Source organism: Gymnogyps californianus, chromosome Z, assembly GCF_018139145.2.
Source record: "Gymnogyps californianus isolate 813 chromosome Z, ASM1813914v2, whole genome shotgun sequence".
NCBI classification, from domain to species: Eukaryota; Metazoa; Chordata; class Aves; order Accipitriformes; family Cathartidae; genus Gymnogyps; species Gymnogyps californianus.
The window spans coordinates 65,929,157-66,001,245 of NC_059500.1; the positions used below are offsets into that span (position 1 = coordinate 65,929,157).

The following is a 72,089-nucleotide window of genomic DNA, read 5'->3' on the forward strand; positions in this document are numbered from 1 at the left end:
GCTATATATTTGATGTTCAGGCTGAGATGCTATCACTACATCTCTTGTTGGGCAACAGGAAATCTCAATGCAGATAAACATGTAACTAGCAATAAAAAAATAGAACTATAATTATATAATTAGTATATGCTAATGCTGTGTGAGGCACCCAACACTCTTCTGACTTAATTTGTGAATATTTAACTGGCTTAGTTTCACTTCTGAAGAACATCACAGCGAAACAATTGTAATCTCAATCTTTTGGACTAAACCTCCTCCATATCCGACACAAAAAACACTGCTTTCTATTTCAGTCATGAATGCTTCTGGAATAATGACAATATTAATTTGGGCAGAAAGAAGGTTATATAATATACATTTATACAGAACAGTCTAAGTTATACTCAAATGTTAAGTTTTATATATCATACTTTGCTCTTCAATTGACAAATTTCTCGTATATAGAAAGAGAAGGAAAAAAACCCCAGCTTCTATTGAGAGAATTTGTATACGCAAGGCTGGTAAGTTTAAACAAGATAGTGAATATAAAATTACCATCAAAGATCAACCATAATCTTTAAAGTTGCAGCTAATTTAAAACATTCCTTTTGATAGATTCCTAGTACAGCAATTTTTTAGAAGTATGAACACTCCAAATCTCCTCTATTTATAGGGAAGTTTTTAACAGGTTCAATTGGAGACATCAAAAACATTTTAAATAGACATCACAAGATGCATCTGTAGTTTAAAGGTCAAATTTATTAGGAGATTAAGAGATGTATTATACATGGACTATAAATATAGCACAGCTGACTTTATTCACAGTCAGACAGCCAATGCCAACCTATTTTGTAGACACCCTTGTTCTTTTGTTCCAAGAAAAGTTTGCACCATAAGACTTGGATTTAGGTTTTGGAATCTTCTTCTCTTCAACGTCATAGCTCCAGCCTGGAGGTTACAGGGGAAATGGTGGGGGGAGACAAGAAACAAAGAGAATTCTAAATATTCTCAGCATACAATATAGAGCAAATGCAACTTAAACATTTTAACTTTAATATCTTTTTCCCCACATAGGCATCCACTAGTTTATTCCTTTGTAGTTGGCAGCAAAGAATACTGAAATGCCATAGATGTGACATATGCCCGTTCTCTCAGTTGATAAGACTTTACCATACTACATACCTCCATTTTCTTTACTCCTGAAAAAAACTTGACAGTCATCAGTGAAAAGCTCAACAGGGAACACTGACTGTCCTGCAAGTTCATGGCTCCACAACTCCATAGCATCACAGAAGCACTAAGGCTCTGTGTATGCTGGGACAGGAAATGAAAAAAAAGATAAGGAAATGTGCAAAAAAAAAATAGCATACAGAAGATCAATCCCAAAGGTTGGGAGAGAACGGAGACCATGGAAAGCTAGAGAAAAAAGAAGGGTGGGAGGACCAAAGAAAGGAAGAGCAAAGAAAAAACTTCAGCATTAGAAAGGAGTTTAATACTTAACATTTTTATAAGAACATAAAAAATTAGCAGTAAAAGAAAAGGGAATGAAGTGATAGAAGACAAGTAAATTATGTGATAGTTAAGCAAGAGAAATGCTAAAAATTGTCAGAAAAGAGGAGGTGGAGACATTAGTGTTTATGTAAATCAAAATGCAAATTGGTTGCAGCCTCCAGGTGCCTGGAAAGTTGCCAGGGCAGCACTCAGTATTCCAAAGTTTGGTCTCTTTAGCTGCAACATTTCACTCAAAGTTGAGATACTTGAGTTGAAGCTGGAAGTGGTTAAGTATGCAGTTTTAACTGATACTAATAAGATGACACTTTTCTTCCTTAGTTTTAAAACAAAAACTTAGTAAGTCCTAAAAGGTTTAACATATATCTGAATTATTACATTTAAGGTGTTCACAGAAAACACTCAAGATACATCTACACATCAAAACATGCTTCCTAAGACACATAAGTTGTCATGCCACTGTACCTCAATTTTGTGTATTCACAAATGTCACATAAACATTTTCTTCATGTTTATTAGGCTGAACCGATGTTAATTTCCAAGTTAACTATCCTCTGTAAGAAATACTGGAATAGAGGTTTTAAAAACATATTCTTTCCATCTGTGAGAGCACTGGCTTTTGCCTCCTGTTCTGATTAAAAATATAAGCTTGAGTAAACAGCCAGAACTAGATCCAGAGACAGACTTTGGTATTGCAACATGCAGCATTATAACACTTAACTTTGAGGCACTTGGCTGCTGGAACGGAATCTCCAGCCCCAAGTTACTGCTTCATCTTTTTATACACTAGAGAGGAGCCGAGTGCCTCCAAAAGAGATTCGCAACTGCCAGCACAATGACTTGGGCTGCCATAGCTATCCAAAATCCACAAAGTTAGCTACATATAACTTTGGATTGCAAAAGGCCGCCATATATGACAACGTTTCACACTCTGGAACAATCTCCTTGAGTTAGGCACCTTCAGTTCATGACAGAGAGCAGTGGTCACTTTTATAAAAATACCACAATGGTGGGGGAGGTTATTCTTGCCCAGAACCCTGCCATACAAGCCAAGTGGACAGAAAGCAGATTTCATCGTCTCTGGAAAAACACCCTCATCACCTGACTAAAGGTTATTGTGGAGTAGAAAAACTCTCCATCCTTGTTATGCTGTATGTTTTTAAACAACTGCCTTGGTGATGTCAGACAGGACTAAAAAGAATTTAGGTCAACAGGCTAAAGTTTTAATTTTGTCCAGTTACAAGTGTTTCCTCCTTGCCTCAACTTCAGACCACCCTCAGCTGTCATATTTTGGACAGAGATCTCTCCCGTTACTGTATTCAGTGCTGTTATTCCTACATTAGAAAACACATCAGATGGGGCAGGCAGAAAGACAGTTTGCCTCAGGTTCCTGAAGTTCTTAGGTGAGAAAGAACTCTTAGGTTTCCGAATCGTACCAAAATACCTGCAACATCTAGGATTTGCAGAAATTAAACTTGAGGTTCTTATGGAATTTTGTAATGGAAAACTTGGGTGGTTCACACAGGAAGGACAGAGAGGTAAATATTTGTGTTCCTAGACTTAAGACATGTTTCAATAACACCTCAGTTTAGAAGCTAAGTTCCATTGTAAATGTGTGCGGAAGTTTCTAATTTCTTTCTAAAAGCAGAACTAAATATTGTAAAATTTATATTTCCAGCTACATCTGATACTGAAGCTATTACTACAGAACATACTATGCACATATCACACGCATGAAACTAAGCCACCTTAAATAAAAATGGAACAATAATTTAGGCAAGCCCGTATCCGCAGAAAAGTTTGGTAAAAGTTTATGGTAAAATTAAGGGTGCAAGCTAAGTGAATATTGAACTAATAATATTAATTATTATTAATAATTAATAATAGGTCACAGCCTTAGTTTAGTTGGTAGAATTTCTTCATAGTTTTCCCACACAATGGAGATTCATTACTAATTCAGTGAAGGCATAAACTTTCTACACTGAACAAATCAAGTATTTTACTTCAATCTGCATTTCCAAAGGACGAAATGTGACGTGTCCGAAGGGATGACATAAGTAGCTCATTAATATAGTGATACATAGGCCAGGATTCAGTTTTTTTTCTTATAGGCTGAATTTCCCAAGAAATAGAAATAACATGAACAATACAGAAGCATAACTAAAGCAACATCAGATTCTCCCAAATTTCATATTTGTTTATAAAACACTACAAAATGCTATTAAAATTGCACAGTAATTGGTATATCCAATGAAAATACAATGATCCTAATAATCTCCTAGTGAATACAATTTATTTTTCAATAAAATTAAGACTATTAAGTCAAAAAAAAGAGGCACTCAAAGAGGAACAGAGGAATTAAATACTAGCCTTTACCATTAAAAAGTGCAAATAAATTGCACATTAAATGGTTTACCTTCCTAATTGTGTAAGTTAATGGACTTATCCTGTTTTTTGGGTGTACAAGATAAGCCATCTAACAACTTTGCATGATTTGGTCTGACCAAGAAACTTTACTATCTATTTACCCCAGACTAAATATAGCTGAAAGCTGTAGACCATACGGAAGACTTCGGAAGAAGCTTACACTCCATGCGCATTATTCCTGGCTTTAACTCAATGCAATTAATCTTCCTCACATTCACGAGCGCTAAGCATCAAGCCTAGCTCTTTAAGGAAAATGAAACTGATGCAGCAAAAAATTCATACCAACACATAAAAGGACTGCTGAATATTCAAAAGGCTGAGATTATGGATACTGCTTGCAGTACCATAATTCTGTGAGAAAATACAAGCCTAAATAACCAAATAAGTTTACAGATACAGTCCTTCCGATACATCATTAGCATTAAAAATACTAAGTAATGATACTGGCTTTTCTACTGTCTTTTTCTCAAATATGAACAATCATCAAGTGTTAAGTGTTTAGACTTTAGTATAGTACTTGGGAAGAGTTACGTATAACTTCCTCAATCTACAACTTGCTCAAGGGGAGCAGCGGAGGGGGAGGTGCTGATCTCTCTCTGGTCACCAGCAATAGGACAAGAGGAAATGGAATGAAGCTGCATCAGGGGAAGTTCAGACTGGACATTAGGAAAAGGTTCTTCACTGAGAGGGTAGTCAGTCACTGGAACAGGCTCCCCAGGGAAACGGTCATGGCACCAAGCCTGTCAGAGTTCAAAGAGTGTCTGCATGATGCTCTTAGTCATATGGTTTAGTTTTAGGCAGTCCTGCAAGGAGCAGGGAGTTGGACTTGATGATCCTTACAGGTCCCTTCCAACTTAAGATATTCTGTGATTCTACAATAAATCCATTTTGCAACATGGCCAGAACTGAAGTTCAACTTGCTTAGCTGGTAGTCACTTAATTTTAGTTTTTCTGATTATCAAACATTGACAAGGGTTCTGACATTCTTTCCTTAACTAGAATTCAGATTGTTATGTCAAGCCTTCAGGCAAAAATCCCACTGCCATGTAGCTGGGATCTCCAGCCTGGGATACTCTTAAAGTATTAATATTAATTTTCCTCCAAGACCTGAGCAAGGCTCAGTTCTCATTCAAAACACAGATACTTACAAAATCATTGCAACAGTAATGCTAAGAGGCTGGAACGCTTTTACAGAAAGTGGAAGGGCTAGATTCAATGCCTCCAGCACCCTTGGAAATATTCCCCCCCATTTTCCTCCTCCTCAAGTAGAGCACTAATGGTCTACCAATTTTACGGAACAGAGGGAAGGTACTTTATCCTGTACTTTTTCTGTTGTTAATACTTTGAGATCAAGATTGTCTATGGAAAGCTGAATCCCCCACACGCAATATGTACAATACGTACCATTTTTTTCAGCAAAGGCGATGGCATCTTCTTTAGTAGCGAAAGTAAGAACCATGTTGGATAAAGGATCAGCTCTGTAAGAAATCAGATGACAAATTTTAAGCACATTTGAAATATTAAACAATTATATCTGTATCTCAAATGCTAGTCAAATGCTGTATTACACAACTTTTCGTAGTACACCACCTCACAAGCCATTCAAAATCCCTTTCTTTTTAATTATTTCCAGGATTAACATTTACTTTCTGCACAGTATTGTTTCACTCTTTCAGTCTGTTAAACTTCACCCCCAACTCCTTGGAGAAATTAATGTTTAAAGTTTTTTATTAGACAAACATGTCTATCCACCTGCTGAGGTTACAGTAAGTGCTCTGCAACAATCTTTTTAATTTTTAAAGCTGTGTAGTCCCTCTCTTTTTGGAAGATCAGGAGGCTTAAGGTAATTTTGAACATTTCAAGGAGACTAGGAGTCTGTAGAGCAGCTAGGGGAAGAATAATCTTATACAGAAAAGAGCAGAATATCAAAGTGCGCAGAGAAGGAATTAATCAGAGACTGAAAAGTTTGTAAAAAACCTCAAGAGTTCAGCTTTGGCTGAGGTCACATGACCTCCACAAATTATTCCAGTACAGCAAGCAGATCACAAGCCACCACTGAAAATGAAGCTCAGAAACACAAACTGCTAGCTAACTATATACACAGTGGTTAGCTTTAGATGATCAGCTATTTCTCAACTGCATTTCTGAAAGGAATCAAACAGCAAAAAGCTTTTTACAACAGATTAAAATCTCAGTTAAAAAACCAAACTGCCTTATTTGTTGCTATAAAAGCTCAATTTAAGAACAATGACAAAGGATGAAAAAAATAGAGTTCTAAAAATTAATCTACAAAACTTTTAGAGAAATAAGATACTGGTTGTAGCAGCACAATGATTAGATAATGCTTCCCTGAGACAACGCTGCACATAAGCCTGGGAGACAACCGGGAAGACAAGACCAAATTGCAACAAACTATTGAAGGAGCTGCCTCTCAACTGTTCTCTCTTTGAAGCTAGAAGGGTAAATGAAGAGAAAAAGCAACCAAAGATACATTGAACTCTCTACAATAAAGGACAAAGCCTGTGATTGGCGGAGGGGGAGGGGAAGAGGGGGAATCTAGCTTCCAGCAAAGACAACAATGTAATTTTATCCGATGTACACGTGGAAAAATGGAGTTCACTATATATCCAATATATTCCCCAATAAAAAAAAAAAAACAAACCAGGATAAAGGCAGAAATTACACTTTCACAAGCCACTAAGATGGGCTCTCTCAAAGACATTTAAAGATTTCTCTTATAAAGGCAGTAAGGAGAATTAGGAACTAAGAATTAGTCCATGACGTGATCAGTGGAGAACCAAGTGACCCAAATATATCGCAATATTGTGACAACTTTTGCTTATCGTTCTCTTCCAGGACTGGGGTTGGAAAAATCTTCTCAACACTACTAAGTGGGAACAAAGAAGTTTAAGTCTGAAGTGTAGTGAGGGGCTGGTGCCTGTTCAGTACTGCAAGGCTGGTGAAAACCTTCGACGACAGAGTTTGGAAATGAGGATTGTACAGAAATTATTTGTTCTGTTTTCATGTGGGATCATCTTTCATCCAATCTAGATACAGGTTTTAGATTTCTTTCCATAAATGAGCTATCCATGTGTTTACGTTTGTGATAATCTGTGAGCAAAGTGGAGTTCAGGATGGTCAGCATGATGTCCTGATATTGTCAGCGATAGCAGGGCTGCAGGATTTCCTGTGCCTGCCCTAAACTGTCTCATCAGTCACTGCAAACTGGGATTCCACATTTTATTCTCTTACGAGATCCTGTACAATGGAAACCATGCATTTCCCATGTTTCTTTGTTTACAGCTTTGTATTAAAAGATGTACTCAAGAACTATCCATAGGCATTCCCATAATGAAACCACCTAATTAAAGAAAAATGCCATGGGTTCATTTTATTTAGATCTACAACTGGATAATTTTCACTGAAAAACACTATATCCAAGAAACAACAAATGCAACAAAAAAAGCAAACGAGATGGTAAAATGATAGAAATATAGCAAAGACCTACAGGTAAACAGGTATATTGAGTTCAGAGGAAAAGGGCTCTAATCCCTAGACCCCGAAGGGCTCTAATCCACTAATCCCATTACATTATTCTAAAGTAAATGGGAAAACTTTTAAGAACTGTTCTTTGCAGAAATTAAATCTGAAGAGAAGAAACTCTTCTTAGGTATTTCTGGGTGTTGAATGGTAATTTGAAATTACCAGAATGTCCACTAATAGTTTTTGCAAGAATTCCTTAAAAAATGAACAGATGCAAACCAGTTTACAAAATCCTTAACCTAGCAGTGTCAATTCTCAACACAGCACTTGCTTTTGGCCTACCTGGAGCTTGCTCAAGCAGGAAATATTCCTTTCCCTACCCCAAAATAAAAACGCATGCAGAGATGGATTCATTCAAAACAGCCATTTCTTTTTAAATTCCCACAATAAGCTCACTCCAGGACAATTTAACATACAGGTAAGCCCTTAATACCATGGCTCATTTTTCTAAGTGGTTTATTTAGCATAAATGGTTATAAATGTCAGAAAGGTTAAAAGCTATTGTTTTGGCTGAGATCATACAAAATCCCACCCAGAAAATAATTTGTCTAGGGAGGTTAAAGTCAGCTAAAAAGCAAAGGCGGATTAGAAGAAAAGTTAAATTCAACCTGAACTAAAGCAGGTGTTACTGGCACCTGCTACAGTGTTATAATGTGTGCAGTGGTATAAACAGACCATACTTTAGTGGCTAGACACTTGTGGGGCACACAAGACAGGAGGGAAAGGTATACTGGTGGTCAACAGACTATCACTTAATTAATTTAGGCCCTGTGAAACAACCTGGTCATTACTTGCTAAATGTAGTAGCTACTTGCAGTAGTCGAGTCATCTAAGGCATATATGTATTAAATCACTGAAATCTTATCCTCTGAAACAGCAATTTAAATATGCTTAAGACGAAATGGTGAAAAAACCCAGGATGTGCTTAAGATGAGGTCATTGTTACATACAGGCTTAAAGTTTTAAAACAGGTATTTTAACAGACTATTTTAATACAATTAATATTTTAATTTATATTCAGTATTTTTTCTTGTCTAATGATAGTTGAGCTTGGCTTCCCTAATGCTTTGCAATACCAATACAACTGAGATGTTATAGGTTATGAGCCTGCTCAATTTTTTACGGGAAATCAACATAACAGGAAGATTTGATTTCAGAGTTATTTTGAACTAATGCTTCTGGATACATTTATTTTATAAATAAATAAATAGAGAAAAAAATCATTCTGTGATTGGATTTAGAATGTTAATAGATCTCAAAAATGCATCCTCAAATTATTTCATATTTAAGTTTTTTTTCATAGAATTTTGTGTTCTTTGATCATAAGTGTTAACATGACTGCAGCCAGACATTTTCAATACACATTGTATCCTTTTTGAAGTTTGAAAAATAATCTCTAGTGGTTGATTTTTGTTTATGTAGAATAATTAACTTCTCTGAATATGCCTCAAACAAGACAGCTTCAAATCAAAACTACAATATTATCAGCAGAATTGCTGGCCCAGTCCTCACAGTTTACGGGAATTCTAACCACATTGTAAAATGCAGGTAGTATATTTATATAGGGGAAAAAGAATTAAAAATTAGCTGTATCCAAGTTATACTTACATCTCCAAATTATAGCATATTTAGCTAAGATTAGTACTTTTCTGGATCTTGGCGTATTTAAGAGTTTTTACTACTAATATTACCAACATTGAAACAAACACTGTAGTATTTTAAATAGGTTTGGGGTTTCTTAATTAGTTACGGCTCCTCATTTCAGCTCTTAGGGATATTTATAAAACTTTGTAAAGAAAAAAAAAATCCAGACATTAAGTATTGTTATTTTATGTTTAACCATATCTTAAAGATGCGCCTGAGAGCTGAGAAGGATTTACTGCGTCACGTAACTAATAACCTTCTTTCCCCAATGCTGCCATACAGTAACATCACCACAAATGTAATCGTCGAAATTTCTGGTTGTTAACACTTTTTTCAAACTCTTCCAGATGACGTTGTGAGCTAAAATCTGCTTTTAAACATAACAGATCATTAGTCATATGACTAACAAACCCAACCACTTAGTGTAAGTACTGTTAAAACACAAGTAGACTTACAGGTAGAAAGGACATTTCAAACTTAAAATTTACATGACTAGTAAGAGCCAAATATAGAAGAAAAGTATTTCCAAATTCAGTAACTACTCACGTAGATGCCCAGCCCATTAAAGGGTTCTCCCAGCGCTCCCTGTTATCAAATTCCATCTTCCATTTCTTTGTATTGTTAACTCCTGCCTGCATTGCATTACGTGCTGGAACAAAAATGTGAACTCTTCTGGTTTTGATGTGCTCCTCTGGAACACCAGTTAAAGCAGTGATATCCTATGAAAAACACAATGGAACTTGTTAAAAAAGGGTTCACATAAAAGGGTTGTAAAATAATACTGCTTATGCTTTTTACATAATTTCACGTTTTATTTTTATTTTTTAAGTTACAAAAAGAGAAAAAACCTGCAGAAAAGTATGTTAGGAGTCCAGTTGTATAAAAGTGAAGCTGATACATGTTGGGACTGCTATCATACTGCTTCCCCTGGCTGAATTAGATTTTGCATGGATCAGTTACCTCAACCTGCTCATCTCCCAGACACAACTGCTAGTGCCAGAGGAAGGACAGGACATTCCCTCCCATCCTCTGACCACAGCTGCAAAGTCAGGACTGCTCCAACTTGCACCAGCTAAAGCAAATGTGGAAATGTATAAACTCTTCTTTCTCTCAAAGCAAATATTAGAGCACAGACTGAAACATCGACAAATCCTGAAATTTTACATTACCATTAGGAGCCTAAACTTCATATGAACAGGACTATTCACCAAAATCCTAGCCAGCCAACTATGTGCTGCAGTGTAAGTGCTTTCACTTGGGCTTAAGTCTGTATATAATTAAGAGACACCAAGATCCATGCTGACTCAAGAAGCTATGCTTAGCATGAAGGAAGAGGCAGGAAGTTATATTTTGCACAATGATCTATTGATTGTTTGAGACTGCACAGCAGGTACTAGAACTCAGCTCTCTTATTTCTCTAACCATTAGTTATTACATAAAATTGACCCCCTCGTCGTGTTTCAAGCTATGAATATCAGCTTTTGAGAGTCCATTTTTCTGTTGATGCTCAAGATCAAGAGAGGAACATTTGATATTGGTAACATTCTTCGGTATTTTTGTGAAGGACAAAAGGATTCAGGAGATTCCAACCTTCAAAGAAAAAAAAAAAAAGGCTTGTAACATTGTATATAGTCAGTAGTAGGATGCCCTCCTCCCGTAAGGCTTGGCTTGTGAGCCCTCAACAAATAAACCTAACAAAGATAAAAATTGAAGGATCACAAGAACAGTGTAAAAATATTAACTGACTTTAACAAAGAATAAGATAGGGAAAAACCTCACAAGAATTGCTGTGAAAAATTACCCTCAGCAGCATCTGATATAATCAAAGTGAACTTTCTTGCTAAAAACTAAACAGTAATTACACAAAATTAACCTGTCAGTTCACCCTAGTAGAGTCAAGAGTGAAATCAAACATCAAATCCATCTCTAAGGATGCTAAACTACTCCTGTTCCTTACATACTTAAAAGGCCAGTGGGAGCTCCTTGGTCTCCCTCCCTGCCCTCCCCTCCCCTCCTCTCTCTAAGAACAAATAGTAAACTGGTAAAAGTCAAAAAAAGTGCAGCAAAACTTTGGGCATATTGAACTCATCTTGCCAGTACTGCCAGGACTTGAATTAAAAGGCAAACAAGTTTAAATAAATCACTGTGGCTTTACATGTCTGTAGCTACTAACTTTATGGGATTTTGTTTTGTGGCAAACTTAAAAGCTCTTGGTGCTGTCACCAGATCATCCTTTGAAATTAGACAAGTCTCGTTTTTTGTTTTACTTCAGAAAATAAATTTTGGGAGATCAGTCCCTCAAAACTACACAAGGGAGCAAGTTTAAAGCATTTGACTCGTATTTACAATTAGAACAGCAGGGGAAACAAACAAGCATGCACACCAATTTTCCAACTTCTGAAATTTCTACCCAGACTATGAAAAGAAATGCCAAAATATCTTAAGAATTCCGTTATAAATGCTTTCATTAGGACCAAGTAATGTTTATTTTTAATATGAGTCTAGCAGTGATATGAAAAAGGAACACTACCAGTCACTGGAATGTTGCAACGCGTATGTAAAACACCTCCTGACAGACTGGCATTTCTGACTGCTGAAGCTTAAACCACAGTTTTAGAGGGAAATAGCTTAAAGTTTTCTTATTTGAATTGGCAAAGTGCTTTGTTTAACAAAAAGGGTTTTTTACCTGCAGTAAAGTTTGGTGGGGCTTCAATGTTTCAGCTTGCCTATTTAGAGGAATAGGCTACTATATGAGCCTTTATTTCTGTATTTAACAAACATACCTACTGAGAAAATATAAGAATATTCACAAAAAATTTATTTTCCCTCTCTGAAACAATGTGCTACATGCAAAAATTCTGGGTTTGTTATCATCAAATACCTCCAAATATGCAAGCTTCAAAATAGCTCAATTTATGAACTTTTTTTAATATGTTATTATTCTTGGCAACTCATATGTCCATTATGAATTTTATGCTTCAAATTTAGAGGTTTTTTAATTGTTCCAGAATTATCTGGAATTATTAAAATAAGATACTATGTTAAATAACATTACAGACACACACAATTTCCTCTTTTGAAGCCTCCACACCAGAGAACCATAAAAATACTACATATTTGTGCAGACAGAACACAGTCTAAAAAGAGTATTAAAAACCTGCAAATGCTATATTTATCAGACAACCATAGTAAGAAATGCCTAGACTTGTTCATCTGGATGAAAATAAAACCAAAACCCCAGACAAACCATAAGTCCCTTCAAGCCACGTTTTTTCGGGCACTCGGCTCCAAATCAAAGTTATTTCACTAATAATATAGGATTCATCTCATAAAAATCTTTTCAAGGTGAAAACTAAAACCTGCCTACTTTCCGAAACTAAAGTATCTACATGGTGTTGCTAGCTCTTCATACTTTGATTCATTATAGCTAAAGTTTCCATGCCTTCTGGGAATCTAGCAATTGTTTATTGATATCTTCCCCATTTTAAAGCTGGCAATTGAACAGACAGTTGTTAGGACAATGAGTTTCTGGTTTCTGAAGCCCAAGTTGTCCTGACATAAAATCACTGTTTTTACTTGCTGTAGACATGTAAGGTACTGTAGCATAGCTGAGCTGTTGCCAAAGATATGGAATAAAAAGGCTTGGCATCTATCACATACTTGACACCTAAAGAGCACAGAAGCTCTAAAATTCCTATTCCCTGTAGGCGCACTCTTAGTCTAGACAAACTGATTTCTCACACTTTTAAAATGCATTACAACACTCTATTGTGATCATTTCATCCACACAGCTCCAGCTAGTGACAGAAGAACCTGTCCTTTAAGCGACATTTCAATGGGCTAAAGCTCCCGCTCCAAGATGCCATTAAAACAATATAATACTTGAAAAGAACTATGCTGCACTGGGTTGAACTCTTTACTGTGTCTTCAGTGCTTTGTTCTGAGTTCAAGTTCTCATTGAAACTACCTGTGAACCAACTTTCCAAAACAAGGATTTTTTTGACAGCTGGTTTCACATTACTATCTTTTTTTTTTTTTTGAAGCGTTCCTTACTGAATTTTACTATATTAGCATATTAAAATATTAGTGAGGTGTTTGGCATTCAAAATTCTAAATAATAAGGTGACAATCTGAGATTTGAACTGTATAGGTTTGCTTTACTAAAGATTAACAACCCTGCTTCACATTTTTAACACAGGCTATCATCTAAAAGGTGCACGCTGACATTCTGTTTTTCTTAATATATATAGAGGGGTTTTTTTTTTTAATAGCAACCTCTGAAATTTTTTGTAATTCAAAACAATTAAAATACTCATTTTGAGGCATTTTGGCTCTTCTTGGAATAAGCTGAGAGGGACAAACCACTTTTTTTAAACAGTAGAAATCACATCAAATTCCTTAAAAATGAAGAGGACGTTTTGTCTTTATTATAACTTACACTATTTAAGAACACTTGTCATGGTCTAAAGTCTGGTGAAGCTGTTCTGGAAAGAGTAATAAAAAATGATAAATGTGCTATATAGCAGGGAGAAAAACTGGTTCACAGAGGCAGTGTCAATGAAACAGCAGTATTGGACATGAAGAGGACTTTTAAAGGAAAGGAGAATTTCCTTCTTTTAAGTACTCCACTAATAGCACAAATTCCAAAGGGGACAAGAAATGCAACTCTATAATTCAAGGGAAAGAGACAAAATGATTGAAAGTATCTCTGAAAACAAGTGTTTTTGAATAGATGGGTCAGGTGTGCATAAAGGTGTCATGTTTCTCCTGTGACATTTCTTTCCATGCATAGACAAAGACTGTACATAACCACTATCAACTATCTACTGTTTAGCACCCCCCCGCTTTTTTTTTTTTTAATAAAGGAAACAGGGAACAAGCAATGGGAAGTTGATGTCAAAACGCAGAAAAACCTCCCAGCAAGCTTCCAGCAACCACCCAGGATTTAGAGTCTTGCTAGCTGCTCTCTTTTCAATACCAGAATTTCACACATTTCAATGACCATTATGACTTCAAAGAATCAAATTTTCATCATTGTCCGTCATCTGCCGGTTGATTTGTATAAAGGAGTTCTTCTGCATGCACTCCAGACAAAGGGCTCCTTACTTTCGTGGCTATATATCAAGTTTAAAAGTTCTGTTTGTGACAGTTGTGTCTGTGGTAAATTAGGGTAACACTGAAGGAGTGCAGCTGCTCTGCAGGAACCTCCTTTTTGGCATCATTTCACTTAAATAAAAACTGAATAATTAGCTTCTGCCTTTATTAAACCGCAAAAATGCCACTGGCCTTAGTAATTACTTCCGGTTGCCCCACCTACTTAACCTCAATAGTTTACACTTGTTAGAAAGGAGGGAAAGTAGAAGTTTTCTGTACTTCATAGGAGTTTACAACAGCTTGCTCTCTTCCCCACCCCCAACATGTTTTACCAGACTAAGTGCATAAAGTTTTGCTATAAATTCATGTTGCAATACACTTTCTTTAGGAGCTGTTATATCAAAGCACAGAACATCTTGTGTAATACCCACAAAATAGCTGCTGTGAAAGAAGCTTTTTATTTAGTGTGCTCAGCTGCTTAGGCTGTAAGTCAGGATGAGAACATTTACGTTTCTACACTTCAATACGGTATTTTTGAAACAAATGTAAGAGAACAGAATCTACTATGCAAATTGTAAGTGAAAAAATGGAGCAGAATGAACTAAACGTGGTCAGACAACATTTATCTAACAGCTACAGACGTAACAAGGGGAAAAAAGCATATTTGCCCTTAGGAAACTCTGTATCACACAAAATACAGTTTTCTTTCAGGCTTCACAATCATTTTGCATTATCACAGTCATCTGTGAACAACATGGTTTTACCCATAACATGTTCTCCCATCTAACCATCCTGCAGAACAACTAATGAAGAAGTTGAGAAAAGCAGTGAAAGAACTGTATTTTAAAAAAGAAAACCGAACACTGTAAACAGGAAACAAGATTCAATAATAATAGTGATTGCATGAAAGCTTCTATTTAAAGAAGATCTCTTTCCATAGGCAGTTTTGCAGAAAACACTAAAGAAAAACTGGATATGGAGAAAAGGATATGCTGAAAAGTGGGTCTAACAGAAGCAGAAATTGTCACATTGCTGGAATCAACAGAAGTCCATCCTAATAGTTTTTAGACTACTGACTGCCATTATGCAAAGGAGGCATCAGCATCCCAAAGTCCAACATCTGCAAGCGCTGTTAGCTTCAGCAAACTCTATTAAAAAAAACCCTTGTATTTCACAGCTGAGGAGATATTACTCTAACAGCCACGATGGCTAAGCATTCGCTGTTGTTGCAAAACCTCCTTGAGACCTTCCCTGTTGTCCCACTGCACAAAGGCTCAGTCCACTTTCCCAGTATTTTGCATGCCCAATATTATTGCATGCTGCTTGCATGAGATACTACAAACATAATGGCATAACACATCCCACACACCATTAAACCAACGTCACATGGATTTGTTCAGAGAGAACACGGTGAAAGAGTAAACAGGAATAATTGATTGGACTTCTAGAAATTCCAGGTGCTCTCCACAAACTGGAACACGACTTCACACTAGTAAGTAGAAAACTTCCCCCTCACCATCCCTTCTCTCACATCTTAAAACACTTATAGTCTGCATTACATTCCCAAATTTTGCATTCACATTTGTCTCCTGCAAAAGTTATAGAAAGATTGTATTTATAAAAGTGATTAACAGTAAAAGTTACGGCAAAAGCTGCTAAGTTGTGCTTTTGGTGGTTTAAACCATAATAACTAAAAATAAAAATCTCAGATTTTGCACCTCTCAGTGTCCTGACAAGCCTCAAAACAGAGAGGCATTTTTCTTGACAAAAATGCAAAAAATACCTATCATTCAGCCTGCATTCTTGATGGACAGGCAAACAACATTTTAGAAATTTAAAAATTAAACATTTGAAATAAGTTTAAGTCCTGCTTTCAGCACAAACTGATATTTCATGCTCAGTATAGTTTTTCTGCCAAGCAAGAATCAAAGAGCAAGACAAAATGATTATTTAATTATTAACAATGTATTTTTTTCCTGTAACAGTGTGTCTTGGTTTTGTAAATGTTGTCTGGGTAAATATAATGAAATTAAAGAGAAGGGGAATCAAATACCTGGGTTTACACTTTGCAGTTTCTCCATATGACTGAAATTAAGAAAATCATTATTAAATGGAGGAAAGTAGGGGCGGTCAGGGGGGAAAAATATATTTCGTAAAAATAGATTGATGTCGCTACTAGTAGTCAGAGACGTCAATGTGGTCATGACATTCTTCAAATTGAGGAAATGATAAACAGCGTGCTTATCTTGAACAAGGTGGAAAAAAAACTCTGAATTACTTACAGAAAATCTTGTAAACTACTTTTTCTTGTAACACAGCAAGATTTTATAGAGAACACACTTTCTAGAACTCATTCAAAGCATATGTAAGCAAATCTTTTGCTTACAGACACACAAGTGGCTCGGGTTTTTTTATTACCTGCAGGGCATTTAAAAATACAGAGTTTTCTACAGTGCACAACTTTCAAGCATTCCACAAGAACCTCACAATCCTCAGATTAAAAAACATGCAAAAAAATCAATTAATTAAGAATAAGACTACAGCAAAGTTTTTAGACTGTAAACTTTCAAATAAAAGGAGAGGCAGTCTTAGTTTACCTGCATTTAAAAAAAGAAAGAGGATAACTGAAGAATTGAAATAATCTGATTCCTCTTAGAATACTTCACGGTTATGGCAACGCTCTACTGCTTTACTACCATAAGCAACTGTTCTTAGAGATACTATTTCTCAATTGGAAAACAAAAAAACCAGGCAGGCAGGAGCTTTAAAGGAAAGAAGACAGAAGTATTAGCAGCTAGAGCCCACCTAAAATAGACAGCTTTGTACTGATTCCCCTGATAGTTCAATTTTGTATATACTATTAAATAAATAGTATATTGTAGTTCACTTGTAGCTCAGTGATGGTATCTTCTTTCAAACTAAATTTATTCAGTTTGCAGTTCTGATTATTTATGCTATACTCCTAGCACAAGTCACAGTAAGGAGATTGGCTTGCAAAGCTAAACATAATATTTCAAGAATATTTTGGTGAACTATTCACTAAAGAGGACTGTTGAGCTTACAGTCTATAAAATGTAGTTTTGATCATGGACACCCAAAGCCCCAACCAGCAGCTCAGGGTGGGGTCTTCCATATCTTCAGTGAGAGCCAAAATTCAGGCTACTCTTGCACATTGGGAATAATTTCTGTATTTTTTGTGTGTTTCTGATGCCATTTTAGTCAAGTTCTTATTTTTAACATTCATTAAAAGTTACCTGTATTTACAAAATAAACCATAAGCATATGACTTAAGTGAATTTTGTAAAGTTACTGTTTTTCAGGAATTCTGTCAGGAACAAGAAAATTAATAGTTATGATCTGCTTTATGCCCATTTGAAAACCTTACAAAACCTCCTTTAAAGTACCCATTAAGAAATTTTCCAAATAAGGCCCAGGCAGAGTTCCCAAATAGGGGCACTACTTGTTTCATCACCTTCACCCTTTGGAGGGGAAGTGGTCTAATCTGTGTTAAATGTGTGACTGGGGTGCCTTTTCTCAGTTTTATGGAAAGCTCCCTTACCAGTTCAAGCTGCAAAAGACCCAAGGGAGCACGGCATTCAGAGCCTAGCAGTGAACTGGGACGGTACTTAGACATAAGCAGTGCAATTGCTGCTGGGAAGCAGGAACACCTTGGTCAATTCACACGCTAATCTGGACAGCAAATATCCTAAGGTCTGAGCTGTTCAAATTTGGCTGTACAGCAAAGTCTTAAGACTTGATAACTCTACTAAGATTTCCTATGATGAAGTCGTAAGAAAGATTATCACTACAGTATACGAAACATCCATTGTGGATTCAGTTTTAACTAGCTAACAATCTCCCTGGGCTGGCAGCTAGAGCAAAGAATACTAATTTTTTTTTTTTTTTTTATTTCATTACCATGCATTCTGGTGTCCTTCTTCTTTCACCTCCCACCTACCTATTAGTTCCCTATTTAATGGTAGCTGTGGAACACCATTTAACTTTAAGGGTTAAAATTTAACAAACTATTTAGGCTTTTATTAAAAAAAGACATTCATTAAAGGTGGGGGCGAAAAAAAGCAAAAAGTAGCATTTTAAAGTTTAACTTGACAATACTGTCACACTAGTGCATGGTCTGCTACTAAGAACAATATCGAGAAATCCTGAGTTCAGGTAAACCAATGCTTGCCTTCATTGTGATGCATGTTCTCTATTCTTTACATCTCCTTTAGAAAGAAAGTGATTTCTGTAACAGATCTTTGCCACACAGTAACAAGTGGTGTGAGACATAGGGGAGAAAAACAGAAGCAAATCCCCAATCAAGAAATGCAAATTTAGAGCAAAATCCCTATTGGTGCAGGCGTTTTAGAAGAAAAGTTGCATTTAAGAAATTACAAGGAAGCCAGACCTGTTAAAAGCTGTCCCATACCCTAATGCAAGATGTAATGCTTCTATGTAATATGCATGGACTTTAAAAGTTGAAAGCAAGTGCTAAATAGTGTACATAATTTCCATACACAGCAGGTAGTGAAGCAAGAAAAGAACTGACACAGTTACCCTTGTTAAAGAGATGCACAATAGAGAACTGTTATGCAGTGTTAGCATACTGAAGGTCTATGCATCAGGGATGTTGCAGCTATTAACAGCTTAAATGTTCACTGTATTTTGTTAATTAGTGCATACAGCTTTTAAGCCTTAAATGTGTTTTAGAAGGTTCTTTTCTAACAGTAACACATTATTCCCTGGTGGGGATGGGAAGGGTTGATGGGGCTTCAACTGTTTCAACATCATCAACAAAATACACAACTTAATACCACTGGACAAAATCAGTTTCTTTAAATTTATCTATATGGTTAGTTAAAATGGAAACTTTCTACAGTCTCCCTCTAAAAAGCTAAATCGTAACTAGAATGTATCAGTGTTACTTCACAAACTGTTTTTAGCTTGTTCTATCTAGAAGTCTGTTGCTGTAATTTGTACTTTGGTCTTTATATTCTTGGCCTTTAAAGTTATTTATAGGACAGAAATCATGGTCTTATACTTCCTGATACAATAGAGAGAAATCCATCACCAATTAAATTCAGTAATTCAACTTGATACACTACATCCTTCCTTTCAGTTTTCTATTACTGTTGGGGGGGGGGGGGGGGGGGGGGGAATCAAAGGAGAGTCCAATGTACAACTGTGTTTACTAAACAGTGATAAAAAGGTAAGAATTTGTATTGGAAACAGACGTTACAGAAGAAGATATTCAACTTCCAACGGAGCAGGGAACCAGAATTAGTTGACCCAAGAATGCTTTCAAATGGAGTGGACATAGCAACAAAAATGTTGTCCTAAGAAAATGCACCTAAGAAAAAATACAAAACAGAAGAATAAAGAATAAAATACTAGTGCAAACTACAATTTTAATCTTAAAAAAAAGCTTCTGCCTGGTTAACATGCTACTCAGTGAAAACTTTAAAATATATCATTTATGATGATGATGTTGGCCTATATAGAAAAATACCATTACTTATTTTTATACATGAATATATGTGCACATCTATTAAAATGAATCTGTAAGGAAAAACTATCCACTTCTTCAGATGTTTGTAATCAGAATTACTCACCATAGTCTTAATTTTTTTAAAATATTTGCAACATAATTATAACATCTTTTAAAAAAATACTGTATTTGGTATGTCTTATCAGCATTTTGTAGAAATTCCTTACAGCTCAGCTTCTTCTCACTTGTTAACCCAGTTTTCAGGCTAACAGGTAATAGGATAAAAGTTATTTCCCCATCAAGCAAAGAATTTCTTTTGCACTAAACGTAAGCCAATGGGCTTTATGGAGTGAACAGAACTGAGTATGCCAAAAAGATACATAAGAGCTTGAGCAATTTCCCCACAGTGTATGCTTCACAACACAAGCACTAAACTGCACATTAAAACTCTGGATCTGACTGTCAGATGCTCTCTCCATGGTCCATGTCCCCACTTAACACAGGTTAATGTTCCTAATTTGAGAAAGCAGTCATGAAAGTAGTTCGAAGATACCTCATAAACAAGCCATCAAGAACTGGAAGAGCATCTGGTGCCATTTCATCACTGATCTTCTGAGTAGAAAGAGGTAGTACTGAAGAAGCACCAAGCTCTCTTGCAGCATGACCAAGATGTTCAAGGATTCGCACAGGATCACTGGGCTTTCCAGATAAGGAAAGCTTTTCCTTTCTGACTTGATAAAATGATTGAGCTAGAACTCCATGACCAGAAACGGCTTTCAAGTCTGTACATAGAACTTTGTTAGTTAGGCTAGGATTTGTGTCTTAAATCTACAACTTAGGTATAATAAAAAAATGCAGAAAGATACATTTAATTGAACAGAAAAGCAAGCACTCTACAAGGAATTGCTTATTCACTATTCCTGACAGAACAAGAAGAATTCATGTCATCTACAGAAATACTTCAAAACAGGGGATACTAACTTAGGTGTTCTAGAAAAGATTCAGATAATGGTATTGTTTTATAAGAAAATGAAAATACTGTCTAGTCTTTAAAAAGCAAAACTATTAAACAAAACAGGTCCAAAAATGAAGTTACTTCTTACTCCTGTTGATTACTAGACTGTATCAATGGCTTACTTTTATTCTTTCTAGCAGATTAGAAACACTGCTTGCATATTTAGACTTATAAAACCAAACAAGTATTTGCATGTCGAATAACCCTTTGGAAGCCAGACAAACTAAACATGGCACAATGATACTCCTTTAATTTGTTCTGAGCAACCATCATAGCAAGCTCTTCAAAACCAGTATTCTTTGACAGAAAATGAAATACTATGTAATGAAACAACAACAACAACAACAAAAAAATCGCCTGCATACCCTTCAAAGAGACATATTCTTTGACCCAGTGCTCCAGACTAAAGCCTTGAAATTTTTGCACAAGAATGCTGCACGAAGGAAGCCCAGACAAAACAGACACTCGAGATGTTAGAAGGTTGTGTAACCTCAATCTCAGACACTCCTCCTTCCAATACCCAGCAGAGATAGCACTACCATGCACCAAAAGAAAAGGCTCTCAGACAAAGAAATCCAAATCCTTTACCCTATCCTAAAACCAAAATAAACCTACATAGGGATAAGAGTGCAATTGCTCTCATTGATACAACTATGTATCACTTTATACGAGGTTCTGGGCTACTTGCAAAATGTGTAGTTTTCTAAACTGAAAAACAAAATTATCTCAAGCTGAAATTTAGTAATATAGCAATATTTATTGCTCTTAAAAGACAGCTAAAGGTGATGGAAATTTCTTTACTTGGACTGTCAGAGTTATAGAAAGCTTCTTTATCATGGGGAGTAACTTGTTGCCCACAGACATTCTTACAGAAAGCTCTTTATCGGTATCCAGCCAACCGGGTTTTCTAAACCACTGCAAGCTTCATCAAACTAAAATTGCTTACAAAAACAAGTTGTAGGAAGCAGTATAGGCTAAATTGAGCTAGGATATTCCAACTGAAGAGGGATTTAATTGCAAAACAGCAAAATATAGTGAATTTGCAGTACTGAAAATGTGTACATAGCTAATCTGGTAACTACACACATGGCTACACCTGAGCTTGTACAGTATTTAAGACCAAATGCAACTACTAGCCAAAACTATAAAGAAGAAACTGCCAAATTTTTTAAATTAAAAACAAAAAAATCACTGTTTCGAAATAAATATATGCTCTAGCAGACCAGCATGGTGCACATGAAGTGAGAAGGATTATCACCATGCCCAAAATCATTAGAACATTTAAGTATTAAATTTCACATTAGCTGCTTGACAAAGTTATCCAAGACAGCTTTTTCCTCCCCAGAGCAGTATTTCTCAGTCTTCCCGGGGGGGGGGGGGGGGGGGGGGGGGGGGGGGGGGGGAGGAAAAAAATAGAAAAATAACTTTTTAATAGATTATGTTTTGCAGCAAAAATACAGATTCACAAACTATCAGTGACCACAAAAAAGTAAAGGCCTTTAAGTATTTAACTCTATGCAAGTCCACTCTTAAATTAGGAACTTTTACTAAAGTAGATGTATATGTATTTTTACTTGCAAACAGTCTTCTCTTTTGAACATTTCACTTTTATTGAAAGAATGCATTTAATTTTGAAATAATTCTAGAATATGGTTTTATACCTTAAACACCTTCTACACTGGAAACTAGTATCATTCAAGTGTCAAACATCACAACTGCAGATGACTCAATGCAAGCCAAACACTAAGTATTGCATATGAAGTGAAACGAGAGGACAAGACACACTGTATTAAGTATTTTATAAACTACCAGCAAACAACTTTTCTTTTATCTTGAATCCCAAGTACAACACAGTTCAAATAAGCTGGTCACCACCTGCTTACTTGACACAACCATGATGGAAGAAAGCACTTCTCCAAACCACGGGCTTCATATACAAGGCCATTCTGGCCAAAGCTAGAAACTGTTTCTCAAAACATATCTGCAAAGTAAAGGGTGCAAAAACCACTCTTATTAAGCTCATTTTACATAACAGGCTTATTGCTTTTTATTTATTTTTCATTATTCTGAAGCAAAATGCAAGCTGCTGATCCAATTGAGAGAAAAAAATAAACAGAAGGAATACAACCTACAAGAGAGAAATCTGGGGCTAGGGGAGTGGATGGGTAACGCTATCTGACACCGCCGCCGCCCCCCCCCCCCCCCCCCCCCCCCCCCCCCCCCCCCCAATTTCCATCCTGATACCTTGTACCCTTTGAATATGACAACTTGCTATCACAGAGCCAAACATGTAAGGCACACAAAAATTTGTAAGTTACATTCCTCATCTAAAGAGGAATGCTGCCCTGAACTGAATCCTTCATGGTAACCAGTTGAATAAATACTGCAGCTAGAGTGGATTAAACAAAGAAAAGATTATTCTAAATTCTTTTATCCCATTAAGTTACTTTAGGAACAGCTTGAACTCACCCTCAAGGAATAACTCACAAGGGGTTAACAGCATTTTGAAAAAACAAAACATAGCACATCCACTATATCATTATCTAACACAGTGGTAATGCTTGGAGAATTCTTGGCTGAATAGCAGTTTCAAGAAAAGGAAATCTAGTAAGCCTGTCTTTAATAAATGCATACTTTGCCAAGTCTTTCTCTTCACCGAGTTGCAAAAACAGCTCCTATACACAGTCTTCAAATGCAATGTCACACTGTCTCGCACATAATTTTATGACACATTACTGCTTTGGTTTTCAGAGGAAAGTATATTATACACTCTTGGTTCTTGGGAAAGGCTGCTAGCAATGATCACACTTTAAAAAGCATGTTAAAGCTTGACTTGCTATGTCCTTTGTTTTACAGCACTGTAGACTATCAGATTGATATTTGAAGAAGTTTCATCATTCCAGGCTATTTTTCACTTGTTTGTGTATTTTATTTTGAGCTGCAGTATTATCACTGTTTATTATAGTAAAGTCTATGCTTCTCTAATCAAAGATTATACAATTTCACTAATTTCTAAGCCTAGCCAAAGTTGGGATTTGGATGGTGAACAAACTATGACTCAATTCTGAAAACACCGTGTGATGTTTGCCAATAATGCAGTCTTCTAGAAAAAATGGACTGGAGTGTTTCCGCAACATTTTTGCTGTAGAGGTTCACTATTCCGAGAATCCTATTAATACACTGCTACTCCTGGATTATCCCGTAGTAAACACTTACAACAGACACTAACTGCTACCTCTGGACAGCCAAGAGGAAGCTGCTAAGATTCTTGATACGGATTTCACAACAGTTATTACAATCATAGAATCATTTAGGTTGGAAACGACCCTTCAGATCAGAGTCCCACCGTTAACCTAACACTGCCAAGTCTACTGCTAAACCATGTCACTAAGCACTACGTCTACACGTCTTTTAAATACCTCCAGGGATGGTGACCCAACCACTTCCCTGGGCAGCCTGTTCCAGTGCTTGATAACCCTTTTGGTGAAGAAATTTTTCTAATATCCAACCCATTTCCTCTTGTCCTATCACTTGCTACTTGGGAGAAGAGACCGACATGCACTTCGCTATGATCTCCTTTCAGGCAGTTGTAGAGAGCGATAAGGTCTCCCCTCAGCCTCCTTTTCTCCAGGCTAAACAACCCCAGTTCCTTCAGCCGATTCTCATAACACTTGTGCTCTAGACCCTTCACCAGCTTCACTGCTCTTCTTTGGATGGGCTCCAGCACCTCAATGTCTTCCTTGTAGTGAGGGGCCCAAAACTGAACACAGTATTCGAGGTGCGGCCTCACCAGTGCCGAGTACAGGGGGACGACCACTTCCCTAGTCCTGCTGGCCACGCTACTTCTGATACAAGCCAGGGTGCTATTGCCCTCCTTGGCCACCTGGGCACACTGCCAGCTCATATTCAACTGGCTGTCGACCAACACCTCTAGGTCCTTTTCCATCGGGCAGCTTTCCAGGCACTCTTCCCCAAGCCTGTAGCGTTGCATGGGGTTGTTGTGACCCAAGTGCAGGACCCGGCACTTGGCCTTGTTGAAACTCATACAGTTGGCCTCAGCCCATCGCTCCAGCCTGTCCAGATCCTGCTGTAGAGCCTTCCTACCCTCAAGCAGATCAACACTCCCGGCCCAGCTTGGTGTCGTCTGCAGACTTACTGAGGGTGCACTCGATCCCCTCATCCAGATCATTCATAAAGATAATAAACAGAACTGGCCCCAAAACTGAGCCCTGGGGAACACCACTTGTGACCGGCTGCCAACTGGATTTAACTCCTTTCACCACAACCCTTTGGGCCCAGCCATCCAGCCAGTCTTTCACCCAGCGAAGAGTACTCCTGTCCAAGCCATGAGCAGCCAGTTTCTCCAGGAGAATGCTGTGGGAAACAGTGTCAAAGGCTTTACTAAAGTCCAGGTAAACAACATCCACAGCCTTTCACTCATCCACTAAGCCCACTTATTAATCCTCTTTGGCCTAAGCTGCTGCAGTATACAGCATTTACTGCTCCTCTTGAACATCATCTGAAAAGTATGAACTGCTCATCCTCAAAAAGGGGTTCAGATTGTCTGCACCCAACTTGGTGTATGCAAGTTATCTTTAGTGAGTCATGTAGAGTTTGTCTACAATCAGAAGGAAACTGGCCCTCTGTTGAGGTTCAGTACTGAGACTTCTGAACCATTACTGAAAAAAAGGTTAATTAACAGTATAGACAAAATAATTTCAGGACAGGTGCTGAAATGTCAATAGCATCATTGTAGTTAGCCTGCCACACTTGTAATGGAGTCCCTCTCTACACGTTCTCACAATGCTGCAAAAACTACTTTAGTACCATTTCAATTGCACTTGATAGCACTGCTCTCGAATGCTTAACTTTGTGTAGCAACTCATCCTATTTTATTTTGGCCTGATACAGAATAAAAACACCTGTGTGAGAGCTGCAACTAATAGCTGATCCTTAGCCACAGTTCCACAATGTTTCTAGCACCTCCGCAGTGACCAAACCCTACAACTGCTCTTGCAATAATTTTTGCTTTGAGCTACAGCATATACGTTATCAATGGAATATTCTGCTTTAGAGATGCAAAGGGTATTTTCTGGCAGTTGTTCTAATTTTGAAATGTTCTTGCAATATTGCTATCATTTAACCACTACAAAAGTGGTTTCATTGGCAAGTGTTTGGGGCTACCTTCCAATTGCAGACAGCAACTTTCACAGAAGTGCCTAGCCTGTAGAAACTCCAGGCTAGACACCCACAATGCAGCGTTACCAGCACTGACTGGGAAGCCTGCTTAAAGCACGCACGCTGAACTGGACGACTTTTAGCTACAACAAACAGTACTGATGCACCCTACTTAAAACAACTGAAACAAATCACAGTAATTTAAAACAGTTCAAACCCCCATTTTAGGCAAAACCACTGAAGCTTTTTATAATGATGATGGAAGCTATGTTACTCCATATGCACAAACAGTTAAATCATTTGGAACGTTACCTGAGGGAGATTTGCTGCCGACAGCCTTTGTCCTCTATAGCCCAAATTTCCTAATGGAAGCAGGGTCTTGAGAGACTACTTTTCACACAGCTATTTGTCCAGACTCTTGGAATATGACCTAATTGGTGGCCAGAGATTCAACATGTGATGCAAGAACTGTATTTCTGTTTAGCTCTGTTCATTTTGTATTTTCTTCAGATTTAACTGTTCGTTAAAAGTTATTTTATTCAATATTCACTGAAAACAGCTAATAACTGAGACAAAGATACCATTTCTCGGATGTGTTCTATACAAGCTGAGCATTTAACTCCTTTTACATTTAAGAGTCCCACTTTTTTCTAATATGAAAAATGAATGTGGTCTAAACTACCGTATTTTCTACTATTTCATTAGAACTCATTTTTCTGTTGTATTCAACACATGCTGGGCTGCAGTAAGAAGGTGACCGGCTACTGCTTAATAATTCAATGTCAGGATGCTCTTCCCCCTTCTATTTCATTTGTGTTTCCCAAGACAAGGAATATTTCAGTACTTACAGAACCAAATGGGACTCTAGACAATTCAAACGAATCCCTGTTGATCAAGTTCTAGCATATGCATGTACACACAGGAATACAAGGTCTACAAAAGCACTGGAAATAGATTAATTCAACTACAATATGCAGTTAAAAGTTTTCAATAATCACAGTGTTACTCTACTAGCCTTGTAAACATCAACTCACAGAAGAGTTCAGTTTCAAAATAGTAAGGCAAACAAGGATAACCACATCCCATTTTCCGCCTGTTTTTGCTGCTTCTTTCTGATATGCACATAAAACCACCCATAAGGTGATGCCACACTTCAAAAAAAAAAAAAAAGATATCACAAAGCCAATAAATCCATCAAAATATGATTTAATGATTTCTAACAATAAGATGCATATATCTGGCAGTAACACAAGAGTACGGGGCTTTTTTAATTAAAAGTTAAGCATCAACTTCTGGAATACAGTTTAATTACAACTTGCATGGAAATAATAGTTTTATTATGCTTAGTAATATTTAAAAACCAGAAAATTCGTGTAATGTGTTAAATGAGTTTTAATGGGTTGTAAGTAATACTACTTAAAATTAGAAAATATACTCTAACAACCTCAAATAAGTTAATACAGTACTCTGCTTTTCCATGAGGTTTAACAGGTGTCTAGAGAACTTCTCCTAATCCTGAAAGGGTTGAAAACCACATCAAACCTCTTCATGAAGATTTTCCTTGCTAATGGGATATAAATTTTTGCCCATTAACAGAACATCAATTATTGGATATTTTATGGCATTATAGAAACTTCTCCAAAAACTTAACTAAATCTACCAATGAAAATTTTAAAGTAATATTCTAATTTTCTATCATTTTGTTTCAGGCCCTACAATAATCTGGGAAAAAAAAAGATTTGAGCATCTAGAATGTGCACCTACATGCACAATATTGTAGAAAAATACTATTCAGTCTGACATTTAACCTAATACTTGAAAGAACTGAGGATAAAATAATCATTTAGACACATTATATGTATCAAAATTAAACAAAATTATTCAATGGCTGCTACTATGAGATCTCAAAAAGCCCCCCGCCAGCTATGATATGAGCGTCTTCAACTGGATGAGAACATATAATGACATCAGAAATAACCACTTCACTTACAATTCATTTACACTAACACTAAGAGAACAGAATAGTTGTATTTCAAATTAGTATCACTTTCACTTAACTGGAAGTACAAACTCTCATAGCTAGACAGGTCAATGTACTTCCCTAACTTAAATACAAAATGGAAGATAGAAGAGTATTTATTTTATGGGTCTGTCTTCACACTGTAGTCTCTTTCAGATCTATGTATCCATCACCCGAGGTCACAATAGGGAAATGTGATACTGTAAATTCAGGCATTGTAAAAACTCTATTTAGGTGTTTTGGGTTTTTTTAATGTTAAAGAACAGAGCTACAATAATCAAACGCTATTTATAATTTGCTTAGGGAAACGTAGGTCTATTGACTTGGTGAGTCTTATTTACATAGTGACTCATGAACTCTTGTACATTAAATGAAACTTCCTGAATCCCAAGTTATGCAACTAGATTAGCAAGATAACCATGTTCGCTAGCATACAGTATTTTTTCCCTAATTTTTAAAACTAAAATTATACTATTACTTTTTAAATTCTGAAAAAAGTTTACAAAAGAACTGAATTTTTTTACCTGTGAGCAGATTATTATTGCTACATCTATATTACAAAGCATGAGGAAAAAAGCCCTAAAGAGTTGTTAAAGTAGGTGCGTTTTTTTCCAACAGCCTGTTAAACTTCATCTGTCTCAACTTGTAGTTATCATTACAAATGTTCAATTCATAAATACAAATTCCAAATATTTCATAAGTAGTTAATATAGCTTCAGGGATACAAGAAAGTACATACAATATGAACTGTCTGGTACATATGATGGGAATTTTTTTTCCTGAAGATTCAAAAGTGATATGAAAACCAATGAAAAGCATGCTTCTGTTGTGACGCATTCCCCCAGAAGTCTTACAAAAATTATACTATTGAACAATGTAAACATAAGTGTCAGGTTGCATCTAGAGTAACAGACCACACATTATGGAAGAACTTACAAGAAAAGATTGCCAAATTTCTGATCTGCTACTGATTAGCAGAAGAATGTTATGCATTTGTTCCTAGTTGTAATCTAACCTTCATGCATATTCAAAAGCTAGAGTATATGCATAGTAACAATAATCTTGTATGATGCTTCTCTACACAGTTTCTTTAGTAGTAGGGGTCCTAATGAAGGTAATTTCAGGAAGCTGGCAAATTCTGTATAATTTCACTACACAGAAAATATACGCAGATTTCAAAAAGAACAAACTTGTTATAAATTAGAGCTCATACTGGTCCTTGGCCATAATATAATAATAATAAACAAGGTACTCATCATTTTATATTGCTTAACACTTTGAATGCCATTTTCATTCATACTTATGTTTTACTAATGTTCCCCTTTTAAAAATGTATGAAGGATTGTTGCTTTGTAGTTCACATTTATGCGGCTTTCCTAGAACGCAGAATACCATACTGAATGCCTATTGTGCAGAAATAACCCTGAAGGCTGTATCATAGCAGTATGCAGTAGAAAACCCTTACCAATTTTTCATCAACTGTGATGAGTTGCGTGTCTCGAGTTTGGTCCTGTGCCAGCCGCCATGTGGAAGTGCTCAGTGACCTGCGGTGCAAGACTTGAAGTTAAAAAATGATTCATGCAATGAGAAAATAGAGGCAGACAAATCTTACATAAACAAGTTACTTTAACAATATCCGTCTTGTAAAAAAAATTGAAGAGGGAGAGATGAGGGCACAAAAATCCTTTTTCTCCCCAATTAGTTCTGTCTGCTGAGTTTTTGGCAGACTCCCACTTAGCAGTTCACAACAGGCTGCACTTTATGTCAGCCTACAGGCTCTCTGTCACAGAGAGACTGCCAGTGGCAAGGACTGTACTGCTCTATATAAATGTACAGTAGCTGGTTTGTCACGAACAGACAGAAAAATACAAGGCTGCTGCAAGCGTTCTGGAACTCTGATCCTTAAAATGATGGCATCAGAGAAAAAAAATCCTAAATCTATTTGTAATGGTAAAGCTCCAGTTCTACACTTTAAGATCAAAATATTAACAAATGTATAAAAAAACCCCAACAACAACAACAAAACAACAAAACAAACCCTAAGCTGATAATTCAAACAAAATTTTCTGGTTTTGAGTGGCCAAAGCTCACAACTATTTTGCTTCATTTCTAAATCAGTATGGGTCAGCTTATTCGTTTCCAAGAAATATCATTAATATTCTTGCGTAATTACTAAACCTGTAAGGTACAGATGGAAACACAGAACCCAATTCCACATCACTGAATTATGAAGTAAAACTTGCCCTTAATTTGCATTATGTCACTAATGTCAGGATTGGGCCCTTTGAGTACAAATTATCTTTTGGCAAAATAATGCAACAGCAAGTGAAACAAGCCAAAAAACCCAATTCTCTGAGCTAAGAGTGTGCTTCGCATTTAATTAAGGTCACTTTAAACAAATGAGGCACAAAAATGCAAGAATATAGACAACCGAACAGTAAGAGGGACTACGCCACTTTCGTTTCAACTGTTCTTCAGAAGATTACCTAATATGGGAAGCCAGACGTGCTTGCAGATACAAATGAACTTTGAGATTTTGCCTATGGCATACTTAAAACTATACTTCTAGTAATTTAACACTATTGGTAATGTTTACCTAATTTTTGAGGAAACCATCCATAAGTACCTTTAAAAACACCACAGCTTTTAAAGCCAAATTCCAAGACTTTCAGAAAATCTGCAATACTATCCAAACTAACCCCTCCCCACATAAACTGTAACTGTTAAATAGTCAATAACATGAAAGGTGTCTCAGGACCAGACAACTTGCACACAATCATTCAAAACCCGTAGAATTAAAAGAGCCTATCTTCTACCGCATTCTACCACGCCATGGAAACATGGAAGACCTAACTGGGGGAACAGTCTCCATAACAAATACACCTACCATGTCTTCTAATCTCAAATGCCTCCCTAATTTTTGTTGATTCTAGTGAGAATGCATTTGAAGATATGAACTTGATCATTTAATTAATCTAGCTGCATTGGATTTAACACATTAACTAAAGCATTCAATTTTCAGATAGTATTAGCATGGTAAAGTTTTCAGGAGGTAAAACCTACACTACAAAGGAATTTGAAATTAGTGACTATAAAGAAAGCCACAAGAATCTTATAAAACTAAGCAATTGGAACAAAGTTCAGTTCAGTAATACTTCAAATGCAGATTCCCACAAATCTATACTTCTAACATCGAATACACTCCACTAAATTACCTTCCATTTGCCAATAACAACTACAAAAAGTCTCCACATCGTGAAACACACACTCAAAGCACAAAGTTTATAGAATCACCCAACTTTGTGACATGGACAGACACATCTATTCCTATTTAAAATGACGAAATCTGTCTGGAAGGGTACTTTGAAGAACAAGATGAAGTTTTCAAGTGCAAGGGAGCACAAGAATTTCATAAACGTCGAAATGATAACTGCTCTGTTAGCTCAAAATCTCTGTCCCAGAGAGCTTCTGGCTCAACACAGCTGTCATTTTTAAAATCTGTACATGTAAAACAATACATCATAAAAACAGATTAGACAGATACTGCAGTATGCTACAAGAAACGGCTCTTAGATGGTCCTTATTCAAAAACACACCAAGAAAAGTTATCTTAGCAGCTGAAGCCACAAAATTTCCAACCTTAAACAAGGCAAAAACATTGTAACAGGAACATTAGTTTCTCCTCCACTCCAGGAATTTTAGTATCAAAGCAGTATTCTGCAGGTATTCTAGAACTTCATGTGAAACAGTGTTCACTACACTACTTAATACATGGCCAAAGAAGGACATTGGATTATGCAATCAAACTGGTCCTTTCTGGATAGAAAATAATCTAAACTATGAATCAAGAAGTTCTCTGAACCTTGCTCTGTGGAGAGGTCTGATGAATATGTAAAAATTTGAGTATGTCGGATTTAAGAAATAAGGCTGATCAGAATCACACATTTTCTAGCAATATAAATGCAATTTGGGACAAAATTTAGCACAATTCAATTTGAATTTGGTTGGCTGTTTTTCGGTTTTGTTTGTTGTTTTTTTTTTTTTAATTTGGAAAAGCATTAATCAGCTTTGAAAAGTACAAATGCCATGCCCTTCCAAAATTATTTCCACTCAGCATTAAGTCATTTGACATCGTTTTTACTCAGATGATGGCTCATTTTGGAAATTTCTGTATTTGCAGGAAAAAAAAATTAAAGAGATTTCAAACCATTATAGTTAACAGGGAAAAGTAGGGTAAAAATCCCACCAGACTAAAGGTGGGCAGAATCTCTCTCTGAGATGCCTCTACACTGCATACAGAGGGAGCTGCTTTTTTGCACAAGATGTCTCTGTCAACTGGGATACATTGCAAGGCATCACACCTTCCAGCTCTCCACAATGTTTTAGCTCTTCTTCTACAAAAGCAGACAGATGGTTTACTAACCTAAGTCAACTTCTGCTCCTCTTCATCATTTTCAAAGCCATTTATCTTGACTACACTATTCTGGAAAAAGCCCAACTGTTACTGGAATTTGCAACCTTGTACATTTCTTAAATGTCCAGCCTTCTGTCCATCCCTGGACTGCAATGAGTTGGAAAGAACATACTTTCCTTAAGAACCTCCTATTTGAAAAGTAGTTGAAAACTGGCATTCGGACTAGACTAGGAATGTGAACCTTAAGTCCATGGAGGTCTCTCTGTGTAAAAATACATAAAACAACAGTTTTGCTTTAAAGATGACAGGCTGTTGATATTTCCATTTGTTGCATCTCTCATAGGAAAGTAACCTGGAGCTTAGAAATACCAGCAACTCTGAAATTTCATGTGATCTGAAATACTACTATTTAAAAGTTAATAGAAAGTGTTACTTGATTCCCAGAGCGCTTAATTTTCAACAGGTTTCATTGCAAGTTTGTCCCTAATGTCAGACACTTAACTGAGGAGATAACCAGGAAACATACCTCTTTCACACAATCCTCTCTTTTCAAAACTCCCACAATGACAAGTATCATTTCATCACTCAAGTTTCCCCTTCAAAACTGTATAAACTTTACAACATTTATTTTACCTTCAAATTAAATGAATACGCAATCTAAATCACTTAAGTGACCACTCAACCTTTTATTCTGTCCTCAACAGTAAAGTAATTCTCACAAAATTCCCAATTAATACTTGCTTCTGCCCACGTCCAGCTTGACCTTTATGTAGCTTTTGTGATAAACTTGCAGAAGTATAAAACATACTTTTTACAGTTCCATTCTCACAAGGTCCTCCTTTCTTCTATCACTGACCTCCAGAAAGGTAATCTGCTTTCGTCCTTTCTCTTTGTAAGCAATATGGGCCCTCATTATCCCATTTTGCCTCTTTTTGACTGCTTATGCATTTTTTTTTCCTGTTGAAACATCCTGGGATGAGGCCTTAAGAGCAGGAAGTTCCATTCCTTACCCTGTTCCAAGACTAATCAAACTGATTTAAAATTACTGTACACAGAATACTTTAAATAATAACAAATAGACCAGCAATATAATTCTCAAGTTCAGAAACTATACAGAAAGTTTTACACGTAATAGCTAGCAACAATAAACCCTGCTATCTTCTAGCCTTATTAATGTCCCATTCAAAACACATATCAGACAAACTTCCCTCACAGTTACTATCTAATAAACAAAGTGTAATTAGACTCCAAACTGGCCACAGCTCCACTGTGGATCTGCCCAAACATTTTTCTTATAGTGAGCTCCCTAGTGACGAACAAACAAGCTTTTAAATGTAAAAGCCTGGCTTTATTAGAATAGCTAGCCTTTTAAAAGAAAAACCCTTCAAAACTACATAGGCAAAAGTAAAATGAAAGTCCATAAAAATAAAAGTCATCCATGTCCTTTATGATCTTGCAGATACTTTCGCACAGTATCCCACTTTAATGTAAGTGGCTAATCCAATCTGCAGCTTCTTGGATTACAACCAACACTTCACAAGGTGTTCTAATCCCTAGAAAGTTTTTCTTTCATCAAGGAGACCTGGCTGTACAGCTGCTGAAGATGCCACACTTAGTCCACAGGGACTCAGACAGCAAAACTCTCCTCTTGCTGAAGTTTGTCTTTCTGGACCTCGTCCTTCAGATGCATCTGGCATCACACGCCTCCTCACCAAGTATATTCCCTCTCTCAAATCTCCTAGTCACTCCCTTAATGGAAGATTCCTTCTTTGTTCTCTCCATGTTAGTCTGTCACACAAATACAGAGGCGTCTTTGTGCTTCCACAAACATGGATAACTTGGCATGAACGTATAGCAGTTCCTTTGGCTACAGAGACCGCAACTCAAATTGTCATTTGGTTTGCAATTATGAAAGTGGCATTTTCTCCCCACCCTGTGCCACTGTGTGGGGCATTTAAATTCCTTAAACTTGATCTATATGATGCTGTATCATCATTTTACACTATTATTATTTAATCAGTTCTATCATTTATTATAATTTCATTACACTCCTTTCTACAGTTCACTTAAAATGTAACTTTGTACAATGCAATTTTGTCTTTACCATCAATCTGATCATAGTCCAGCTTCAGCATGAACTCTGCTTTAATATCAGCTATAAAACAATACACTTTAATGGTATTTGTGGGTTTCAGTGTTAGGAATTTAAAAAAGGTTAAGGTGACTTTTTCTTCCACAGTGCACAGTTCTTTAGAGAGGCGTTATAGACGTGAACATTGCATCTAGACTAGGTTATGTCTACAATTAGTTATTTTAGAGTCTCACAGTAAATCTAAAAGTCTTTTATACTGTGTAGAGAGACAAGTGTAGAAATTTGGCAAAGACTACACTATATGGTCTTCTTATTAAATACATATAAAATACTCTTACATTAGTTCAGTAACATGGAATGAATTAGTGATGACTACTAGTGAAAATGTGAATTTGTAGAGTTCAAAAATTTCTATAGGTATCACGTGTCCTGGACAAAACAAATGCTGTGATCGTCTAACCACGTGTCTTCTACGAGAAGCCTGTACTCCCACCGTCATCTGCTGTTCCAGCAAAGTCACAAATGGGTTCCACATCTCTGCTACGCAAATGGAGGGGTCCATTGAGAAGCCACTGGAAGTTCTCCAGTCTTCACTACAATATTCACACTAGTATCAGGTCTCCTGATCATTTATCCCACTGTGGGATAAGGACGTAGCAGAGTTCCTTGTTGCAGGGGACATACTTATGTCTCCTCTTCCCTTCTTACATTAGAGGCCCCAGCCCTGTTGATCTGGAGAAACAAAACGGTAAAAAAATGGATAGCAAAAGTCTTTTGTGATATCACGATGAAGGATATTAAGACATATGACTTGAACATCTGTCTTGGTAATTTTGGATATCTGTATTCAATCTCTAAAATTCAACAAATTTGAACTTCTTAAATATCTGCTAAATAACCTATGCTTAACCCCTATATGCTTTTGTTTTTTAACTGCATAAATGGAAAAATAAACGGAAGTCTTCAGAAGAGAATGCCTGCCACAGAGCCTCTGGAAATGTCACGAAGAATCCCCCATAAGCCTAGTGGAAGGTGAGAAGCAGCCATATTTACAATGCACGAACTTGCCTTCCATGAAGAGCAATGCTGTGACCAGCATGCTACATAACACCCAGATGCGAAAACTTGTATTTACCTGATCTAATTCAGTAGCTGAGATTTAATTCATTGCACAAAAAAAGGCTCCTTAACCTCTTTATACAACACATCTGACTGTTTGATCTATTAGCACCCCCTTTTGGTCAACTGTTGGAGACATGTTAAAGAAAACCAGGTATCACAGCACAGGTGATCAGATCACAACATAGAGAAGAAACAAAGTCTTGAAGAAAGCCTTATGTGCCTCATGAAAAATGAAGGCAGTCATTAAGAAGTAAGTCTAAATGGTGTTTTCAGTATTCTGGTAGTGAATGACCAGGGCACTAGTAGTTGTGAATATACATATATGCAGAAGCACAATCTGTAATGAACCGTTCAATACATTGACAGATAATCATTCCTAGAAAACCAACCTTTTTTAATATTATGGCATTTATCAGGAATAATAGAAGCTGCACAGCATACAGCCACTATAAAGACATTAAATTCTCAACAAAAAGAACATGGAAACACTGCCAGCTCAGAACTTCTACAGCATCCAACATAGTCACACACTGCTATTAAGTAGACTAAAAACAAATCAGTATAATGTTCTCTCATATAAAATACAGACATTAATGATTGCCTGTTACACAATGTCAAATACAGTACAGATCACAGTATTCAGCCCCAATATAATGCATTTTTATAAAGACAGCTTGTAAAGTTGAACTTCTGAGAAATGAACTTAAACAGAGTGGGATAATACTTCCTTGGTATTAGATTCACTATTGTAATTAAAGTGATGAAGACTTAACAGAGTCAATGGTATTTTATTTTTACCAGGATACATTTACTATTCTTATTACATCCCAACATAAACAAAATATGGAACATAATGCCAAACACTGCCTGTGAAGACCATGTAGTTCTATTTTGTAGAATGAACTGCATGAGTAACTTCTAGGTTTGGAGGAAAAGCAAGTTCCGCATTTATAAATAATTACGTTCTCAGACAATATTGACACATCATAATTTTTCCTTTGCCTACAAAATGATGTTAAATTATAAACACAGTAAATTATGTTTCTGAATGGATGAAAGGAATACCAATTTATTTAATCTAAACTACTGAAATTTCTGTATTAACTGGCAAAAAAGATCAAAATTGAAATAGAAATATATAAACACTGCTTCTACTTGCTAAAAAGTTCATATGCAAAATATTTCCAGGTGCGTGCTTGGAAAACAGGGCAAGAACTGATTGTGCTTTTCTGTTAGTCAAATCTGCATTATGAAAAGAAGTAATTGTCATATAAATGTACTGAATAAACATGAAAATAACTTTAAGCATTTGACTTGTGGCTTGTAACTCTGCATCTTCAAAGCTAAATGTTAAGTTCACCTGCCTTTAGGAATATTGAGTTAAATTTTCAAGTCGTAAATACTTCATTAAGTAGAAAACAATCAAATTGTAGTTATTTTAAGTTCTACTTTAATTATCCCACAGATAGAAAAACGTTATTGGTGTATCTACAGACAACCAAGGTATCAGCTGAACCACAGCACCACGCAAACACAGCTGTAGTCCTTCCAGAACTACCATAGGACCACATAGCCACTCCTGGCATCCCAGTTAAGTCCCCAGGACAAAAGTCAGCTCTGTTAAGACACGGCTTGAGTTGCCCACCATCAGTTTCCCTCATTTAAACAGCTTTCTCAGGGTCAACAAGGAATGAGGAAGGTTAGCTCTGACTTAGTGCCAAGCCTGCACTGTCCCTGACTCAAACAGGGCCCATCTGAGCTGCTCTCTAGCCCGCTAATTGAGCTGACACCACCAGGCACACCACAAAGACCAGCACAACCCTTCAGAAGGCTCTGCAACAGCCAGACAGTAAGCACAGACAGGCTCAACCTACTCCGGCAGAGCTACTCAGGTGTCTCCACCATGATTTTGAGTGCTATGCCGCGTAGGAGCATTAATTAGGTGGGTACATCCACAGCACAAGCACACACACAATGAATAACAGCTTGAGCTGAGGAATAGTTCAGGCAAAAATCCACAGAGCTAGCTTGGGTTCAAGTCAGCACACCCGGAAGTGAGGACTGCACATCCTGAAACAGTTCTCTGCAAGTCCCAGGCTGATACCAGACTGTTTCTCAATGTGCTTGGACGTAAACTCAGTCATTATTCGCAACTAAACTTCTGAACAAAGTCATACCAGTGCTTCTAGACCCCCATATGCACATGATTCCTCGTATGCCAGTGGTCTCTCCCAGATTACAGCAAACAGACTTGAAACACTTTTGAGAGAGGGGCTTAACATGTTAAGAATAAAATGACCCAAAATTATTTAAATATTTTCGTAGTAGAAATCATAAAACTCATTATGAAAGGAGATCTGGTGTACTACTTTTACAGCAATAGAATACATATAAGATGTCCAACTGCTGTCAGGTGACAGGAGGTCTGAACTACTGCCACCAATACAGTTGCTGATCAGCACTTTCATTTCATGCTACTCTCCAAACCAGAAGACTTAATCTTAGAAATTAACCTCAGATCACAATCTGAGAACAGCAGGTTCCCTGTGAACCAGTGGAAACCTCTTGTAGGCAAGTCAGCCAACAGGCAAATAATACTAGAAATGCTACACAGCCCACATCAACTATCAACTCAATTTTACATTATCTAGTTAGAAAGCCTAATAAAGTTAAGAAGGAAGAGGGAAAAGTTATATAGGAGGAAAGACAAAACACACAGGTGACATATTTGCTCTGTTTGTGCTTTCTAAATGTCAAACTTCTCCCCACACATACACATTCAGGCATTCATACAACTAGACAATAACTAAAAACTGTGCTCTCTTTATAGCAAGAACAATAAAAGTCAAAGAGTTTAATTCCAAAACTGTGAGGAATGAAACTAATGTTCCACAACCCACCTCTGTCTTAGGGAAGTTTATGTATTTTGAACAAGAGCCTTTGAATCATGTAAAATTAAACAAAAATAATGAGTAAAGATTCCTCTGTGTTTGCAAACTGGTTTATGGGATACTACGGTCCTGTATTTCATCCCTATCCTTTCCTCTTGATTTAGCCTTTCTATTTGACTGCACTTACATGCTTAAGTAATACTTATTCTAAATATAAGGTAATAACAAGGTCTGTAAAATATGGCATATAAATAAAGCCAACTTCTTATTCAATACCCTCAAACACTTGAGCTGTAAACTACGGAACTAAACTATAGCACAAAAAAGAATCCTTTAAAGTGTTACTGGAAAACTACATTTTGGTTTATAATGGTTCACAAAAGTCAATGAAGCTAGTTGGCTAGTAAGCCTCAGTTGTTGGGCAGCTATGAAGAAAAGTATTTAAGAGCTATCTATTCATTTATGTTTGTAGTAGTTCATAAAAGCCACTCAGAGACAGCCAAATGCCTCACAAATGGAATGTGACATACAGAAGCAGGTCACTTTTCAGAACTGTATGCTCTCAGCATTGTTCTAGGTCAGAATGGGATAATCTAGATAATATTATTGCATATGATTTTATTTCACCCTTGCATTGTCCACTTTGCATTGTCTCAGCCACCTTACTCTTCATTTTCCTTCCCGACATCAAGCTTTTGTCCTCAACATCTCTTCAAACTGTTACAGTTCGACACTTATCAGGTACCTTACCTAGTCTCCATTATATCACACACCTTAATCACACCACAGCCCATTTTTTAATTCTTCTGCCTCTCTGCATCGTTCCTTTGTTGACATATTTCCAAATTCCTTTTCACACACCTCTGAGTGGAAAAAACCCCATGATATTTCAATAAATATTTGCCTACTGAATTACATGCAGAAAAGATACACCAATGGTGCCATCTTACATGCAAGAAAATAATTTGAGTTTTCAAGTCAGCTTGTGCTCTAATTACCAGCACCCATCTCTCCCCATGTATAGATGCTGTGGGACTGTGCCCTGGTCAGTGAGGGCACTGTCTCTGCTGGGATTACCCTCAGCTTCCAGCTTGCCTTACCTTCAGGAGCGGCCAGCCCTTGCTGCTCCCTGACACTTTGCTAGTCATTAATTTCTATCAAATTCAGTTTTTTCCAGTGTATGCAATATATTTGCACTTGGTTTTCAGCCTCATTACTTTGCAACCAAAGCACAGGACTTAATTTTTATGTAGTTTCTCTATAATGACCAATTTTAAATCTTATCTCTTTTTAAAAATATACCAACCACACAGGTTTTTTGTTGTGGGTACCAGTGTGATTAATTAGCTTCTACAATACACATCTGTCTTTAGCTTAAAACAAATGGTTGGCTGCAATGTAAGCAACCTATGCAAATGCTCCAACAGAAGTTTCAAAAAAATTATCACACCAAAACTTTAACTGCTATTCTACATGCAAGTGCAAGTAACAATTACATGGCACTAGTTTGGGGCGGGGGGGGAACCCCACATTCTTTCTTCTAGAGAGTACTGTATCAGCATCTGCAGCCTTGGGACAACAATTCTTTAAACTGATGAAGGATAGATCATTGTGTGTTACAAGAGTAGTATAATGAAACTTCCAAGCTACTTAAATGAAGTCTACTTTAAAAGAAAGCTTGAGTGCCCTGTTGTTCCATAATTATCTTACTTCATCTTCTTTCCATTTACCGCTATTTATTAATGTAAACACACCTTACAAGCATTTTTGGAGAACTCTCCTTTGAGAATAAAAATAACCTCGTCAGCTACCCTATTTGTGTGTTCTCTTGTACTCTTACTTATACACTGACCTTCTCCTCCTCCACTGGTACTATTCTTTCCTTCTGCTAGTCTCTTTTCATATTCTTACTATCTGAGCAGCTATTAGCTCTCTGAAAGGAGACTGCTAGCCTTGCTATTGCTCACTCTTTTCTAAAGTGGAATAAACCCTTAAGGCAAAACTGGTGCTTTAAATGCAAACCTTATTCTTGAACTCCAGTTCAGACAACAACATTCAGATTATTTGTCTTTTTCTCTGGTAGGCACAATCAACACTGACATATGACAAAACATCACTGCTGCAGAATTTCCCTTCAGATAACTTATGCAGCACATACAAATACTCCTTGAATACATGACGGAACAGTCAAAGCTACTGCATGAAAAGCTCTGCGTTTTTTTCCTTCATTTAAAATATAGTTGTTCTACTGAAAGTAGTAAGCCACTTGCTTATTCTTGGGTCTTTAAATAGCCACAAAATACTTCTCTGGTTTTATAATGAAGGATGGTACTTCTGAACATTATTGACATCAGATGCAATATCCATAGAAATCTCTACTTAAAACTACTGAAATATATAGAAAAGATGAAAAATTAAACAGTTATCCTCTGCAACAAAATTTTTATTTGGACTTTAATACAAATGGCATCACTAACATTTAGTAGAATGTTACTTTATTAGACTGATAGCAAATGACAACATCAGAAGAAGTATTTACATACAGAGCATATATTCATAAAAGATAGGTCTTCAAATATTTTATATAAAATACATCAAATCTGATTTTTAAAAAATAATGAATAGAAGCTGTTTATGAAATCTTCCATGTTAACACTCCAAGAATAAGCAGCTGCAAGAATTGTTTGCCCACACACATTCTGGAGCTGCCTACAGCCTGTCTAGATGAGTCAAAAGTTAATTTACTTCCTCAACTTCAGTCACAGTTCAAGGGAAGATGAAGACAGGCAGAAATTACTGCAGCTAGAAAGTGGTTTGTTAACAAAATGGTACCTAAACATACTGTTATACTGCCAGGAGGGAACAACTGCACTTTGAAACTCAGACAGAAATATGCCATTCATTTCTTAGAAAATATGGAAATATGCATTATAAAGAAGGTAATGTTAATGTTACCTACTAACTTGCCTCCTGCTAGTTTAACAATGTCTTTTATTAGAAACAATAAAGGATGTGATCTTAAGTCAGTTTGGAGGTATACGGTGTAACACAATCAGAATCAAATTCTTACAAAAGAATTTTAAAACCTTATCAAAATCCACTGTATTGTCATGAGAAAACATGTACATGGCTAAAACATATGAAACAATAAGCTCTTAAGCATTACACAAATTTACTAAAACTATTAGTATAAAGGAAATTTTTTTAAACTTGAGGTTTTTTCAAACTATTTGTGAGTAGGTTCAAGCTTCGCTGCTAACTATATAAGCCTCTCAGCATTTCCATCTCTTACAACAGACAATTTCATCTATGACAGATAATCTGGCCAACAACAGAAAAATCAATAGCTGCCTGGCAGGGTGGGACATCTTTAATTTCTAGTTTTTCTCAAAATACTAAAAACTTAATTTCAGGTCCTATGTTAATAAAACAAAAAAAACAAACAAACAAAAAAAAAGAGGCAAACAGACACGGTTCACTCTCAAAGAACCAAAAATGCACAAGTTTAAGAACTGATATTTTCCTGCATCACAAAGAATTGCATAAAACATAGTTACTAGGAACAAAACTGTGTGTTAGTCCCAGACAGAACTAAAGAGTGATACTGCCTTCGTATCTCCAGAAATTCACCTTATGCCTAACACTGTTTTCAAGCATGCTTAAAGTTCACAAATTCCTTTAAAAAAAAAAATTGACAGCAACAGTCACAAGGTTGGGGATGATGAGAAATTATTACCATACTAAGTAGATGATTTGTCCATAGAATAAGTTATACAAAGACGTCAGCAAAAGCAACATTCAAAATTGAGAATGCAGATAAAAGTTAAAAATATCAACCATATTAACTGTAACTAGTGTTTCCATCCTCACTGTTCATCAACATGTGCTTAACAATAGGCGAGATTTCCCACAGTGCCACAAGGAAGATGTATTACATTGGTCTAATACACTGAGAACTATGTATTGGTCTAATAATTTCTACTGTTGATTTGATTTGCATTTATTTCCTCCCCAAAAAAAGAAGTAGCAGACACTGATTTTGCTTGTGTCTAGTTGTAAGTGAAAGGCCAAAGCAGCATGTTATTGAGGTAGATGGTAGCAATTAAATTCTCAAGTTACTTCAGGTTTTGGAACTTAACTGCTTCTGAATCTCACTGGCGCATTTTGATAGTGCCTGTTTTTGTGAAGAACAGCTTTGAAAGTGACAGTTCCTATCAGTCAGGAATACAACCCAACCCAACTGTCTTCTGGGCTTTTCCAATCATATATAAATATTGCATCAAGTTGAGATGTATAATGGAATAACAAGGTTAATTGAGTCATAATGCTCAAACCTACATTGGGCAACATCAAGATCATTTTTGTAACCCAAAAAGTAGTATTTTTCCAGTATGAGTTAAACCTGCTGAACAGTATATATTAAACCACCACCACTAAAGCAAATTTTACTATTTTGTTAACCTAGATTTGAAATTCTCTCTATTGACAGCTGGCATTCAAATTCCCCTTCTCCATGTATCCATATGGCATTTCATAATCTTTCTATCAATTTCTTTATTTATTTGACAAAAAAATGTGCTTGAAGTCATTGTAACAAGTTCTACAAATACACTTCTCTTGAACTTCGAGATACCAAATATTTGGTATTAGGAAATAACAACAAGAAAGACTTTTCCATAAAAAACTTCCGGGTTTTGTTTTGAAAACTAAGTAAGTGTCATTTTCAAACACAGTGCCAGAACCTATTTTAAATTGTTTAGTCCCTGAAGGAAAGTATTATGTCCTTCTGTTTTAGGACACTAGTGCCAACAAACTTCACCTCTACCCTCCAAGGCTTTTTTGTTTGTCTTTTTTGGTTTTGTTTTTGTAGGGTTTGGGGTTTTTATTCGTATCTCTACTCCTCTTCAAATCTTCAAAGTAGAGAGAAGATTATGAGGTTCTCAGATGAGTAGATTTAGGGAAAAAGTTATTCTAGCATGTAATAACACTTTTTTTAAAGATACGCCAAACTTTAGGTAAGTGACCTGCAGTTCTGAGCCCACAATGACTAGTTGCCACAGAGCTGGTAAGAAGAGCTTTCAGCTGTTCTACTGCAGAAGCAAGCACATCGCTTATTTACTAGTTATCTTTCAACACAAACTTACCTTAAACATCTGTCTGCTTGCCTCTATTAAACCTTCTCTTGCTGAAAAGGCTGTCATTCCTCCCCTTTTGGGTTTCTCATTCCAAAAGTGAAGGAACCAAATGTAATTACAATAAGTCACTCCACGTTATATGCCCAATAATGAACAGCAATTTAAGAAGCCTCATCAGGAACATTTTGTTGTCTTAACACCTGCTCTACTTACTTCTCCATAATTACATTACAAAAATAACCGTTTCCAGAACAACACATCTCTCCCTTGTCCCCATTCTCAAACTTTGGCTCTCCCAACCTCTTTTCCCCTTCTGCCCCTCTTACTTTCATGTCTTTCTACCCATTCTCTTCCTCACCTAGACCAATACTGAGAGTACTTGAACTTTAAGAAACATTATGGGAATCCCATACAACTTTAAGAACAAGAAGGGATAACAGTTTTAAACTGAAAGAGGGTAGATTTATATGAGCTGTTAGGAAGAAATTCTTTACTGTGAGGGTGGTGAGACACAGGAACAGGTTGCCCAGAGAAGTTGTGGATGCCCCCTCCCTGGAAGTGTTCAAGGCCAGGTTGGATGGGGCTTTGAGCAACCTCCTCTAGTGGAAGGTGTCCCTGCCCATGGCAGGTGGGTTAGAACTAGATGATCTTTAAGGTCCCTTCCAACCCAAACCATTCTATGATTCTATGATCTTGATCTTAGCTCACTAGGAGACAAGTTGTGCATTAGAAGGCTAAACTACATGATACATGGTATTTTTCTCTTTTTCATCTCTCTGTGACAGAATTCTTCACTGTGACAGCAACATCCTACTGCTCTAATGTTTCAGTACATCCAACATCTTCATTCCTCCATGGGGGCTTTCCAAAGCTTCCTTTTTCCATTTTAAAGGAAACAGGGAGCACTCCTACACCCTACTTCCCATAATGCCAAACAGAGAAGCCAAAAGCAGGAAATCTAAAACACCATTCTGGTTCACCAGAGCCACTCTGACCTCATAATAAAGGTGCATATCCATGAACAACACACCAGTCATGAATAAGACAGTATGTTGTTGTCCTGTCAACTCCTACAGGACAGAAGCAAGTAGTGATGGATTAGCAACTTTGAGATCCTACAGAAAGTACTGCAGAAGGACTCAAATCATCCTACTTGTCAGAAATCTCCTCCTCTCTCCCTCAAAGCATGCAAAATTGATGGGGAAGGAGGGCCTGCCTTCACAAGAGCCAGACACCAGATCATCATCAAAGGACATGTGACTATAAAAAATAACCGCGGATGATGCTTTCAATCACAGTGAACATGCAAGATTTGGCTGCTAGACCCTCTCTTATCCACACAATCATTATTTGAACAGTGTGGACAGAGTCAAAGGGAATGGGTTTTAAATGAATTATACACTTAGATATATGGAACATCTACTTCTACCAAACTACTGCTTCAGGCTGTCTGCAAGATCAGACGAATGCTCACTACTGCCTGGAGTCTTGTTTTTAAACTTATACTCATTAAGTGTACAAACTGCAGTGTTGTTCATCTTTTTCTCCCCTCACTATGTCCATTTGTCTCTCCATATCTTTCACCTTGAGTCTGCTCCAAACCTCAATGTCACCACAATCTTATGACCAAAAAAATCCCTGAAGTTTTATTCTGCATTTCAGTTTACAGTTGTACTACTGTGTTGTAAGATAGTTTGATTCACTGTACTTTCTCTGATATGCATTAAAACCTAAATAGATATTCAAGATAAAATTGTAAAATTCAAGTTAAATATATATTATAAAAGGTCTTTTTCCCCTATGAATAACCAAAATGAAACTATGTATAAACACCACTTATACAGCAAGGGCAAGACCTCAAAAAACTTTTTCTCCTGGTCTTATCTTGAAATTTTATTCCAGGTACTGTTTGCAGATGCCGTTAGCCATTGGAATTAATTTTGAAGAAGTTAAATGCTGCAGAACTAATTTTATTATTAACGAAAACCAAAACTTCTGATGTGTCTGAACCTCACACCACCACACATACATTATCCCACATACAGTATATGAGAGTAAGTAGCAGACACGCATTACAGCTGGATGAAATAATAAGTAATACAACTGCTGCAACATGCTACTTATTCCAAACTTGACAAAAATGTCACACTGGCTAGCACTAACACTGGCTAAACAGTGCTTCTATCAACCAGATGTAGTCAGAGCTTTGTGCATCTTTGTGTAGCTCTCTGGTCTACCCAGATCTAGATCTGGGAAGTCTATTAAGCCCTATTTTAACATACAGCTTAGTATGAACATGCAACAAAAAAGCCAACACTATTTTGAAGAAACAAACAAAAAAACCAAACCAAAACAAACAATAACACAAAAGAGTAAGCTAGTTATCTTGGGGGGGGGGAACTTTTTTTGAAAAGTTAATAAACATTTTCTCTATTATTCATGAAAGAGCAAGACAGAAAATGAAACAGGTTTCTTCTATAAGTCCTTTATTTTACCACAAACATGGCTTCCCCCTCTTTTTACTGAGGTGGAAGCTTGCTCATGTATACGATAACTCAAGAATAAGATTTAAATGGCATCCCAGGTTTCCTCATTCTCTTGAGCATATAGCATGAATTGAATAACAGGCTTTCTACTACACAAGTGTCCGTAATTCTTTGCTTTCATAACCTCAGGTATCCATTTACAATGAACCAGCAAAACACTTGCTATCATGCTCAGAGTCTTTACAATAGAATTACAAGAGGAAGGTAATACATTTTGAAGAACCATCATCTATCACTGAAAAGTGACAAGAACAATCCATTATCATTAAACGTAGGGACTGTGTGGCCAGGTATTACACCTGCACAGACAAAATACTCTGCTTCTGCAACAGAAATTAGTATCTTTGTATCCTGACTGCAATACCTTGTGAAATAAAGGGACTCTCTGAAATACTAAGCATTTTTGGAACAAATAGCTGATTCCCAGTTCAGTAGAAATTTTTTTTAAGTTTTCTTTTCCCAGCTCCACCTATCCGTATTTTCTAATGGAAGGAGAAACTGCAGTCTTCCCCAAGACAAAGACATTTAAAAGTCCCTCCTCTACTTTCCTTCAATTCACATGAAACTTAAAGAAATGTAACTGTATTATTTAAATTACACCCCTTAATCAAATTTTGGCTGCAGACAACTAAGAGGTAAAATTGAAGTAATTAGGTAAGATAGACAAACAAGGTACAACTTCCCTCCTGAAGAGGTCAAACTCAGAAGAGCATGTTCAACATAATTTCGAGCTCTTGAAACTCTAACAGATCTTACAGCATGAAAGCTTCAAAACTGTGATGTAAGCAAAGGAGGCACTTCTACTTTCTGTATCAGCTAAAGCCATCTGCTGATGGCCTGTTAGGCTCACCACCAGACAATAATGATGGACTCAGTAACCACTGCTTCAGTGATTTAAACCAGGCACAGAGAACTTCATAAACATATGAGGAATGCTGCTGTATGTTCTCTTAACTTTCGACTGAATACTTATTTCCTTGTTGCGTTACCAGTAACCAGTTCAGAATCATCAAGCAGCTCAGGCATGCATATTTTGAAGTGCTTAAACGTGTACTGATAAATTCAATCTTTGCATTAGAGGATGTCAAATATTTGTAAGAACCAAATACAACTCACGGAAATCAGAATAGAATCTCTCTTGTGACTATTGGAAAGTGATCTTGGGAATTGTTTTCAAAATCAGAGGGCAGCTGTATTATTCTGTAATTGAAGTTCTGAAAACTGGAGAACTATCAGAAGTTTCACATGCAAAAATCTGCAAAAGCCACTGCAAATAAAACTACTGCTTGAAGGTTTTAACTTTAATCCTACAGTGCTCAAACAATGAGCTGTATTACTCTCATAACCCAATTTAGGCAAATAACATGAAACTGTAATTTAACCAGGTTGTACCAAACTTGACCAAACCTTACTCTGAATCTGAGTAAACAAAAGCATAGTGGTGAAGTGACGGAAGAATCATTCAAATGCCCTCACTGTTGACAATTCCAGTATCTTCTTCAGTCATCTCCTAAGAACCGTGTTAACTTTTATTGTTAGTAATTCTAATACCTATATTTACTTTAAGACACACATTTAGCATACTGGTATAGTACATTCTTTGTACAGATTGACAAATGCACAGACTACTCCAATAATAAATTAGACAGACAAAGACTTTAAATATACTCTGAATTTGTTGTAACAAAGAAGCTCCTTGAACCAAACTGTATCTGTCAAAATACTTTTCTGAAAGGAAACCAGTATTGCAGGATCTGTATACCCAATTGCAAGATCTGCTGCAAACCATTGGCTTCTCAAAGAAGTAGGTTTTTCAATAGTTGCTGATCATTGTAACTGGAAAATAAGCTTAAGTGGTTTGTATTATAAGATCATTCATAATTCTGTGAGGTAGGGGAGTTCCTTTATCCCCTTTTTACAGAATGAGATGTGAGATACTAAAGATAGAACTGGGATTTGTATACTGCCAAGCTTTGAGGCATCTACCTGTCTACTGAAATTTATGATATTGGAGTCATGCAGATTTCTGGTAAAATACAAAGGATTATACGGTATATAAGAAAGGTATCCACAAAGGAAAACAAACCAAACAGCTGCTTTCAAAAAGCAATAGAAAGTACAGAATCAAAAGATACACTTTCTCCCATGCACCTCTAGCTAATTTTACTACCTCACTATGAGCTGCAGGAAGACACCTTGAATTTAAAATTTAGAGCCCTGAATCCTTTTCTGTAATTATGTACCTTGATTCTCCCTTCCAAGCAGGGAGACTGCAGAGGCTGCTTAACAATATTTTTCATATGAAACAGTAACTGAGAAGAGGAAAAATGTAAGTTTCAGTGCCTACGTCATCAAGAAAATAATTACTTTACAAAAATTATGCAATGAAATGACAGCCTTAACCATTCCTTCATACTGCCAAAACCGTCTTGTTCTGAAACCTCTTTTCTTTGTTCCAAGGAAAAGTTTATTCTCACTCTTCCAACATGCAGTGATTGCAAAGACATGTAAAACTTTAAATAAGAGAGACTCTTAGTGCTCTTCTCTGCCTCTTCTCCAAGAAATGTGCAGATTTATGATCAGGCCACTCTCCTACGGAACGTGAAGTGTTAAGTTACAGTCCCTCTCAGGCGAGTATCTTCAATCTCCTTCTTATTGAAAATATTAAAGGACACTAATTGTTCAGTCTCCCTCTGTGGCAGGGAAAGAACCTAAGGCACTATTTCAAAGAAGAAATTTCCTGGAAGAAATGCCAACTTAAGAGTCCCTACCTCACATGCTGTTTATTCCCACCCCTGCTACATCCTACTATTTGTTCTGGAATAACTGCTTAAAAGGTAGAATCGCAAAACTTTAAAACAAACAAACAAAATTATTTTTAACTTGAATCAGCTAACTGATCCAATTTACCACATGCCACAGGCAACAGTTGTGTCAACACCACAGAGGACTAAAAGAAGGGCACAAACAAGCAGTCAAACATGAACAGTAAGTTTCTGCATTAGCATAGAGGAATTCCCTAAATTCGTATTCACAGATTCCAAAGCATTTTTATGAGACTGAGGATTACTCTTCAGCACTGTAAAACAGATGCCATTTTAAGAAGGAGGAAGCAGCAGTAACGGATAGGACAGTCAGAGCATAAAAAGTGGGGAAAAATAGTACGGCCATAGTTCTTCTTTCTCTCTATGTGTGTGTATATACAGCTTTCTGTGTGTGTTTTTATATATATATATATATATGTATGTATGTATGTATGTATGTATAAAGACCCCACAGATTTTAAAAAACTACTGAAACTATCTTGTATGTATGTTTATACATGAAGGTTTAAGTAGCATGGAAAAGCAAACCCTCCAAATCACAGTTAATGGCATTGAACTATATTTTTTCTCCTGACTAGAAGGAAGTCTCACAAAAACCCAAGTCCTGTGACATGCACAGAAGTAAACACATGCACACATCTTCAACTAGAGGTTGGGTCACGTACTGGACTTTCAATACAGGTCTCTCCATTAAAGAAACAAACAGCTAAGTGCCACCAAAAATTATAAAGAGATTTCCAGCACTACTTCGAGGAATCAGTGAAAGAGTAGCTACGTACCCCCTGAGAAAAGTAACAGATCTTGGCAAGGGGATGGACAGGAAAAGCTACAGGGTACAAAATAGGGCAAAGGCGTGCAAATCTCCGAGAAGACTGTGCTGGCGGTGGAAGGAGCCATCGCCCTCTCGGGCTACCTGGCAGCGAGGCAAACGCTGCCTGCCACGCCGGGCACGGCGGGGCTCCTCTGCCGCTTCGACCATCTCCCGACCTCTAGGCGCCGCAAGGACACCGGGCGGGCGGTCACAATGAGCAAGACAGCAAGGACAGACACGCACAGCCCCGGAGGCAGGCCTCGCCCAGGCGCCCGCTGGCAGCCCGGCCGCCCCCCGCTCGCGGCGGGGTCCTGCGCGGCCCCCCCCGGCCTAGCGCCCGAGGCGGCCGCGGCGAAGCCCTAGGCCCGGGCCAGCCTCCTCGGGAGCGCGGCCGCCCCCGCGGGCCGCCGCCGGCGGGCCCCTGGCCGCGGCGGTGCCGCCCGGCCGGCGGAGCGCCCGCGGTGCCCGTTACCTGGCCGGCGACAGGCGGGCCGCGGCGGCCCCGCTCCTCGCGACAAGGTGCCTCAGAGCCGCTGACATTGAGAGAGCCGCCGCCATGACGCTTGCCGCAGCCGCTGGGAGACGGCGGCGTCGCAGGGCCAAACCTCCTCCGCCCAGACAGGAAACGCGAAGGCGAGGGCGGAAAGAGGGAGCCGGAGGGGCGGGCAGGGAGCGGAATAGGGTGCGATGGAGAGAGGGGTGGGGAAGGGGAGAAGGTAAAGGGTGGGGGCTGCTGACACCCCGTCGCCAGCACTGAGGAAGGTCGGGCCTGATGCCTCGTGGAGGAGCCATGCATGCGTTTGGGGTGCAGGCGCCCCTTTCCCCCAGCTGTGCGTTTGGCCCAGAAATGTTTTCTGGCACGTTCGGGTGTGGCGTCATCTTCTCGATGGCAGAGGACAAAGGCCCCAGGAGGGATGTCACAGGCCTCCGGGCTCAGCGGCCTCACTGACCCCCTGGCAGAGTGGCTGGCCTGGCCAGTGTGTGTGTCTCCGGGGCTGGCCAGCAAGGCAGAGAAGGCATGGCAGCCTCTGAGCCCTAGTGTCCCCAGCGCCTGGAGCCCCTCCTGCTCGGGCACAAAAGCTGTGGGACGGATATTTTTGACCCTGTTGTTTCCCATTGTGTTTCACAGAAAAAATGGTGCACTCCGTACAAGGACATCAAAGCTTTGATACATCTTCTTGCAGCTGTTTTTTAACATATTTCTTAGTTTTACCATCTAAAATGGATCCACGTTCACTAAGATAAGCAAGTCTCTAACATACTGTGGTACTTTTAGGAGCTCTGTTTTGTTTTTAAACCAATTCCAGCCTTATTGCCTATATGCAAGCAAGGAAGACTGGCAAGGCTCCTGTTCTCTCACAGTGGAGTCATATTTTTAATACATTAACTGTAAAAGGGAAGTAAATAACAGTACTTATGCCCTGGAAGCATTATGGTGCTGTGTTCATGGTTAAAGAAGACAGATTGCTATAAATCAAGAGTCAAATATGATTGTGTTCAGTGTCAGAACCTCAAATGACATAAAGTTTCCAAAAAAGCGTAGTACAAAAGCACAGTGTTATAGTAGGATCTGTAATATTGTGAAGGACTGAAAAGTTTTTGGTTCTGGGGGGAAAAAATGGAGGTATTCTTAAAATGATTCTAATTATTTTTGTATTAAAAATCTGTTGAAATTTTGAAAAAAACTTAGCTAAAATTTCATCTTCAATTTTACTGAAAAACTGAAAAAATATTTATAAGTTTGTTAAACAAAACAGTAATTAAATTCCTACAGGAGATGTTAGTTTTGACTAACTGTTTCTGCGTTGCTCCAGGAGAAGCCGGACTTGTTCTCGATTTTGACAGCACAGTTTGACAGAGTCAGATACAAAAATTCTGCACAAGCAAGTAAATTCAGCATTTTCATGCCCCAAATAAAGGGAGATGGAAGAAGAATAGTTCTAATGAAAAGTTAAAACAAATTTCAACAAATGTCTTCTGCAGTTATCAAATCAAGTGAGCATTAATGTCTGATGAGAAGAAACAAGCAACACCCTTGTATTATATAATCCTAATTGAATGTCAGACCTAGAGCCATTATTTCATAGTCTTTGTATTAGGCAAAGGTTGCAAAATACGTTCTGTTGTAAATCATCCTATTAGAACTTTCCACTTTCAAATATGTAATTTTATATGCTTTCTTCCTGTCAAATATTTCTGAATTGTGGGGAAATGAAAATTTATACTGTTTTTCCCTTTCAAAACAGCAACAACCCTGCAGAAAAAGAAGAAAAGTGAAAAATCTTTCTGGGCAGCATAATATAGAGACACGGTAAGGACTGTGATTTACAAATTTGGTGGTTTTACAGGTAGGAATATTTAAAATTAATTTTTCAATCATCAGTGAATTATGTTCAAAGTCAGATGTAGTAAGACAGCAGGAGTAATTTTGTAGCAACGATGAATTGAAATGGCTTATATGGGGAGGTAATATCCTTTGTTAAATGCAGGTGGGAAAATACCCCAAACTTTTGAACTTAGCAGTTTTTCTTCAGGGATTTTGAGAGAAAGACTTCAAAAACTCCGTTCCCCAAAGGTTTTTTGCAATTTTTTTTTCAGCTGTATCAGTTATCAGCCTAATAATGCATGTTATCTCTCACACTGAACCTTCAGTCACATGCAGGTAGACATAGTAAGAATATCTGCAGCTCAGGAAATGAATTAATTTTTCTGTGTCTCTTCCAAAATCTTTTTCCAGTGTGTGAGTGATGGTAGGTTAGAGGCGGCATTCACACCAACTCAGATTTACTTAAGCTAATCTAAACTTGTCCCTTTTGTGATGTGTCAGCTAGGAGAAATGTTCTGTCATTTCTGGAAGCAGAGGAAGATCTTACAGCTGTTCAAACGCACCAGTGATTTGGTGAGGCCAGTTGCCCTTGAGGGCTCCATTGTAAACTGAGGCAAGTTGTTTGAGTCTGTCTACTTTGCATCAGCTGCCAGATCATCATAGCTCAGCCGAAGTCCTTTGGGGTAGATCCAGCTTTGTATCTGGTGTCTTCTTTCACTGTCAGATATGCAGCCGGTGGTTTGGGCAGCATGTGAAGGCTCCTGTGCTTCGTGTGGCTTAGTTCTTTGAACTCCTGTGCTCCCTGCTACCTCTTCTTCGGGTGGCGGAAGGACAGAGGTAGCACAAGGCAGCTGGAATTTGGAGCTGCCACCTTATTAATTGAATCTGTCAAAGGAGGGTGCCAAATTCAGGAGCTGCCTTTGGCAGCTGCAGAGACAGCACCTTCTTGTGCTGGATCACAGCGACTGATGGGCTTGAGCATGTGCGCAAATGAATGTGCTGCTAATTGCTAGCACAGTCCCTGGAACTGTTTTGGCCCTGGCCAATTAGCACTGTCCCAAACAATGTCTGAGCACAGGCTGGGAACTAGCGTGGGCCTGGGACTGTTCCTAATAAGCTGTGTGGATGAGGCCATTCTGGGTTTTGGATTGTTTTTTTGGAACAGGGGAGAAGAGGGGAAAGAGTTTAGCTCCATGGATGTGAGCTGTGCCACGTAAGCTGAGCTGCATCGGGGGTACAAAAGGGTCCTTGGACTGTTTATTTACTAATATAAGTGTAACCATAGCATTTGTTGCTGAAGTATTATTGTATAGTAGTCACAAACACATGAGAGACTATTTCAAGACAAATAACCATAGCTCTCCAGAGACAGCATGTGTGGCAATTCCAAGTACACAGTTTACTGTGAAATTAATATGCACCAACAGTCCCTTGCAGTCTGGTGCCCGAGAAGGGGAGAGATACGAATTTTTCTGTCTCCCACTATTTCCTCAGGTTTAGAAGTAGACCTGTAAGATACTCCTACATAGGTTTAAGTTGAATGTATACTGTTTTATGTGATTGGCTTAAATTTGTGTAAATGTATTCACACATATAATACAACACCTTTTTAAGTCATCATGTCTTAGGTTAAACTAATGAATTTGTGTGCGTAACAGTCTTAGAAAATGAAGTGTTAAATGCCGTATTCCCCAAAATAATTCAATGCATCAATTTTTGAGGTGACTGCAGAAGAATCGTTCTAAGTCCATACTTTCATGAAGGCTTAAACTTTTCATTCATAATTCTGGCTGCAAGCTGATCTTCTGTCACTGATATACTGTGAAACACTGTCCCTCAAGACTGACACAGTTCATGTGCCAGCACTTATTGTGCTGTACAGTATGCTCACAGTTCCTATTGTCTTGCTCTATGAGAAAGCTTATTAGCTTAACTATGCAGAGTTAGAGTCATATTTTCTCTTCACAAATGTGAGCTGCACACATTGTGAGAATAGGAGAGGAAGATTTAACCTTTTACTTTTTTCGTGCAAGACTGAGGTTGCACAGCTTCACTCCATGCCCAGGCAAATCAATTCTGATACAAATAATTTCATAGTCTCGAATAAATCACAGTTAACAGTGACAAGCAGAATTCTAGAGCTATTCCTTAATGTATTGTTGCTTTGAATTGGTTTGTTTTCTTCAGGGTGGCATAGGGGAACTATGTAGGAAACAATAGCATCAGTCTCAAAGATCTCGATAGTCTAATGCAGCAAAGAACTGGTAAAAAGGGGTGCAACATACAGGCAAACTGATTATACTGGCTATAGCTGCGTGTATTCTCAGTTACATTTTGTTTGTTGGTTGTATTGCTTTTACATACAAAAGCTAGGATTTCAGTGTTGGATAACTCTCAGATTCTGACCCTTCAGACGTCTAAGCATGACAGCTTAACATACACTAAGTAATTCACATTAATTAACTTCTTTAGGACTCGAACTTAGTTTTTAAAATACTAATTTTTAGTTTGAAAATTTTAGTTTGAAAAGTTTATCTTTGTAAGAGCTTACTCTGTAAGTAGTGACTCTTTTGGCTCCATTCTGTCCAAAATAATTTCTTTTGATGATGAAATATCAGCTGCAGTTATGCTTGCAGGTTTTTTGAGCATTTGCAGTGGCACAAAGACTATTCCTCTTATGTAGTCCTTTGCAAACCTTACTATGCTTTATGTGTCAGGATAAATTTAATGGGAGAATTTGTCCCAAATGTCAATTTCTGCATTAAAAGATGAGTCAGCATAAGAACATGATGTTTTGGGATTTTAGTATTTATTTACATTCTCTATACGGCAGACAGGTTGGTAAGGAAGCTGACAATATTCTCAAAGTCTGTTTGATCGCATATGAAATTTAGAGTGCAGTTGGAGCTGTCTGGATTTAATTTCCCCCCCTTTGGTATGGGGGAATAAAACATCTCAGCTCATACAGGAAAAAAAATTAAAACCAGGCAGAGCCAGACCCATTGTAAGCTTCACATGCAATCAAACAGCCTCGCAGGGAAACTCCCCTTCCTGGCTGCACTGCTGCCACTGGTGAACCACAATTAAAAAAAAAATCACTTTTTATACTCCCTGCTTTCAAGCTAGACATTGACATGTGAACCAAAATCTTCTTTTTAACTATTGCCCGGGAGGCCACCAAAGAATCCCAGCTGACCCCCTGCCATCAGAGTGAGTGATGGTCGGCTGCTGGTGTTGCAGCTCACTTCCCCCAGGCTGCCACCCTGAGAGATCCCACCATCCACCATCCATGTGAGTGACATTAGCTCACTGGGCTTTGAAAACACTTTTCAGGTCGGTCATCGCGGAGAGATAGCTTCCTTCACACACACCATCAGGGTGAGTGACGTCAGGCCACTGGGGTTTAAAATACAGACCCTCAGGCTTGCTAAGCTGACACTGCTGAGAAAACTACTTTTATTGTTTTACATCAGCAGGGACCTCTTTGTCTTTTTTTGCATTGTTTACTTAGAAGCCAGCCTCCTCCTTCCCCAACTCCCACCCCAGACAATTATTAACATCTGTAGGGTAATTAATTTCTACTTCTTTTTTTTTTTTCTTTTTTTAAACTGGAGGTAAAGCAGATTTTCGTCTTTGAATTTTTACAGCCATCTGCTTTCTCATATGATTTTTGAAAGATCCTGGGTGTGCCTGAGTATTTGTTAGTGGGAGAGTCTTAAAATAATAAAAGGAGAGCAATTCTTAGAGATTCTAGTGCTTTTAGCTGTCCAGGTCAGACACTCCTTGATCGATAATGCTAATGATAGTCATTCTTCCTTCTTAGCTTTTTCCTGAGGTTCCTGGAAAATGAAGACTTGAGGAAATGTTTCTCTCCAGTCTTGACAGAGTATGACTCTGGCTGGTGCTTGGTCTTCCAGTTCATGCTGCAAAAATTAAAAGGCTCCTCTCTAGCCACCCATTATAGAAATCTATATCTAACATTTTTGATAGTTTTTGAACCCTAAATTCAGATGATGATATTGTAGGAGCTTTGTGAAATAATACATGGGATTTAGGATAAAAAACCCTGAACTGGTTAATATGGAATAAAAAGATTTAGAATTGTCATTCTATAATATTGCTGAAAACACTATATCATATAATAATATGTGGTGCAGTAGAAGTACCATTTTTCTGAACTCTATTTCCCTTTCATTCAAAAATAGAAAATGTTTCTTGATATATTACTGAAAAGTAGTGATTTTTTTCAAATATTTATATCTAAAGGATTCTAATTCCTTATGAAAACAGCAAATATAGGTAAGCTAAAATAAATACATGCATTTGAGAATTTAGGAAAATAAATTCTGAGAAAGATTACTTGGTTAATTGTTAGTTTATTTAAAGGTATAGAATAGTATTGAAACTAATTTTTTTTTGTCTGATCTGTAACTTTATTTTCTTTGCTTTGTGCAATTTGAAGCTCTTCTCGCACTGATCTGATCTTCATTTGGATGCATAAACTCATTTTAGAATCAAATTTCACAAGAGGTACTGTGCAGAGTACCATTGCTCTTTAAGAGAAATTTGCTTAAAATAGTCTGTCACTTCTTCTTCAGCTTGCCTATTTTTTGAATGGCATCAACTACAGATAGATACTGAACAGCACTAGTTTCATTGAAGGAAGAGACTTTTTAATGTTTTTGAGAGATTAGCAAGAAATTATTAAAAATATGTAATAAAAATGTATTTTGATGAAGCAACTGGGCTGTCCAGTAAAATACACTTCAAAAGAATTTGCTTTAGCCTTATAAGAACTGAAATATAGAACAGAAATATATTAACACTGCAATACTAGATCAGACTGAGGTCCCTTCATGCTAACATGAAAGTAGCCCCTAGTAGTTACCAGTACGAGATGCTTCTGAGGGCACTGCAGGCAAGGATGACACTGAGTCTTCCACGCTGAAGTTCTCATCCTAAGTAATATCCTTAAACATTAAGGTTTTTCCTACTCATAAAAGTTCTATTAAAGATGCAGTTTTAATGAGCTTGATAATATTCTGTGGTAGTAAACACCACAAGCTAGTTATGTATTGGGGGGGGGGGTTAAATTATTGTCCTAGGATTTGAATAATCCCACCTCACTTTCATATAAACGAGACTTTAAAGGCCAGCTGCTTGTTTCTGCCCCATAAAAACTGAAGCAAGAACTGGACCCTGGACTTCAGCAGTTCAGAACCACAGACAAGATTGGGAATCTAACTGCTGTGCTGTAAAATTTGCAAGAGGTTTTAAGGAGTGCTTTTGCTTTTTGTCCTGGCTGCAGCAATCTGTATGCGATTTGCCATTGTGCTCCTCTTTTCTTGACCAGACTGAAGAAAGCGCTACTTCTAGCTCTCTTTGTGCTGTTCACAGGAGTTCATGTGTTGCTCCGAGCACACTGGTGTGCAGGCTGTCATACTGGCAGCACACCCCAACCAGTTCCCCTGTCTAGCGTGATGTGGGAAAGGGCAGTGTATATTCATCACTGTGCAATTTTGGGATTCCCCTGCCGTAGACATCCCCAGGCCTCCATCTGGTCAAAAGGCTGACCATAGTATACCCTGTGTGAGGATTGATTCATTTGTCACAGACCTAGCATTGCAAAACCTGTCTGTTCAGAAATGAGTTGGCCCCAAATGTCATAAATTTGTTAAAAAATTAAAAAAAAAAAAAAGGGTTGCCTCCAGACATTTGGGCCTTTTTGGATTACTCAGTTTGCATATTCAAATTATCCTACAGAACCATGAACATTATTTTGGATCTTTGTTGTAAGATGAAAATTAAGTTTTCTCTTAAGTGCACAGCTTGAGAGTCTAAGATTCATGAGAGCTGCCAGAAAGTCTACAGTATCTGTGACTGTCCATATAGAAATGAAAGATGGATGTCCCTATAGCAACTGGAATCTGAAATCAAGAGATTGCAAAAAGGAAGGCAACAACCCAGTTGGGTTATGCTTGCTTTGGCTCTGAGTACTTTGGATAAGGAATTACAAGTTCTGTATCTGTCTGCCTTATGCACTGGCATGCTGGATCTGGAAGAGACCACACATGTATTTCTGCACCTTCTGTATTTGGATGGAAGACATCAAAATCTTCTACTAAAATGCAGCATGCTATATAGTACTTGAAATTTTGATTGTGACCATTACTGTATTAACTGCACCAGGAATGTTGGTTTTGGTGATACAATTAGTTTCTGCAAAAAGGATTGTGGTGCCAGGAAAATAATACGGTTTCTGTAAAGCAGCTGTTGGAATTCTTAAGGATTAATGATTCTGTTTCCATGGAAGTAAATTACCGAAATATATATTGGCAGAATATTTTCTAAATAGAATATTTAGAAAATGTCCAGAAAAAAAAAAAATCTGAGTCTTTTATAAGAGAAGAGCTTGAAGAATGTGCCGGTTTTATTCAATACACTGGTGAAGGAACACTATGCCCTCCTCAAAATAACCCCCGGTCAGGTTACGTGCTGTAGGAATACATTTTTTTAATACAGATGCTTGGCAATGGCAGCTTTAGCTTGCCCACCACACCTTTCCCAAAATGTGCTGGTATTTTTGTGAATTAAGGCATCTGATTGCTTATTCATGATAATTCTCTCTTTTCTCTTCTTCTCTGAATGGCTTTCTATAAACTCTTTTTTTACTGGTTAAGTCACAGTGACACCAGTGATGCACATTGTTTTTCTGCTTGCTAAGTTACTATAGCCTGTATAAAACTAATCACAAAAATGAAGTTCTGAAAAAGGTTGTCTACTTACCTATGTTTCTCAGTATAGTTTTGTTCTAAAGGCATGAGCTCTGCTTTGTCATTAATAGTGTACACAGTTAATTACGAGATTATCATTCTTGTAGTCATGCAATTTCTATTGCATACCATTTGTCTGGACAATTTTTAAAAGTGCTATAAATTAGTAATTTCACTCCATTTGCATCATCTACTTAAATAAGATTAGGACTACAAATGCCACAAGATTTCTACTTACAAGAAATAGTTATGTTCTTAATTTTGGAGAGTATAGCTCAATGTGTTACCAAGTCAAACGTCAGGGTCTTCAAATTAAATGATAAGTTGTAGGCCTGTTTCAACATCTGGGGAGAACAGGATGGTTCTGCCCTATGCCACTAAAAGGCTTAGCATATTAGTATGCTTGCCACTATCAGCCATTCAGCTGCAGGACACTGTCACACTGAGGAACAGATGACTTATATCCAACAGGGAAGTGGGAAAGCAAAAGTGACATTAATTCCCTGTCAAATGAAAATGAACTATTACTTTGCAATAAATCGTTTAAATAAAAACAAATCCCTAAACATATAATTAAAATACAATGATAATAGAAAATAGTTCATGCAGTCCTTTTTTAATTTGGGGTCACTTTTTATTCTATTTTCTATGACATTTTCTTGACTAAATTGTTGTTGTTTTGGTTTTGTATCAGATTTAGTTTTCACCAAAGGCAGTTGTATTGCAACACAACAAAAAAACCACATAAATAAATTTATATTTCATCTGAAACAGAAACTGTTAGACACAAACAGGTCTTTTCCACCCAGTTCAGTATTCCTGGTGAGTTTACTTTTAGCTAGTACAAATAGTAAAGTTATTCATACTTGTGCCTTTTGACTCGGATATTAACATGTCAAGATTAAATTGGCGAGGATCTAACTCATCCATGTGTTGTGAAAGCAAGGCTCTCATACAAAAGGCTGTACGATCATTACTTTTTCTCTTCCTGCTCTTTGGTGAAACAGTTAAGCATTTGCTAGATTAATTGGCTTGTGAAATTACCTCATCTTGGTCCTTTTCTAATTTTATCTATATATTTATTATTCCTCTCCTTACCTCTCTTCCCACATTTGTTCTGACCTCTAAGCCTTACATTAGCAATGACCTTTCTTTCAGTCATTTTTTTCAAAAAAATATTCATTTTGGAGAGATTATCTCATTCCATGAAGAAAGCAGAAACAAGTTTAAATGAGAGAGACTTCATCAGAGAGATTTGTAATCCCTATTGTGTCTGTGTATTCTTCTTGTCAATTTGGAAAGTATCATTAAAAAAACCTTCTTTGAGACTACTTTTCTCATCTATTTTCCATTTTATACCCTTGAAGAGCAGTAGAAAAAACAGACAGAAAACTAATACTGTAATTTAAGTTACATTTTTTCCCCCATTTCATAAACAACAGGCTAAATACTACTATAGCTCTCATATTTCTTTCTTTGTACTTTATTTGCCATGTGAGACATTGGAGACCCTTCCTCTTTCTCATTTTATATTTTCCTCATAAGAAGGTGAAGGGTAGTAATATTACAAGAGGGTAATAAATTCCCTGTACACATGTACATGTCAGTGGTCACAGAAATTGTGACTAAAATGACAGATACAATAAGTATTCTTCAGGGTCTTTTGTTAGTTTAGATTTAGGTCACAAAGTGTATTTCCCAGGCTGTCATTCTAAGATGAGCCAGTCTGACAACATAAATGTTGTTTTAGCTTTTTCAGAGTATTCGTTTTGTAGCAGCATTGAATTAAGAGTTTTCAGAACTTTTGCAGTGTTCCTAACAATCCACATTAAGCCATAAAGATTAATTTTTAAACAGTAGTTTTCCTGCTCAAATCCTCTGCCTGTGTTTCCATATGGTCTCATTTTAATGCCTGTGAATCCATACTTCTATTATTGCTTGCCTCCTTTTACTGGAATTCACTTGAGGAAAGTGCTATTAGGGTTTTCCTTTTTGCAGAAGAGGGTAGTTGTTCTGAAAAGAGAGCACAAGATGAAATAAAAGGGTACATTTATGAACAAAATGGACATAACGATCAAGGTTTTCTATTGAATCTTTGTGGTCTAGAGAGGATCACTGGCATTCTGAATGAGAACAAAGGCTCTCAGAAAAAAATTAAGAAATTAGCAACATTTTCTGGAAGCTTAAATTTCCTCTTATGCCTCATGTCTCTTTCTAATTCTGATGAATCTTAGAAATGGAAAAATAATTTATATCTATTCACAAAGATTATTTTTTGTTAGGTACATAACAATTGTATAAGTAGCATCTGACAGGTTCAGACAATTTAAAGGGAACTCTTCAGCCTCATGTTTAAATATCTGATGTATTGCTAACTTATATTACCTGATTAGAAATGCATATTCAAAAACAAATGCATTTTGAGCACATTTTAACCTAAAATACTTTATAAAGTCTCCTCAGATGTGTTTAAAACTCAGCTCTGTTTCTCACATTCATTTAATGTAGAGTCCTTCATGCATTCAATGGAGATATTCATAGCCCTAAAGAAATTTGGAACATGCTAATATACTTTGCTGAATTGAGGCCTCCAATTCCAATGAACTGAAAAACCGCCCTCAAATAACTAGGAAACAACTGCCAAAAAAGTACAACTTTCAGAAGAAGCTTTAAAAAAAGCTTGTCACATTTTTCTTCTTGGGTACAAACAAATGCAAAATTTTGCGGTGACATGAAATACCCTCTACTCACAACTTGGAATTTGCACTTCAGAAGGACAACTAGAATCATACAGTATAGTAAACATAGAGAAGGAATTTTCTCTTTTGTTAGTTTTCTCTCTTTAAGACCACAGACAACAGAGCTGAAACTTGTTTTTACATGTTTCTGAATTTCAATTTCTAGGCATATTTCTTGAAAAATGTCCAAGTTATGAAGTCCATACACAACATTCACAATTTCTGTAGTAAAATAATGAGCAATGTTTGATTTGCCAGCAGGAAAATTATATATCCAGCAAAAAAACAGAATTTTCAACATTGATATTAAACTTTAATTGCTATTGATTTGCTACAAAATGAAGGGGAATTTCAGGAATGCTTATGTAAATTATTTTGAACTTTGCCTTGAATAATTATCTTGATGACCTTCTCCATCACCACAGCCTTCAGTCTTAAAGGTCTCCCTAAAAAGGCAAAGCCTATGGTTTCTTTCCTATATTTATTATGGTTTGACTGTTGTCTCATCAGGTTAAAAGTTTTCCATCACAACCTGGATTTCTGTATTCATATTCTTTTCTTGAATGCTTAAAGGATTTTGCAGTGATAGCTTCTCAACATGAAGAACTGGAACAAGAAAATAAATTTTAATAGAAAATTGGTGAATGTAGATTACTGTGCTCGTAAATCACATTTCTAGAAATAGTGGCAAGGTGTTTTGGTCTTTTTAACCAAGAATACGTAGGGACTGAAAGGGATCTTCTGGTTCATCCAGTCTCCTCCTATTTCAGGCAACCACATCATATAACCTTTTTAGTAAATTGATAAAGTTCCATCTTAAGATGATCTGGGCTAATTTTGCCCCATCACTCCTTCTGGAAGACTGTTCAAGAGCTTCATTGCTCTTTGTGTCTTGTCCTGGGATTGTGTTTGACTTGTAGTATGTCCATATCACACAACTGTCTTGTATCATTGTTAATAGTCCCTCAGTCTGGCATCTCATTCTTTTTTCTGTTTTAACTACCCAAATATCAATGTCATCCAGTTCTTTCTGGGTGGTATCTGTGTCTTCATCTGTACTGACCATGCACTCTAACATTTGTTATCAACACATGTATACTTGGATTTTGTGTCAAGGTTAAGTTAACAAATGTATTAAACGAGATGTTTAAGGAGCACTCTGATCTGATACTGCATTTCTCAGGACTACTTGTGATCATCTCCTTTTTCCTCTTTTTGGCCATTTTTTTACCTGCCTTAGCATTCTTCCAAGAATCCCCACCTTCTTCTAGCATAACTAAGAATTTCCTTTATGGTGTCGTAACACAATTTTTGCTGATGCTCAAGTGGATTATCTCTATTGCATGTCCTTTGTCTGAAAATATGTTATCTGATCAAAGAAAGTCAGCATCTGACCACACAATATCAGTATGACAAAATTTATGTCTAGCATTTTACTCATCTCTTCTTGGCTTCCCTTTTTTTTTTTTCCTTTCATTTATTCTTGCCTTGTGCTATGAACTTTCACACATTCTTAGGGTCATTCTAGCCAGCCCATAGCTGTTTGTATCACTTTCTTGGCCCTTCTCAAAAATAGGTGCAATGCTGTATATTCTCTGATCAGAGGGTGTCATTATAGATAATAATCTTATCTATAGGACAGCCTCATGGAACCTGAAGCTTTTTCTGCCAGATCTTTAAGAACCAAGAATTACAAGCTAGAGATTTCCCAGCATGTCATTCACTTCTGCTGTTTGCTCTGTCAACCAGCTGAAATATGTAAGACAGAAACTGAACTTTGCTTACTGTCGTGGTTTAACCCCAGTCAGCAACTAAGCACCACGCAGCCGCTTCCCCCTCCCCCTCCCAGTGGGGTGAGGAGGAGGAAAGCAAAGGAAAAAAAAGTAAAACTCGTGGGTTGAGATAAGAACAGTTTAATAACTAAAGTAAAATATAATACTAACAATAGTAATAATGAAATATAATAATAATAGTAATGAAAAGGAATGCAACAAAAGAAGGGGGGGGGGAAGAAAAAAATCAGTGATGCACAATGCAATTGCTCACCACCCGCTGACCGATGCTCAGTTAGTTCCCGAACCGCGATCCGCGCCTCCCGGCCAGCTCCCCCCTGTTTATATACTGGGCATGACGTTCCATGGTATGGAATACCTCTTTGGCTAGTTCACGTCAGCTGCCCCGGCTCTGCTCCCTCCCAGCTCCTTGCACACCTGCTTGCTGGCAGAGCACAGGAAGCTGAAAAGTCCTTGGCTTAAGATAAGCACTACTTAGCAACAACTAAAACATCAGAGTGTTATCAACATCATTCTCACACTAAATCCAAAACACAGCACTGTACCAGCTACTAAAAAGAAAGTTAACTCTGTCCCAGCCGAAACCAGGACACTTACTAATGGAAAAAGACAGCGTTGGGATGTCTGCAACTGTAAATATCAGAGAAAGTTTAAATACTTTCATGCAAAAATAAGCTCCAAACTCAGACTTCCTAGGGAATGTTTTTATTGAAAGTTGATTCTAGCCTAGTCCAATTTTATTCTTGTTTTTGTATTATTCATTCCCTTTTTGACAACTCACCAAGTCATGCTTTTTCCTGGCATAGGTCATCCTCCTTTTTATAGCAAAAGTAGGTGGAGAGGAGTCAGCAGAAAGAAATCACAAAAGGTCCTTTATATTCCATATCGTTCTACCTAAATATTTGGAGGAAGGTTGTATTTCTTTGTGGTATCGGGGCACCTGATGTCCCTATCACCAGTTCCTGACAATAAGTTTTCAGAATTAGAATACAATTACTATGTAGCCTGTCCAAAGATGACTTGAAGACCTCTTGCAGACTTAATGACTTTTGTTTTCCAGCAGCTAAAACCCCATAACTTTATGGATTTTGATTGCACACTGCAAAAAAAGATCCCTGTTAATTTGCAGGGTGGTTGTAGTAACCTTTCAGAACTTCCATCTTTTTCATCCTATTTTTTATACAGAGAAAAAAATTATCAGTTTTTTAAAATATGGGTGACATTTTACTTTATTTAAAGAGCATAATTTCTAGGGATGGATGTGACTTCCCTGGTAAAGGACTTATTGACTGTATCTTTTAAGGGTGTACAAACAGTCTAGATACCTTGATGGAAGTAGAGATGATGTCAAAAAAGGCAACTGCCCCACAAATCCTCATGTCAATATAATAATAGAACAGTCTTTTCTTCCTCCATGCGTGGACCAAGTAAGTTAGATCAAGACTTTATTTTCAGATGAAAAAAAGATAATTTTATGACAGATGTCGTTAGTTGCAATTAGGTCTGCTGGATTAATTAATGAATCTTAGCGAATCACACTGCTAAAATTAGCCTCAGAAATGGAACAGTCACTGTTTTGTAGTTTTCTTGTGCCTTTCTCACTACTGACCTTTATGTTGCTAGAGACTGGATTTCACTTTTACCAAGGCTGATTGCCTATTTGCTTTGCAGTGAAAGTCTAAGCTAAAATCATCAAAGTGCTTGTGGCTATCTGAGACCCTCAAACAGTTCTACCCAAGACAGAAAGTTCTTCCAATGGAAAAATTAGAGAACAGCTCATGTTATTACAAGGGAAAAAAAAAGTGGATCTTCTGAAGAAAGCCAAACTTTGCACACAGAAAGGAAGTACAGCTCTCACAGGTAGAGGAGTAATACTACACTGAGCTCCTGGGCTAACCTGGATGCTCAAATCAGGTGCAGATTTCTCCAGCTGGCATTGCAGTGAAGGCCCAGAAGCTGTGGTTTCATTGCTTTCTTTTTTGCTTGTTCCCCCCCCCCGCCCCCGCAGTGGATCAACTAGTACCTGCTAATTAAGTCTGTAAATTCCTCATGGAGACAAGGCAATTACCTTACTGCTCTGAAGTATGAAGGTAATAGCGTTGACTCTGCTTAGTTACTTCTGGAAAACTAGAGTGCTTTCTCTCCACTAGGATGCTACAAGCAGGTAGCTTTTAGTTACCTGCTGTAAAATCAACTTTCTGGAATAAAAACAAAGGCACATAAGCATCTGTGATTTAACTCCTCTTACTCGCTTGCTAAGACTAATAGTCCATCTGGCTATTTTAATATGATTTATTGGCATGCATTCTTCCTTTTTTCCTGTCTTTTACTGATGTATTTTGATATTTGCTTTAACCTTGTAAAAATTTCTGTGATCCTTTCTAAAACAGAGCTTCATGATTTATTTTTGTTTAGTAGGTCAGATAGCTTGTTCTCATGCAGACAGATCAGTGAAATACAAGAAAGGAAATGTGAATTATCTGCCCACATCCCAAGTTTAGATAGCATCTCAGACTGAGTGATGCACCTGGGATATTTCCAGTGATATCAGGAACCCACGAGGTGTGTCCAATAGCGCTTCATTCCTTCTCATTCCTTGATTCAGTCTCCCTAGCTATATTTGTGCAGACAGCAGCTTTTTAATTTAAGCATGAAATAAATTATTCTAAGCAATTATTTACTGAAAGTGTCTCCGTTCTTGAAGTAACATGTTGATTCCATGTACCATTGAGACTGTATTATGTAGTTCATTACTCAGAATATCAAGACAGAATTGCCTAATAAGAGAAGCATAAGACAAGATGATTTGCATAGCTCAGTTGAACTTCACAGTTTGCATTTCTGAGCAGGAAAAAACGCCAAGATTCCATAAGGCAACTACTTATTCCAAATCTGGCATTTCTCCTATTCAGAAACACAGATTGTGAAGTTCACTCGAGTTACTCAAATCAATCAATTTTTTTCCCGAGTATTTTAATAAGAAGCACATTTTCTGTTATTAGTGTTTTACTTGTACACTATTTGCATATTAAGATATTAATTGAGTATATTCACTTACCTGCTGTCTCTCTTCCCTGATTCTGTAAGAAAAATCTCTGTAATACATTTAAAGTAGTAAGGAACATAGACAGGTTGATACATGTGTGCCTTTGCTAAGGAATTAAGATGAGTATCATGCACAGCTCATTTGTGGCTTTGTCTTATGTCATTCCATCACTTGCAAGTTATACAAGCAATTCCTAGACCATATAAATAGGGGGTTTCACACATACAGCATGTAAATCTGACCTGAAGGCTGTGCCTGTATTAGTGAATAAAACGGGCTAAGGACTGTTGTTTGGTCCTGAGGCTAATTGGGATGGCAAGCCCTGTGTCCACATGGCTAGCTCTTTTGCCCTTCTGGCTATATTAACTGTATTCTTGTTAGGGATGATCCTTGGCCTGTGTGAATCCCTGAAATATAACTTTGAATTGTGGGAGAGAGGTTGTTGGCCTGAGCCAAAACTATGCCAGGAACCTTGATAACAATTTCATGCTATGCTCACACCCGTGCTATGGCCCTGCTGAGCTTATCAGTGCAGTGTTATCAGAAGATTTTGTTGTATCCCTGCCTGCATTAGAATACCGTTCAGTGTCCCTTTCTAGCTCAGTAACCTAAGCCCCAGCCCAGCTCTGTGTACCGAACCCGGTGGCTTAGGGCTACTTGCCATCACGGAAGGGGTGGAAGGGCAAAAAACTCTACCTCCTTCCTCAGCCTAGGTTTATTTATTGGCAGCAGTGCTCCTGTGTAACTTGGGGAGAATGCATGTAACGGTGGGTCTGTCTAACCTCCCTGATGAAAATAAGCAACAGTTGTTACACTCCCTCTACTCTACTGAGCCACTGTCCCCCCGTGGAGGCTTTAAACAAAGATATCATCTACGATCTGCAGTTTCTGTGAAACCCAAAGAAGCTTTGAGGATTCTGTGCACATGACAGTGCAGACAATCTGCCCAAGACAGACAGCATATCAAGTGATTGTATGTGCAAGTAATGACATTTCTTTGGTTTGAATATCCAAGTACTGTGTGCAAGCATTTTTGCATGAGTTGTTGAAAAACTGACCTTAAATATTTTGCTTTTCATTAGAAAAGATGAGGATTTCACAATGACAGACCTATTCAACTCTTCCTCTTCTGTGGATCAGATGTGTCAAAATATTATGTTTTTTTTCCTTTATTAGCATCATCAGAACAAAGAGTGAGAACATAGGTTCTGGGCTTGATACATGCTGTTGAATATTTTACAAGACTATAATAAAAGCTTATTTGATATGTTCTTATATGATTTGCTACTGTAGTGAAAAACATAGCTATTAAAACTTTATAAGCAGCTGTGGCTACTTGCTCCTGTGAAAAAGCAAATCCCAAATGTCAACTTGGTTTCTGTGGTTCTTCAGAAGATAGGGTATTCAAGTCTGGTCTATACTTAATAAGTTTTACTGACATTATTATGTTTGCTAGCAGTGCAATTTTTTTCATCCTCATAACTGTGCTGCACACTGCCCTACTGCAGATGTAGGAATGCTGGCACTCTTGCTGAAGATGTGACTCTTGCTTCACTGACCAGAAGGAGGATATACCTTTAAAACATGTTTAAGCTAGAATTACTGTTTCTAGATGAGGGGAATGATGCGGGACTAATAAAAAGAGATGTTCTTAAGTACAGACAAGGCTTCAGTTTCATAGACACAGAACAGTTCTGAATAAATAAAGTCCTCTCTGCTTGGCAGTCAGCCCTGCTGACTCTTAAGACTTTATCATGTTTTTCAATATTTGTTTTTGTTTTGTTTCTTAAAATCCTCAAGTCCTTGCATAACATGAATGCATAAAAGTCTGTGCTTCATATTAGACTGTATTTCTAGCATTCGTAGTTGTGGAGAAAAAGCTTGAAAATGCTCTTACAATCCCTACTTCTAATACAGCAAATAGAAGGATCTGAAATGTGCAGTATTTTAAAATACTGTAAGTTTTAAATCAAGTTCCTTCTTTCTGAGACCTCCCCTTTTTATAGTTTTGATGATAATGTCTTCTATAAATTTTATTTGCCTGAGTTGATTTGAAATGTGTTGGATCTCATGTACCAAAATATTCAGGCAAAAATGCCTAAGATGTACTTTTTAATAGGATTGCATACATTAGAAAAGTATGTTTTTCAGATTCAGGGGCTTCTGCTCAAAATCATGGCTATTTTTTTTATTTTTGGAAACATTACAGTAGGTACACTTATCTTTTTCAGATGTGCTTTATGAACTAAAATTTAGAAGTTGAGCTTTGTGCAGAGTACTGGTTAGTAACATTCTGAAATGAGTAGATTTGGAACAAATTTCACAAGCACAAGATATCCCACGATTTTGTTAAAATAAACAGTGCCCATGAGCCTCCTCAGATGTAGTATCAAGAAGGAGCTTTCTGCCTGTATGTGACTGTACACATCTGTTAATTCAGAGATCTAAATGTGAAATCCAGCACTCAAGGACACCAAGTGGATATCTGATACTCTCTGAGGATTTTGGGCTTCATAAACCATTGTATGGATTATTCACAGCCATGCATTTTTTCCCTGCTTGTGACAGAAAAAATATGGGTGAAATATTTGCATCAATAATTAATCCTGGTATAAATCAATACAAGTTACTAATAAATGAGAAACAGAGACATGTTGCTGCCAAAAATCAGCTGTTAATGCCTCTTCACTTATTGAAATGGCATGCTGCATATCACAAATATTCTATTACTAACTACGAAATATTTCTGTAGGTGAAAGTCAGGAAGATCCTCCAGCTCTACTGTGAAAGCTGCAGTCATAGCACAGTATAATTTGAGATTGGAATAAACATGCATAGAGCATGAGAAATAAGGATATACAACTCTTTATGTCTACTTTTCATGACTATTCGGAAGTACTTACATGATTTAGGAGCCTAAGGGCTCAATTCAGTTGTCCACACTTAAGGATCTTGTTCCATTTAGAATTCATTAGGGTATCACCAGCTTCCTCGTGGGGCTGTCAGATATGACACAGGAGCTATGGAAGAACTGCCTCCTTTGGGAACAGCAGCTGGAGACCAACAAGGATATCCTAGGGTGCTGAAGTGGCACTGGATGAGTGTGTACTGGCAACTGAACCTTAAACCTTCAAAGTCCAGGCTGAATTCAAGCTTAGGATCTGTTCTTGAAGAAGGTATCTGTGCCACTTTTTCTAGAGAATGGAGTAAGACTCAGTCTTTTCTTCAGAGTGGCTATCCCTTTCTATTCAGTATGCTTGCTCAACATAGTGACTCTTCCCTTAACCAAACATACTTGTTCCTTTCCCAAAGATCATGCAGGTGGTGAGGGACAACCCTCACCTCCCCTGGTAACACGGCAGAGTTGGGCAAAACCCGTAAACTTGGCTCCATCCCACGATGATGCCCTGGTGGTAAGATTACCCTCCTGGAAAATGGAAGAACTGAGTGTGATTTCTTCAGGCCAAGGATTGTCAGGGAAGTGCTCTGATCAGTAGACTGCAGCTACCAATGGATATTTTAAAGAAAATGGTGGATATGTCTTCACTACATGATGGGCCTGATCTTTTCATGATGTAGTACTCACAATTCTGAATTTAATTCTCAAATCTCTCTTTGTGTACCTGAGACCTTTACTTGAGTCTGGCAGTAAATCAGTCAGAAATGAGACTTAAGTCTCTGAGAAATACAGGCACCATTAAAAACTTTATCCCTCAGAAGTGATTAAACTCACCATCCACGTAGGGGTCTCACCTAGTAGCACAACATCAGTGCTTCCCAAAGTTTTCCCTTAGCAACCCTACTTCCAGGGTCACAACCCCACTTTCATTTTCACTTCCAGGCTTGTGGGCCCCAAGTGGGGTCATGACCCTAACTTGGGAACTGCTCTATAACACATTGAAAAAATTAACATACCAGCCAGTAAATACATCAGCAAAACAAACCTATCCAGTCTACCCAAGACCCTGCGCAGTCTGTCATCCCTGGAGGCCTTACTTATTAAACATGGGTTTTCAAAACCATGTATCTGCTTGCGAGCTCACATACTGCTTTGGGTATGTGCTACCATTGTCTTGTAGTCTTCTTTTGTGCTATTTAGCTAAGTTTGTTGTTGACAAATATGTGCTAACACTTCTGAAAATATGACCCTCTTTTTCTTGCTCATTCATATGTTGGAGGTGCTGCTTAGATTTATTATTTGCACATAATAGAGTTCACAGTCACTGTGTGTCAGAAACAAGATCTGGAGAGTCTGGTGTTCCCACAGCTGGAGCAACACATACACATCTGCTAAAACTGCAGTGTAAATTGTATTGTCCTTAGCAATTAATCACTTACTTACACTGTATTCTATCAGCTCTCCTCCTCCTTAACTCCTACTGGTCTTTACCCTCTTCTCCCTTCTTCTTCCTCCGCTGTCTTCTGCTCTCCTTTTCTTCTGTGTCTCCCACTTTGTTTTTTAACATCTCCAGAAGTGCCGAGTTTGGACGTGGAGATGCTGCTGCAAAAGTTCCTACTTCTCTTGCAGAAAGTTCTACCACTAGATCTCAAAGAGCTTTGCACAGGTTGTGAAAGCACACAGGTTATGAAATCTTCGTATCTTCATTTTACAGTGAGGAGATTATAACACTGTTCTAGCAAGGTCTGTTACTCAGTCACCAAAAAGTCAGTGGCAGAGAAAAAGATGAATCTCCCGTTTTCATGTGTCCTGTGGTGGACTCCAAGCAACATGGTTAGTTAGCACAAGATATACCAGTAGATGGCACTTCAGCGTTCAAAGCATTGCTTATACATCTGAGGACCTGATAAAAATGGGCTTCTGGTGTGTAGTTCTTCACATACGACTTTTAGCATAATTTTGTTTCTCTTTGGTCTTGTGCTCTTTTCCTGGGATCTTTAATCTGCCCTTCTCTTTTTTCATTTTTCTTGCTGTGACACTTTTCTGTTGCTTCTCCATTTCTCCCTGTTTTCCATATGCTATGTCTCATTTTGAAAAGAAAGAAAAAAAAAGAAAAAGGAATCTTATCAAGTGGAAATCCCTCACTGATTTTTTTCAGAAAAGAGTTATCTAGATCCTGACTGATTCATTACTGAGGAGAACTGGGGTGGTGGTGAGCGGGAGCAGTAAGATCTACTCCCAAACATTTGTAAGGTCCTAAGTATGTATCTGAATGTGTGGCTCCAAAAGTGCACTGCAATGACCCACCTGCATGTGCAGACGAAATGGTGTTAATACCAAGAACAGACCATACTAAGCCTCACTGTCTATTTTTTGCAGTGTGAGGTAAATAGCTACTTACTAACTTGCACTGTATCTGTGAAACACATCCAAACAAAGACACTGTACGTCCTCAAGTCTATATGTTACACTACCTTTGCTGTACAGAGGCTGCAGCTAAACACTTCAGGTTCTGGCCTTTCTTCCCGATGGGAAATGAGGGGTTTGATCAGACTTCTGCTGTGGGCCCTGGCTGGATTTCACTCCATCAGCGCATGTGGTGCTGCTTGCTAGGTTGCTGACAGTGGCAAGTGCCTTTCAATTAAGGCTGAAGTTCCATCAGAGCCCGTAAGTGGAGAATGCTGCAGAGATTAATAAACGAGTTGTCACAGCTTCCAGGCATGCTGGGTTGGGAAGTGCAACTCTCGAGTTTGCGGGCTGTGTAAATTTGGAGCTCCGGGT

The 72,089-nt window shown here is 37.6% G+C and overlaps 1 protein-coding gene across 1 annotated transcript; it reads right to left on the minus strand.

Moving 5' to 3' along the window:
* Positions 1-695: 695 nt before the first annotated feature.
* Positions 696-50,291, minus strand: NDUFS4 (NADH:ubiquinone oxidoreductase subunit S4). The gene is made up of 5 exons (XM_050913268.1): positions 50,206-50,291; positions 29,363-29,441; positions 9,649-9,821; positions 5,320-5,393; positions 696-927 (listed from the first exon to the last, which is right to left on the minus strand). The coding sequence occupies exons 1-5, from the start codon at positions 50,289-50,291 to the stop codon at positions 824-826; spliced, it is 516 nt and encodes a 171-aa protein (XP_050769225.1). The 3' UTR covers positions 696-823.
* Positions 50,292-72,089: the final 21,798 nt, after the last annotated feature.

Bases quoted from the DNA above. Each gene is read 5' to 3' on its own strand.
- NDUFS4 (XM_050913268.1), bottom strand. From the start codon at position 50,291: ATGGCGGCGGCTCTCTCAATGTCAGCGGCTCTGAGGCACCTTGTCGCG. The intron at 9,822-29,362 runs GTAAGGGTTTTC...TGTTTTTCATAG, and splicing joins TCACAGTTGATGAAAAATTG to GATATCACTGCTTTAACTGG. The intron at 928-5,319 runs GTACGTATTGTA...TGTAACCTCCAG, and splicing joins CGCCTTTGCTGAAAAAAATG to GCTGGAGCTATGACGTTGAA.